Raw genomic sequence first — 72,089 nt, forward strand, 5'->3', positions numbered from 1 at the left:
TACAAAAGTTCACCGGAGATGACTTTCCCAATACAAAAGTTCACCGGAGATGACTTTCCCAATATAAAAGTTCACCGGGCATGACTTTCCCAATACAAAAGTTCACCGGGCACGACTTTCCCAATACAAAACTTCACCGGAGATGACTTTCCCAATATAAAAGTTCACCGGAGATGACTTTTCCCATACAAAAGTTCACCGGAGATGACTTTCCCAATACAAAAGTTCACCGGAGATGACTTTCACAATACAAAAGTTCACCGGAGATGACTTTTCCCATACAAAAGTTCACCGGAGATGACTTTCCCAATACAAAAGTTCACCGGAGATGACTTTCCCAATACAAAAGTTCACCGGAGATGACTTTTCCCATACAAAAGTTCACCGGAGATGACTTTCCCAATACAAAAGTTCACCGGAGATGACTTTCACAATACAAAAGTTCACCGGAGATGACTTTCCCAATACAAAAGTTCACCGGAGATGACTTTCCCAATATAAAAGTTCACCGGGCATGACTTTCCCAATACAAAAGTTCACCGGGCACGACTTTCCCAATACAAAAGTTCACCGGAGATGACTTTCCCCATATAAAAGTTCACCGGAGATGACTTTTCCCATACAAAAGTTCACCGGAGATGACTTTCCCAATACAAAAGTTCACCGGAGATGACTTTCCCAATACAAAAGTTCACCGGAGATGACTTTTCCCATACAAAAGTTCACCGGAGATGACTTTCCCAATACAAAAGTTCACCGGAGATGACTTTCCCAATACAAAAGTTCACCGGAGATGACTTTTCCCATACAAAAGTTCACCGGGCATGACTTTCCCAATACAAAAGTTCACCGGAGATGACTTTCCCAATACAAAAGTTCACCGGAGATGACTTTCCCAATACAAAAGTTCACCGGAGATGACTTTCCCAATACAAAAGTTCACCGGAGATGACTTTTCCCATACAAAAGTTCACCGGAGATGACTTTCCCAATACAAAAGTTCACCGGAGATGACTTTCCCAATACAAAAGTTCACCGGAGATGACTTTCCCAATACAAAAGTTCACCGGAGATGACTTTCCCAATACAAAAGTTCACCGGAGATGACTTTTCCCATACAAAAGTTCACCGGAGATGACTTTCCCAATACAAAAGTTCACCGGAGATGACTTTCCCAATACAAAACTTCACCGGAGATGACTTTTCCCATACAAAAGTTCACCGGAGATGACTTTCCCAATCCAAAAGTTCACCGGAGATGACTTTTCCCATACAAAAGTTCACCGGAGATGACTTTCCCAATACAAAAGTTCACCGGAGATGACTTTCCCAATACAAAAGTTCACCGGAGATGACTTTCCCAATACAAAAGTTCACCGGAGATGACTTTTCCCATACAAAAGTTCACCGGGCATGACTTTCCCAATACAAAAGTTCACCGGGCATGACTTTCCCAATACAAAAGTTCACCGGGCATGACTTTCCCAATACAAAAGTTCACCGGGCATGACTTTCCCAATACAAAAGTTCACCGGAGATGACTTTTCCCATACAAAAGTTCACCGGAGATGACTTTCCCAATACAAAAGTTCACCGGAGATGACTTTCCCAATATAAAAGTTCACCGGGCATGACTTTCCCAATACAAAAGTTCACCGGGCACGACTTTCCCAATACAAAAGTTCACCGGAGATGACTTTCCCAATACAAAAGTTCACCGGAGATGACTTTTCCCATACAAAAGTTCACCGGGCATGACTTTCCCAATACAAAAGTTCACCGGAGATGACTTTCCCAATACAAAAGTTCACCGGAGATGACTTTCCCAATACAAAAGTTCACCGGAGATGACTTTCCCAATACAAAAGTTCACCGGAGATGACTTTTCCCATACAAAAGTTCACCGGAGATGACTTTCCCAATACAAAAGTTCACCGGAGATGACTTTCCCAATACAAAAGTTCACCGGAGATGACTTTCCCAATACAAAAGTTCACCGGAGATGACTTTCCCAATACAAAAGTTCACCGGAGATGACTTTTCCCATACAAAAGTTCACCGGAGATGACTTTCCCAATACAAAAGTTCACCGGAGATGACTTTCCCAATACAAAAGTTCACCGGAGATGACTTTTCCCATACAAAAGTTCACCGGAGATGACTTTCCCAATACAAAAGTTCACCGGAGATGACTTTTCCCATACAAAAGTTCACCGGAGATGACTTTCCCAATACAAAAGTTCACCGGAGATGACTTTCCCAATACAAAAGTTCACCGGAGATGACTTTCCCAATACAAAAGTTCACCGGAGATGACTTTTCCCATACAAAAGTTCACCGGAGATGACTTTTCCCATACAAAAGTTCACCGGGCATGACTTTCCCAATACAAAAGTTCACCGGGCATGACTTTCCCAATACAAAAGTTCACCGGGCATGACTTTCCCAATACAAAAGTTCACCGGGCATGACTTTCCCAATACAAAAGTTCACCGGAGATGACTTTTCCCATACAAAAGTTCACCGGAGATGACTTTCCCAATACAAAAGTTCACCGGAGATGACTTTCCCAATATAAAAGTTCACCGGGCATGACTTTCCCAATACAAAAGTTCACCGGGCACGACTTTCCCAATACAAAAGTTCACCGGAGATGACTTTCCCAATATAAAAGTTCACCGGGCATGACTTTCCCAATACAAAAGTTCACCGGGCACGACTTTCCCAATACAAAAGTTCACCGGAGATGACTTTTCCCATACAAAAGTTCACCGGGCATGACTTTCCCAATACAAAAGTTCACCGGAGATGACTTTTCCCATACAAAAGTTCACCGGAGATGACTTTCCCAATACAAAAGTTCACCGGGCATGACTTTCCCAATACAAAAGTTCACCGGAGATGACTTTTCCAATACAAAAGTTCACCGGAGATGACTTTCCCAATACAAAAGTTCACCGGAGATGACTTTTCCCATACAAAAGTTCACCGGAGATGACTTTCCCAATACAAAAGTTCACCGGAGATGACTTTCCCAATACAAAAGTTCACCGGAGATGACTTTTCCCATACAAAAGTTCACCGGAGATGACTTTCCCAATACAAAAGTTCACCGGAGATGACTTTTCCCATACAAAAGTTCACCGGAGATGACTTTCCCAATACAAAAGTTCACCGGAGATGACTTTTCCCATACAAAAGTTCACCGGAGATGGCTTTCCCAATACAAAAGTTCACCGGAGATGACTTTTCCCATACAAAAGTTCACCGGAGATGACTTTCCCAATACAAAAGTTAACCGGAGATGACTTTCCCAATACAGAAGTTCACCGGAGATGACTTTCCCAATACAAAAGTTCACCGGGCATGACTTTCCCAATACAAAAGTTCACCGGAGATGACTTTTCCCATACAAAAGTTCACCGGAGATGACTTTCCCAATACAAAAGTTCACCGGAGATGACTTTTCCCATACAAAAGTTCACCGGAGATGACTTTCCCAATACAAAAGTTCACCGGAGATGACTTTCCCAATACAAAAGTTCACCGGAGATGACTTTTCCCATACAAAAGTTCACCGGAGATGACTTTCCCAATACAAAAGTTCACCGGAGATGACTTTTCCCATACAAAAGTTCACCGGAGATGACTTTCCCAATACAAAAGTTCACCGGGCATGACTTTCCCAATACAAAAGTTCACCGGAGATGACTTTCCCAATACAAAAGTTCACCGGGCATGACTTTCCCAAAACAAAAGTTCACCGGGCATGACTTTCCCAATATAAAAGTTCACCGGGCATGACTTTCCCAATAGAAAAGTTCACCGGAGATGACTTTCCCAATACAAAAGTTCACCGGAGATGACTTTTCCCATACAAAAGTTCACCGGAGATGACTTTCCCAATACAAAAGTTCACCGGGCATGACTTTCCCAAAACAAAAGTTCACCGGGCATGACTTTCCCAATACAAAAGTTCACCGGAGATGACTTTCCCAATACAAAAGTTCACCGGAGATGACTTTCCCAATACAAAAGTTCACCGGAGATGACTTTCCCAATACAAAAGTTCACCGGAGATGACTTTTCCCATACAAAAGTTCACCGGAGATGACTTTCCCAATATAAAAGTTCACCGGAGATGACTTTCCCAATATAAAAGTTCACCGGGCATGACTTTCCCAATACAAAAGTTCACCGGAGATGACTTTCCCATACAAAAGTTCACCGGAGATGACTTTCCCAATACAAAAGTTCACCGTGCACGACTTTCCCAATACAAAAGTTCACCGGAGATGACTTTCCCAATATAAAAGTTCACCGGGCATGACTTTCCCAATACAAAAGTTCACCGGGCACGACTTTCCCAATACAAAAGTTCACCGGAGATGACTTTCCCAATACAAAAGTTCACCGGAGATGACTTTCCCAATACAAAAGTTCACCGGGCATGACTTTCCCAATACAAAAGTTCACCGGAGATGACTTTCCCAATACAAAAGTTCACCGGGTATGACTTTCCCAAAACAAAAGTTCACCGGGCATGACTTTCCCAATATAAAAGTTCACCGGGCATGACTTTCCCAATACAAAAGTTCACCGGAGATGACTTTCCCAATACAAAAGTTCACCGGGCATGACTTTCCCAATACAAAAGTTCACCGGGCATGACTTTCCCAATACAAAAGTTCACCGGAGATGACTTTCCCAATACAAAAGTTCACCGGAGATGAATTTTCCCATACAAAAGTTCACCGGAGATGACTTTCCCAATACAAAAGTTCACCGGAGATGACTTTCCCAATACAAAGTTCACCGGAGATGACTTTTCCCATACAAAAGTTCACCGGAGATGACTTTCCCAATACAAAAGTTCACCGGAGATGACTTTTCCCATACAAAAGTTCACCGGAGATGACTTTCCCAATACAAAAGTTCACCGGAGATGACTTTCCCAATACAAAAGTTCACCGGAGATGACTTTTCCCATACAAAAGTTCACCGGAGATGACTTTCCCAATAAAAAGTTCATCGGAGATGACTTTCCCAATACAAAAGTTCACCGGAGATGACTTTTCCCATACAAAAATTCACCGGAGACGACTTTCCCAATACAAAAGTTCACCGGAGATGACTTTTCCCATACAAAAGTTCACCGGAGATGACTTTCCCAATACAAAAGTTCACCGGAGATGACTTTCCCAATACAAAAGTTCACCGGAGATGACTTTTCCCATACAAAAGTTCACCGGAGATGACTTTCCCAATACAAAAGTTCACCGGAGATGACTTTCCCAATATAAAAGTTCACCGGGCATGACTTTCCCAATACAAAAGTTCACCGGGCACGACTTTCCCAATACAAAAGTTCACCGGAGATGACTTTCCCAATATAAAAGTTCACCGGGCATGACTTTCCCAATACAAAAGTTCACCGGAGATGACTTTTCCCATACAAAAGTTCACCGGAGATGACTTTCCCAATACAAAAGTTCACCGGGCACGACTTTCCCAATACAAAAGTTCACCGGAGATGACTTTCCCAATACAAAAGTTCACCGGGCATGACTTTCCCAATACAAAAGTTCACCGGAGATGACTTTTCCCATACAAAAGTTCACCGGAGATGACTTTCCCAATACAAAAGTTCACCGGAGATGACTTTCCCAATATAAAAGTTCACCGGGCATGACTTTCCCAATACAAAAGTTCACCGGGCACGACTTTCCCAATACAAAAGTTCGCCGGAGATGACTTTCCCAATATAAAAGTTCACCGGGCATGACTTTCCCAATACAAAAGTTCACCGGGCACGACTTTCCCAATACAAAAGTTCACCGGAGATGACTTTTCCCATACAAAAGTTCACCGGGCATGACTTTCCCAATACAAAAGTTCACCGGGCATGACTTTCCCAATACAAAAGTTCACCGGGCATGACTTTCCCAATACAAAAGTTCGCCGGGCACGACTTGCCCAATACAAAAGTTCACCGGAGATGACTTTCCCAATATAAAAGTTCACCGGGCATGACTTTCCCAATACAAAAGTTCACCGGGCACGACTTTCCCAATACAAAAGTTCACCGGGCATGACTTTCCCAATATAAAAGTTCACCGGGCATGACTTTCCCAATACAAAAGTTCACCGGAGATGACTTTCCCAATACAAAAGTTCACCGGGCACGACTTTCCCAATACAAAAGTTCACCGGAGATGACTTTCCCAATATAAAAGTTCACCGGGCATGACTTTCCCAATACAAAAGTTCACCGGGCACGACTTTCCCAATACAAAAGTTCACCGGAGATGACTTTTCGCATACAAAAGTTCACCGGAGATGACTTTCCCAATACAAAAGTTCACCGGAGATGACTTTCCCAATACAAAAGTTCACCGGAGATGACTTTCCCAATACAAAAGTTCACCGGAGATGACTTTTCCCATACAAAAGTTCACCGGAGATGACTTTCCCAATACAAAAGTTCACCGAAGATGACTTTCCCAATACAAAAGTTCACCGGAGATGACTTTCCCAATACAAAAGTTCACCGGAGATGACTTTTCCCATACAAAAGTTCACCGGAGATGACTTTCCCAATACAAAAGTTCACCGGAGATGACTTTCCCAATACAAAAGTTCACCGGAGATGACTTTCCCAATACAAAAGTTCACCGGGCATGACTTTCCCAATACAAAAGTTCACCGGAGATGACTTTCCCAACACAAAAGTTCACCGGAGATGACTTTCCCAATACAAAAGTTCACCGGGCATGACTTTCCCAATACAAAAGTTCACCGGGCATGACTTTCCCAATACAATAGTTCACCGGGCATGACTTTCCCAATACAAAAGTTCACCGGGCATGACTTTTCCAATATAAAAGTTCACCGGAGATGACTTTTCCCATACAAAAGTTCACCGGAGATGACTTTCCCAATACAAAAGTTCACCGGAGATGACTTTTCCCATACAAAAGTTCACCGGAGATGACTTTTCCCATACAAAAGTTCACCGGAGATGACTTTCCCAATACAAAAGTTCACCGGAGATGACTTTTCCCATACAAAAGTTCACCGGAGATGACTTTCCCAATACAAAAGTTCACAGGAGATGACTTTTCCCATACAAAAGTTCACCGGAGATGACTTTCCCAATACAAAAGTTCACCGGGCATGACTTTCCCAATACAAAAGTTCACCGGAGATGACTTTTCCCATACAAAAGTTCACCGGGCATGACTTTCCCAATACAAAAGTTCACCGGAGATGACTTTCCCAATACAAAAGTTCACCGGAGATGACTTTTCCCATACAAAAGTTCATCGGAGATGACTTTCCCAATACAAAAGTTCACCGGAGATGACTTTCCCAATACAAAAGTTCACCGGAGATGACTTTTCCCATACAAAAGTTCACCGGAGATGACTTTCCCAATACAAAAGTTCACCGGAGATGACTTTCCCAATACAAAAGTTTACCGGAGATGACTTTTCCCATACAAAAGTTCACCGGAGATGACTTTCCCAATACAAAAGTTCACCGGAGATGACTTTCCCAATACAAAAGTTCACCGGAGATGACTTTCCCAATACAAAAGTTCACCGGAGATGACTTTTCCCATACAAAAGTTCACCGGAGATGACTTTCCCAATACAAAAGTTCACCGGAGATGACTTTCCCAATACAAAAGTTCACCGGAGATGACTTTCCCAATACAAAAGTTCACCGGAGATGACTTTCCCAATACAAAAGTTCACCGGAGATGACTTTTCCCATACAAAAGTTCACCGGGCATGACTTTCCCAATACAAAAGTTCACCGGGCATGACTTTCCCAATACAAAAGTTCACCGGAGATGACTTTCCCATACAAAAGTTCACCGGAGATGACTTTCCCAATACAAAAGTTCACCGGGCACGACTTTCCCAATACAAAAGTTCACCGGAGATGACTTTCCCAATATAAAAGTTCACCGGGCATGACTTTCCCAATACAAAAGTTCACCGGGCACGACTTTCCCAATACAAAAGTTCACCGGAGATGACTTTCCCAATACAAAAGTTCACCGGGCATGACTTTCCCAATACAAAAGTTCACCGGAGATGACTTTCCCAATACAAAAGTTCACCGGGCATGACTTTCCCAAAACAAAAGTTCACCGGGCATGACTTTCCCAATACAAAAGTTCACCGGAGATGACTTTTCCCATACAAAAGTTCACCGGGCATGACTTTCCCAATACAAAAATACACCGGAGATGACTTTCCCAATACAAAAGTTCACCGGAGATGACTTCTCCCATACAAAAGTTCACCGGAGATGACTTTCCCAATACAAAAGTTCACCGGAGATGACTTTCCCAATACAAAAGTTCACCGGAGATGACTTTTCCCATACAAAAGTTCACCGGAGATGACTTTCCCAATACAAAAGTTCACCGGAGATGACTTTTCCCATACAAAAGTTCACCGGAGATGACTTTCCCAATACAAAAGTTCACCGGAGATGAGTTTTCCCATACAAAAGTTCACCGGAGATGACTTTTCCCATACAAAAGTTCACCGGAGATGACTTTCCCAATACAAAAGTTCACCGGAGATGACTTTTCCCATACAAAAGTTCACCGGAGATGACTTTCCCAATACAAAAGTTCACCGGAGATGACTTTCCCAATACAAAAGTTCACCGGAGATGACTTTTCCCATACAAAAGTTCACCGGAGATGACTTTCCCAATACAAAAGTTCACCGAAGATGACTTTCCCAATACAAAAGTTCACCGGAGATGACTTTCCCAATACAAAAGTTCACCGGAGATGACTTTTCCCATACAAAAGTTCACCGGAGATGACTTTCCCAATACAAAAGTTCACCGGAGATGACTTTCCCAATACAAAAGTTCACCGGAGATGACTTTCCCAATACAAAAGTTCACCGGGCATGACTTTCCCAATACAAAAGTTCACCGGGCATGACTTTCCCAATACAAAAGTTCACCGGAGATGACTTTTCCCATACAAAAGTTCACCGGAGATGACTTTTCCCATACAAAAGTTCACCGGAGATGACTTTCCCAATACAAAAGTTCACCGGAGATGACTTTCCCAATACAAAAGTTCACCGGAGATGACTTTTCCCATACAAAAGTTCACCGGAGATGACTTTCCCAATACAAAAGTTCACCGGAGATGACTTTTCCCATACAAAAGTTCACCGGAGATGACTTTCCCAATACAAAAGTTCACCGGAGATGACTTTCCCAATACAAAAGTTCACCGGAGATGACTTTTCCCATACAAAAGTTCACCGGAGATGACTTTCCCAATACAAAAGTTCACCGGAGATGACTTTCCCAATACAAAAGTTCACCGGAGATGACTTTTCCCATACAAAAGTTCACCGGAGATGACTTTCCCAATACAAAAGTTCACCGGAGATGACTTTTCCCATACAAAAGTTCACCGGAGATGACTTTCCCAATACAAAAGTTCGCCGGAGATGACTTTCCCAATACAAAAGTTCACCGGAGATGACTTTTCCCATACAAAAGTTCACCGGAGATGACTTTCCCAATACAAAAGTTCACCGGAGATGACTTTCCCAATATAAAAGTTCACCGGGCATGACTTTCCCAATACAAAAGTTCACCGGGCACAACTTTCCAAATACAAAAGTTCACAGGAGATGACTTTCCCAATATAAAAGTTCACCGGAGATGACTTTTCCCATACAAAAGTACACCGGAGATGACTTTCCCAATACAAAAGTTCACCGGAGATGACTTTCCCAATACAAAAGTTCACCGGAGATGACTTTTCCCATACAAAAGTTCACCGGAGATGACTTTCCCAATACAAAAGTTCACCGGAGATGACTTTCCCAATACAAAAGTTCACCGGAGATGATTTTTCCCATACAAAAGTTCACCGGAGATGACTTTCCCAATACAAAAGTTCACCGAAGATGACTTTTCCCATACAAAAGTTCACCGGAGATGACTTTCCCAATACAAAAGTTCACCGGAGATGACTTTTCCCATACAAAAGTTCACCGGAGATGACTTTCCCAATACAAAAGTTCACCGGGCATGACTTTCCCAATACAAAAGTTCACCGGAGATGACTTTTCCCATACAAAAGTTCACCGGGCATGACTTTCCCAATACAAAAGTTCACCGGAGATGACTTTCCCAATACAAAAGTTCACCGGAGATGACTTTTCCCATACAAAAGTTCACCGGAGATGACTTTCCCAATACAAAAGTTCACCGGAGATGACTTTCCCAATACAAAAGTTCACCGGAGATGACTTTTCCCATACAAAAGTTCACCGGAGATGACTTTCCCAATACAAAAGTTCACCGGAGATGACTTTTCCCATACAAAAGTTCACCGGAGATGACTTTCCCAATACAAAAGTTCACCGGAGATGACTTTTCCCATACAAAAGTTCACCGGAGATGACTTTTCCCATACAAAAGTTCACCGGAGATGACTTTCCCAATACAAAAGTTCACCGGAGATGACTTTTCCCATACAAAAGTTCACCGGAGATGACTTTCCCAATACAAAAGTTCACCGAAGATGACTTTCCCAATACAAAAGTTCACCGGAGATGACTTTTCCCATACAAAAGTTCACCGGAGATGACTTTCCCAATACAAAAGTTCACCGGAGATGACTTTCCCAATACAAAAGTTCACCGGAGATGACTTTCCCAATACAAAAGTTCACCGGAGATGACTTTTCCCATACAAAAGTTCACCGGAGATGACTTTTCCCATACAAAAGTTCACCGGAGATGACTTTCCCAATACAAAAGTTCACCGGAGATGACTTTCCCAATACAAAAGTTCACCGGAGATGACTTTTCCCATACAAAAGTTCACCGGAGATGACTTTCCCAATACAAAAGTTCACCGGAGATGACTTTTCCCATACAAAAGTTCACCGGAGATGACTTTCCCAATACAAAAGTTCACCGGAGATGACTTTCCCAATACAAAAGTTCACCGGAGATGACTTTTCCCATACAAAAGTTCACCGGAGATGACTTTCCCAATACAAAAGTTCACCGGAGATGACTTTCCCAATACAAAAGTTCACCGGAGATGACTTTTCCCATACAAAAGTTCACCGGAGATGACTTTCCCAATACAAAAGTTCACCGGAGATGACTTTTCCCATACAAAAGTTCACCGGAGATGACTTTCCCAATACAAAAGTTCGCCGGAGATGACTTTCCCAATACAAAAGTTCACCGGAGATGACTTTTCCCATACAAAAGTTCACCGGAGATGACTTTCCCAATACAAAAGTTCACCGGAGATGACTTTCCCAATATAAAAGTTCACCGGGCATGACTTTCCCAATACAAAAGTTCACCGGGCACAACTTTCCAAATACAAAAGTTCACAGGAGATGACTTTCCCAATATAAAAGTTCACCGGAGATGACTTTTCCCATACAAAAGTACACCGGAGATGACTTTCCCAATACAAAAGTTCACCGGAGATGACTTTCCCAATACAAAAGTTCACCGGAGATGACTTTTCCCATACAAAAGTTCACCGGAGATGACTTTCCCAATACAAAAGTTCACCGGAGATGACTTTCCCAATACAAAAGTTCACCGGAGATGATTTTTCCCATACAATAGTTCACCGGAGATGACTTTCCCAATACAAAAGTTCACCGAAGATGACTTTTCCCATACAAAAGTTCACCGGAGATGACTTTCCCAATACAAAAGTTCACCGGAGATGACTTTTCCCATACAAAAGTTCACCGGAGATGACTTTCCCAATACAAAAGTTCACCGGGCATGACTTTCCCAATACAAAAGTTCACCGGAGATGACTTTTCCCATACAAAAGTTCACCGGGCATGACTTTCCCAATACAAAAGTTCACCGGAGATGACTTTCCCAATACAAAAGTTCACCGGAGATGACTTTTCCCATACAAAAGTTCACCGGAGATGACTTTCCCAATACAAAAGTTCACCGGAGATGACTTTCCCAATACAAAAGTTCACCGGAGATGACTTTTCCCATACAAAAGTTCACCGGAGATGACTTTCCCAATACAAAAGTTCACCGGAGATGACTTTTCCCATACAAAAGTTCACCGGAGATGACTTTCCCAATACAAAAGTTCACCGGAGATGACTTTTCCCATACAAAAGTTCACCGGAGATGACTTTTCCCATACAAAAGTTCACCGGAGATGACTTTCCCAATACAAAAGTTCACCGGAGATGACTTTTCCCATACAAAAGTTCACCGGAGATGACTTTCCCAATATAAAAGTTCACCGAAGATGACTTTCCCAATACAAAAGTTCACCGGAGATGACTTTTCCCATACAAAAGTTCACCGGAGATGACTTTCCCAATACAAAAGTTCACCGGAGATGACTTTCCCAATACAAAAGTTCACCGGAGATGACTTTCCCAATACAAAAGTTCACCGGAGATGACTTTTCCCATACAAAAGTTCACCGGAGATGACTTTCCCAATACAAAAGTTCACCGGAGATGACTTTCCCAATACAAAAGTTCACCGGAGATGACTTTCCCAATACAAAAGTTCACCGGAGATGACTTTCCCAATACAAAAGTTCACCGGAGATGACTTTTCCCATACAAAAGTTCACCGGAGATGACTTTCCCAATACAAAAGTTCACCGGAGATGACTTTCCCAATACAAAAGTTCACCGGAGATGACTTTTCCCATACAAAAGTTCACCGGAGATGACTTTCCCAATACAAAAGTTCACCGGAGATGACTTTTCCCATACAAAAGTTCACCGGAGATGACTTTCCCAATACAAAAGTTCACCGGAGATGACTTTCCCAATACAAAAGTTCACCGGAGATGACTTTCCCAATACAAAAGTTCACCGGAGATGACTTTTCCCATACAAAAGTTCACCGGAGATGACTTTTCCCATACAAAAGTTCACCGGGCATGACTTTCCCAATACAAAAGTTCACCGGGCATGACTTTCCCAATACAAAAGTTCACCGGGCATGACTTTCCCAATACAAAAGTTCACCGGGCATGACTTTCCCAATACAAAAGTTCACCGGAGATGACTTTTCCCATACAAAAGTTCACCGGAGATGACTTTCCCAATACAAAAGTTCACCGGAGATGACTTTCCCAATATAAAAGTTCACCGGGCATGACTTTCCCAATACAAAAGTTCACCGGGCACGACTTTCCCAATACAAAAGTTCACCGGAGATGACTTTCCCAATATAAAAGTTCACCGGGCATGACTTTCCCAATACAAAAGTTCACCGGACACGACTTTCCCAATACAAAAGTTCACCGGAGATGACTTTCCCAATACAAAAGTTCACCGGAGATGACTTTCCCAATACAAAAGTTCACCGGGCATGACTTTCCCAATACAAAAGTTCACCTGAGATGACTTTCCCAATACAAAAGTTCACCGGGCATGACTTTCCCACAACAAAAGTTCACCGGGCATGACTTTCCCAATATAAAAGTTCACCGGGCATGACTTTCCCAATACAAAAGTTCACCGGAGATGACTTTCCCAATACAAAAGTTCACCGGGCATGACTTTCCCAATACAAAAGTTCACCGGGCATGACTTTCCCAATACAAAAGTTCACCGGAGATGACTTTTCCCATACAAAAGTTCACCGGAGATGACTTTCCCAATACAAAAGTTCACCGGAGATGACTTTTCCCATACAAAAGTTCACCGGAGATGACTTTCCCAATACAAAAGTTCACCGGAGATGACTTTTCCCATACAAAAGTTCACCGGAGATGACTTTCCCAATACAAAAGTTCACCGGAGATGACTTTCCCAATACAAAAGTTCACCGGAGATGACTTTTCTTATACAAAAGTTCACCGGAGATGACTTTCCCAATACAAAAGTTCACCGGAGATGACTTTCCCAATACAAAAGTTCACCGGGCATGACTTTCCCAATACAAAAGTTCACCGGAGATGACTTTCCCAATACAAAAGTTCACCGGGCATGACTTTCCCAAAACAAAAGTTCACCGGGCATGACTTTCCCAATATAAAAGTTCACCGGGCATGACTTTCCCAATACAAAAGTTCACCGGAGATGACTTTCCCAATACAAAAGTTCACCGGGCATGACTTTCCCAATACAAAAGTTCACCGGGCATGACTTTCCCAATACAAAAGTTCACCGGAGATGACTTTTCCCATACAAAAGTTCACCGGAGATGACTTTCCCAATACAAAAGTTCACCGGAGATGACTTTTCCCATACAAAAGTTCACCGGAGATGACTTTTCCCATACAAAAGTTCACCGGAGATGACTTTCCCAATACAAAAGTTCAACGGAGATGACTTTTCCCATACAAAAGTTCACCGGAGATGACTTTCCCAATACAAAAGTTCACCGGAGATGACTTTCCCAATACAAAAGTTCACCGGGCATGACTTTCCCAATACAAAAGTTCACCGGGCACGACTTTCCCAATACAAAAGTTCACCGGGCATGACTTTCCCAATACAAAAGTTCACCGGGCATGACTTTCCCAATACAAAAGTTCACCGGGCATGACTTTCCCAATACAAAAGTTCACCGGAGATGACTTTTCCCATACAAAAGTTCACCGGAGATGACTTTCCCAATACAAAAGTTCACCGGAGATGACTTTTCCCATACAAAAGTTCACCGGAGATGACTTTCCCAATACAAAAGTTCACCGGAGATGACTTTCCCAATACAAAAGTTCACCGGAGATGACTTTTCCCATACAAAAGTTCACCGGAGATGACTTTCCCAATACAAAAGTTCACCGGAGATGACTTTTCCCATACAAAAGTTCACCGGAGATGACTTTCCCAATACAAAAGTTCACCGGAGATGACTTTTCCCATACAAAAGTTCACCGGAGATGACTTTCCCAATACAAAAGTTCACCGGAGATGACTTTCCCAATACAAAAGTTCACCGGGCATGACTTTCCCAATACAAAAGTTCACCGGAGATGACTTTCCCAATACAAAAGTTCACCGGGCATGACTTTCCCAATATAAAAGTTCACCGGGCATGACTTTCCCAATACAAAAGTTCACCGGAGATGACTTTCCCAATACAAAAGTTCATCGGAGATGACTTTTCCCATACAAAAGTTCACCGGAGGTGACTTTCCCAATACAAAAGTTCACCGGGCATGACTTTCCCAAAACAAAAGTTCACCGGGCATGACTTTCCCAATACCAAAGTTCACCGGGCATGACTTTCCCAATACAAAAGTTCACCGGAGATGACTTTCACATACAAAAGTTCACCGGAGATGACTTTCCCAATACAAAAGTTCACCGGGCACGACTTTCCCAATACAAAAGTTCACCGGAGATGACTTTCCCAATATAAAAGTTCACCGGGCATGACTTTCCCAATACAAAAGTTCACCGGGCACGACTTTCCCAATACAAAAGTTCACCGGAGATGACTTTCCCAATACAAAAGTTCACCGGAGATGACTTTCCCAATACAAAAGTTCACCGGGCATGACTTTCCCAATACAAAAGTTCACCGGAGATGACTCTCCCAATACAAAAGTTCACCGGGCATGACTTTCTCAATATAAAAGTTCACCGGGCATGACTTTCCCAATACAAAAGTTCACCGGAGATGACTTTCCCAATACAAAAGTTCACCGGAGATTACTTTTCCCATACAAAAGTTCACCGGAGATGACTTTCCCAATACAAAAGTTCACCGGGCATGACTTTCCCAAAACAAAAGTTCACCGGGCATGACTTTCCCAATACAAAAGTTCACCGGAGATGACTTTCCCAATACAAAAGTTCACCGGAGATGACTTTCCCAATACAAAAGTTCACCGGAGATGACTTTTCCCATACAAAAGTTCACCGGAGATGACTTTTCCCATACAAAAGTTCACCGGGCATGACTTTCCCAATACAAAAGTTCACCGGGCATGACTTTCCCAATACAAAAGTTCACCGGGCATGACTTTCCCAATACAAAAGTTCACCGGAGATGACTTTTCCCATACAAAAGTTCACCGGAGATGACTTTTCCCATACAAAAGTTCACCGGAGATGACTTTCCCAATACAAAAGTTCACCGGAGATGACTTTCCCAATACAAAAGTTCACCGGAGATGACTTTTCCCATACAAAAGTTCACCGGAGATGACTTTCCCAATACAAAAGTTCACCGGAGATGACTTTCCCAATACAAAAGTTCACCGGAGATGACTTTTCCCATACAAAAGTTCACCGGAGATGACTTTCCCAATACAAAAGTTCACCGGAGATGACTTTCCCAATACAGAAGTTCACCGGAGATGACTTTTCCCATACAAAAGTTCACCGGCGATGACTTTCCCAATACAAAAGTTCACCGGAGATGACTTTCCCAATACAAAAGTTCACCGGAGATGACTTTCCCAATACAAAAGTTCACCGGGCACGACTTTCCCAATACAAAAGATCACCGGAGATGACTTTCCCAATATAAAAGTTCACCGGAGATGACTTTTCCCATACAAATGTTCACCGGAGATGACTTTCCCAATACAAAAGTTCACCGGAGATGACTTTCCCAATACAAAAGTTCACCGGAGATGACTTTCCCAATACAAAAGTTCACCGGAGATGATTTTCCCATACAAAAGTTCACCGGAGATGACTTTCCCAATACAAAAGTTCACCGGAGATGACTTTCCCAATACAAAAGTTCACCGGAGATGACTTTTCCCATACAAAAGTTCACCGGAGATGACTTTCCCAATACAAAAGTTCACCGGAGATGACTTTCCCAATACAAAAGTTCACCGGAGATGACTTTCCCAATACAAAAGTTCACCGGAGATGACTTTTCCCATACAAAAGTTGACCGGATATGACTTTCCCAATACAAAAGTTCACCGGAGATGACTTTCCCAATACAAAAGTTCACCGGGCATGACTTTCCCAATACAAAAGTTCACCGGGCACGACTTTCCCAATACAAAAGTTCACCGGGCATGACTTTCCCAATACAAAAGTTCACCGGGCATGACTTTCCCAATACAAAAGTTCACCGGGCATGACTTTCCCAATACAAAAGTTCACCGGAGATGACTTTTCCCATACAAAAGTTCACCGGAGATGACTTTCCCAATACAAAAGTTCACCGGAGATGACTTTTCCCATACAAAAGTTCACCGGAGATGACTTTCCCAATACAAAAGTTCACCGGAGATGACTTTCCCAATACAAAAGTTCACCGGAGATGACTTTTCCCATACAAAAGTTCACCGGAGATGACTTTCCCAATACAAAAGTTCACCGGAGATGACTTTTCCCATACAAAAGTTCACCGGAGATGACTTTTCCCATACAAAAGTTCACCGGGCATGACTTTCCCAATACAAAAGTTCACCGGGCATGACTTTCCCAATACAAAAGTTCACCGGGCATGACTTTCCCAATACAAAAGTTCACCGGAGATGACTTTTCCCATACAAAAGTTCACCGGAGATGACTTTTCCCATACAAAAGTTCACCGGAGATGACTTTCCCAATACAAAAGTTCACCGGAGATGACTTTCCCAATACAAAAGTTCACCGGAGATGACTTTTCCCATACAAAAGTTCACCGGAGATGACTTTCCCAATACAAAAGTTCACCGGAGATGACTTCCCCAATACAAAAGTTCACCGGGCATGACTTTCCCAATACAAAAGTTCACCGGAGATGACTTTCCCAATACAAAAGTTCACCGGGCATGACTTTCCCAATACAAAAGTTCACCGGAGATGACTTTTCCCATACAAAAGTTCACCGGAGATGACTTTCCCAATACAAAAGTTCACCAGGCACGACTTTCCCAATACAAAAGTTCACCGGGCATGACTTTCCCAATACAAAAGTTCACCGGGCATGACTTTCCCAAGAGATGACTTTTCCCATACAAAAGTTCACCGGAGATGACTTTCCCAATACAAAAGTTCACCGGAGATGACTTTTCCCATACAAAAGTTCACCGGAGATGACTTTCCCAATACAAAAGTTCACCGGAGATGACTTTCCCAATACAAAAGTTCACCAGTTCAAAAGTTCACCGGAGATGACTTCCCCAATACAAAAGTTCACCGGGCATGACTTTCCCAATACAAAAGTTCACCGGAGATGACTTTCCCAATACAAAAGTTCACCGGGCATGACTTTCCCAATACAAAAGTTCACCGGAGATGACTTTTCCCATACAAAAGTTCACCGGAGATGACTTTCCCAATACAAAAGTTCACCAGGCACGACTTTCCGAATACAAAAGTTCACCGGGCATGACTTTCCCAATACAAAAGTTCACCGGGCATGACTTTCCCAATACAAAAGTTCACCGGGCATGACTTTCCCAATACAAAAGTTCACCGGAGATGACTTTTCCCATACAAAAGTTCACCGGAGATGACTTTCCCAATACAAAAGTTCACCGGAGATGACTTTTCCCATACAAAAGTTCACCGGAGATGACTTTCCCAACACAAAAGTTCACCGGAGATGACTTTCCCAATACAAAAGTTCACCGGAGATGACTTTTCCCATAAAAAAATTTACCGGAGATGACTTTCCCAATACAAAAGTTCACCGGAGATGACTTTTCCCATACAAAAGTTCACCGGAGATGACTTTCCCAATACAAAAGTTCACCGGAGATGACTTTCCCAATACAAAAGTTCACCGGAGATGACTTTTCCCATACAAAAGTTCACCGGAGATGACTTTCCCAATACAAAAGTTCAACGGGCATGACTTTCCCAATACAAAAGTTCACCGGAGATGACTTTTCCCATACAAAAGTTCACCGGAGATGACTTTCCCAATACAAAAGTTCACCGAAGATGACTTTTCCCATACAAAAGTTCACCGGAGATGACTTTCCCAATACAAAAGTTCACCGGAGATGACTTTCCCAATACAAAAGTTCACCGGAGATGACTTTTCCCATACAAAAGTTCACCGGAGATGACTTTCCCAATACAAAAGTCATCTCCGGTGAACTTTTGTATTGGGAAAGTCATCTCCGGTGAACTTTTGTATGGGAAAAGTCATCTCCGGTGAACTTTTGTATTGGGAAAGTCATGCCCGGTGAACTTTTGTATTGGGAAAGTCATGCCCGGTGAACTTTTGTATTGGGAAAGTCATGCCCGGTGAACTTTTGTATTGGGAAAGTCATCTCCGGTGAACTTTTGTATGGGAAAAGTCATCTCCGGTGAACTTTTGTATGGGAAAAGTCATCTCCGGTGAACTTTTGTATGGGAAAAGTCATCTCCGGTGAACTTTTGTATGGGAAAAGTCATCTCCGGTGAACTTTTGTATGGGAAAAGTCATCTCCGGTGAACTTTTGTCACCGGAGATGACTTTCCCAATACAAAAGTTCACCGGAGATGACTTTCCCAATACAAAAGTTCACCGGAGATGACTTTTCCCATACAAAAGTTCACCGGAGATGACTTTCCCAATACAAAAGTTCACAGGAGATGACTTTTCCCATACAAAAGTTCACCGGAGATGACTTTCCCAATACAAAAGTTCACCGGAGATGACTTTTCCCATACAAAAGTTCACCGGAGATGACTTTCCCAATACAAAAGTTCACCGGAGATGACTTTTCCCATACAAAAGTTCACCGGAGATGACTTTCCCAATACAAAAGTTCACCGGAGATGACTTTTCCCATACAAAAGTTCACCGGAGATGACTTTTCCCATACAAAAGTTCACCGGAGATGACTTTTCCCATACAAAAGTTCACCGGAGATGACTTTTCCCATACAAAAGTTCACCGGAGATGACTTTCCCAATACAAAAGTTCACCGGAGATGACTTTTCCCATACAAAAGTTCACCGGAGATGACTTTTCCCATACAAAAGTTCACCGGAGATGACTTTCCCATACAAAAGTTCACCGGAGATGACTTTCCCAATACAAAAGTTCACCGGAGATGACTTTTCCCATACAAAAGTTCACCGGAGATGACTTTCCCAATACAAAAGTTCACCGGAGATGACTTTCCCAATACAAAAGTTCACCGGAGATGACTTTTCCCATACAAAAGTTCACCGGAGATGACTTTCCCAATACAAAAGTTCACCGGAGATGACTTTCCCAATACAAAAGTTCACCGGAGATGAATTTTCCCATACAAAAGTTCACCGGAGATGACTTTCCCAATACAAAAGTTCACCGGAGATGACTTTTCCCATACAAAAGTTCACCGGAGATGACTTTTCCCATACAAAAGTTCAACGGGCATGACTTTCCCAATACAAAAGTTCACCGGGCATGACTTTCCCAATACAAAAGTTCACCGGGCATGACTTTCCCAATACAAAAGTTCACCGGAGATGACTTTTCCCATACAAAAGTTCACCGGGGATGACTTTTCCCATACAAAAGTTCACCGGAGATGACTTTCCCAATACAAAAGTTCACCGGAGATGACTTTCCCAATACAAAAGTTCACCGGAGATGACTTTTCCCATACAAAAGTTCACCGGAGATGACTTTCCCAATACAAAAGTTCACCGGAGATGACTTTCCCAATACAAAAGTTCACCGGGCATGACTTTCCCAATACAAAAGTTCACCGGAGATGACTTTCCCAATACAAAAGTTCACCGGGCATGACTTTCCCAATACAAAAGTTCACCGGAGATGACTTTTCCCATACAAAAGTTCACCGGAGATGACTTTCCCAATACAAAAGTTCACCAGGCACGACTTTCCGAATACAAAAGTTCACCGGGCATGACTTTCCCAATACAAAAGTTCACCGGGCATGACTTTCCCAATACAAAAGTTCACCGGGCATGACTTTCCCAATACAAAAGTTCACCGGAGATGACTTTTCCCATACAAAAGTTCACCGGAGATGACTTTCCCAATACAAAAGTTCACCGGAGATGACTTTTCCCATACAAAAGTTCACCGGAGATGACTTTCCCAATACAAAAGTTCACCGGAGATGACTTTCCTAATACAAAAGTTCACCGGAGATGACTTTTCCCATACAAAAGTTCACCGGAGATGACTTTCCCAATACAAAAGTTCACCGGAGATGACTTTTCCCATACAAAAGTTCACCGGAGATGACTTTCCCAATACAAAAGTTCACCGGAGATGACTTTCCCAATACAAAAGTTCACCGGAGATGACTTTTCCCATACAAAAGTTCACCGGAGATGACTTTCCCAATACAAAAGTTCACCGGGCATGACTTTCCCAATACAAAAGTTCACCGGAGATGACTTTTCCCATACAAAAGTTCACCGGAGATGACTTTCCCAATACAAAAGTTCACCGGAGATGACTTTTCCCATACAAAAGTTCACCGGAGATGACTTTCCCAATACAAAAGTTCACCGGAGATGACTTTCCCAATACAAAAGTTCACCGGAGATGACTTTTCCCATACAAAAGTTCACCGGAGATGACTTTCCCAATACAAAAGTTCACCGGAGATGACTTTTCCCATACAAAAGTTCACCGGAGATGACTTTCCCAATACAAAAGTTCACCGGAGATGACTTTTCCCATACAAAAGTTCACCGGAGATGACTTTCCCAATACAAAAGTTCACCGGAGATGACTTTTCCCATACAAAAGTTCACCGGAGATGACTTTCCCAATACAAAAGTTCACCGGAGATGACTTTCCCAATACAAAAGTTCACCGGGCATGACTTTCCCAATACAAAAGTTCACCGGGCACGACTTTCCCAATACAAAAGTTCACCGGGCATGACTTTCCCAATACAAAAGTTCACCGGGCATGACTTTCCCAATACAAAAGTTCACCGGGCATGACTTTCCCAATACAAAAGTTCACCGGAGATGACTTTTCCCATACAAAAGTTCACCGGAGATGACTTTCCCAATACAAAAGTTCACCGGAGATGACTTTTCCCATACAAAAGTTCACCGGAGATGACTTTCCCAATACAAAAGTTCACCGGAGATGACTTTTCCCATACAAAAGTTCACCGGAGATGACTTTTCCCATACAAAAGTTCACCGGAGATGACTTTCCCAATACAAAAGTTCACCGGAGATGACTTTTCCCATACAAAAGTTCACCGGAGATGACTTTTCCCATACAAAAGTTCACCGGAGATGACTTTCCCAATACAAAAGTTCACCGGAGATGACTTTTCCCATACAAAAGTTCACCGGAGATGAATTTCCCAATACAAAAGTTCACCGGAGATGACTTTTCCCATACAAAAGTTCACCGGAGATGACTTTTCCCATACAAAAGTTCACCGGAGATGACTTTCCCAATACAAAAGCTCACCGGAGATGACTTTTCCCATACAAAAGTTCACCGGAGATGACTTTTCCCATACAAAAGTTCACCGGAGATGACTTTCCCATACAAAAGTTCACCGGAGATGACTTTTCCCATACAAAAGTTCACCGGAGATGACTTTCCCAATACAAAAGTTCACCGGAGATGACTTTTCCCATACAAAAGTTCACCGGAGATGACTTTTCCCATACAAAAGTTCACCGGAGATGACTTTCCCAATACAAAAGCTCACCGGAGATGACTTTTCCCATACAAAAGTTCACCGGAGATGACTTTTCCCATACAAAAGTTCACCGGAGATGACTTTCCCATACAAAAGTTCACCGGAGATGACTTTCCCAATACAAAAGTTCACCGGAGATGACTTTTCCCATAGAAAAGTTCACCGGAGATGACTTTCCCAATACAAAAGTTCACCGGAGATGACTTTCCCAATATAAAAGTTCACCGGGCATGACTTTCCCAATACAAAAGTTCACCGGGCATGACTTTCCCAATACAAAAGTTCACCGGAGATGACTTTTCCCATACAAAAGTTCACCGGAGATGACTTTCCCAATACAAAAGCTCACCGGAGATGACTTTTCCCATACAAAAGTTCACCGGAGATGACTTTCCCAATACAAAAGTTCACCGGAGATGACTTTTCCCATACAAAAGTTCACCGGAGATGACTTTCCCAATACAAAAGTTCACCGGAGATGACTTTCCCAATACAAAAGTTCACCGGAGATGACTTTTCCCATACAAAAGTTCACCGGAGATGACTTTCCCAATACAAAAGTTCACCGGAGATGACTTTTCCCATACAAAAGTTCACCGGAGATGACTTTCCCAATACAAAAGTTCACCGGAGATGACTTTTCCCATACAAAAGTTCACCGGAGATGACTTTTCCCATACAAAAGTTCACCGGAGATGACTTTCCCAATACAAAAGTTCACCGGAGATGACTTTTCCCATACAAAAGTTCACCGGAGATGACTTTTCCCATACAAAAGTTCACCGGAGATGACTTTTCCCATACAAAAGTTCACCGGAGATGACTTTCCCAATACAAAAGTTCACCGGAGATGACTTTCCCAATACAAAAGTTCACCGGGCATGACTTTCCCAATACAAAAGTTCACCGGGCATGACTTTCCCAATACAATAGTTCACCGGGCATGACTTTCCCAATACAAAAGTTCACCGGGCATGACTTTTCCAATATAAAAGTTCACCGGAGATGACTTTCCCAATACAAAAGTTCACCGGGCATGACTTTCCCAATATAAAAGTTCACCGGGCATGACTTTCCCAATACAAAAGTTCACCGGAGATGACTTTCCCAATACAAAAGTTCACCGGGCATGACTTTCCCAATACAAAAGTTCACCGGGCACGACTTTCCCAATACAAAAGTTCACCGGAGATGACTTTCCCAATATAAAAGTTCACCGGACATGACTTTCCCAATACAAAAGTTCACCGGGCACGACTTTCCCAATACAAAAGTTCACCGGAGATGACTTTTCCCATACAAAAGTTCACCGGGCATGACTTTCCCAATACAAAAGTTCACCGGAGATGACTTTCCCAATATAAAAGTTCACCGGGCATGACTTTCCCAATACAAAAGTTCACCGGGCACGACTTTCCCAATACAAAAGTTCACCGGAGATGACTTTCCCAATATAAAAGTTCACCGGAGATGACTTTTCCCATACAAAAGTTCACCGGAGATGACTTTCCCAATACAAAAGTTCACCGGAGATGACTTTCCCAATACAAAAGTTCACCGGAGATGACTTTTCCCATACAAAAGTTCACCGGAGATGACTTTCCCAATACAAAAGTTCACCGGAGATGACTTTCCCAATACAAAATTTCACCGGAGATGACTTTTCCCATACAAAAGTTCACCGGAGATGACTTTCCCAATACAAAAGTTCACCGGAGATGACTTTTCCCATACAAAAGTTCACCGGAGATGACTTTCCCAATACAAAAGTTCACCGGAGATAACTTTCCCAATACAAAAGTTCACCGGAGATGACTTTTCCCATACAAAAGTTCACCGGAGATGACTTTCCCAATACAAAAGTTCACCGGAGATGACTTTCCCAATACAAAAGTTCACCGGAGATGACTTTTTCCATACAAAAGTTCACCGGAGATGACTTTTCCCATACAAAAGTTCACCGGAGATGACTTTCCCAATACAAAAGTTCACCGGAGATGACTTTTCCCATACAAAAGTTCACCGGAGATGACTTTCCCAATACAAAAGTTCACCGGAGATGACTTTCCCAATACAAAAGTTCACCGGAGATGACTTTTCCCATACAAAAGTTCACCGGAGATGACTTTTCCCATACAAAAGTTCACCGGAGATGACTTTCCCAATACAAAAGTTCACCGGAGATGACTTTCCCAATACAAAAGTTCACCGGGCATGACTTTCCCAATACAAAAGTTCACCGGGCATGACTTTCCCAATACAATAGTTCACCGGGCATGACTTTCCCAATACAAAAGTTCACCGGGCATGACTTTTCCAATATAAAAGTTCACCGGAGATGACTTTCCCAATACAAAAGTTCACCGGGCATGACTTTCCCAATATAAAAGTTCACCGGGCATGACTTTCCCAATACAAAAGTTCACCGGAGATGACTTTCCCAATACAAAAGTTCACCGGGCATGACTTTCCCAATACAAAATTCACCGGGCACGATTTTTCCCAATACAAAAGTTCACCGGAGATGACTTTCCCAATATAAAAGTTCACCGGGCATGACTTTCCCAATACAAAAGTTCACCGGGCACGACTTTCCCAATACAAAAGTTCACCGGAGATGACTTTTCCCATACAAAAGTTCACCGGGCATGACTTTCCCAATACAAAAGTTCACCGGAGATGACTTTCCCAATATAAAAGTTCACCGGGCATGACTTTCCCAATACAAAAGTTCACCGGGCACGACTTTGCCAATACAAAAGTTCACCGGAGATGACTTTCCCAATATAAAAGTTCACCGGAGATGACTTTTCCCATACAAAAGTTCACCGGAGATGACTTTCCCAATACAAAAGTTCACCGGAGATGACTTTCCCAATACAAAAGTTCACCGGAGATGACTTTTCCCATGCAAAAGTTCACCGGAGATGACTTTCCCAATACAAAAGTTCACCGGAGATGACTTTCCCAATACAAAAGTTCACCGGAGATGACTTTTCCCATACAAAAGTTCACCGGAGATGACTTTCCCAATACAAAAGTTCACCGGAGATGACTTTTCCCATACAAAAGTTCACCGGAGATGACTTTCCCAATACAAAAGTTCACCGGAGATGAATTTCCCAATACAAAAGTTCACCGCAGATGACTTTGCCAATACAAAAGTTCACCGGAGATGACTTTCCCAATATAAAAGTTCACCGGAGATGACTTTTCCCATACAAAAGTTCACCGGAGATGACTTTCCCAATACAAAAGTTCACCGGAGATGACTTTCCCAATACAAAAGTTCACCGGAGATGACTTTTCCCATGCAAAAGTTCACCGGAGATGACTTTCCCAATACAAAAGTTCACCGGAGATGACTTTCCCAATACAAAAGTTCACCGGAGATGACTTTTCCCATACAAAAGTTCACCGGAGATGACTTTCCCAATACAAAAGTTCACCGGAGATGACTTTTCCCATACAAAAATTCACCGGAGATGACTTTCCCAATACAAAAGTTCACCGGAGATGACTTTTCCCATGCAAAAGTTCACCGGAGATGACTTTCCCAATACAAAAGTTCACCGGAGATGACTTTCCCAATACAAAAGTTCACCGGAGATGACTTTTCCCATACAAAAGTTCACCGGAGATGACTTTCCCAATACAAAAGTTCACCGGAGATGACTTTTCCCATACAAAAGTTCACCGGAGATGACTTTCCCAATACAAAAGTTCACCGGAGACGACTTTCCCAATACAAAAGTTCACCGGAGATGACTTTTCCCATACAAAAGTTCACCGGAGATGACTTTTCCCATACAAAAGTTCACCGGAGATGACTTTCCCAATACAAAAGTTCACCGGAGATGACTTTTCCCATACAAAAGTTCACCGGAGATGACTTTCCCAATACAAAAGTTCACCGGAGATGACTTTCCCAATACAAAAGTTCACCGGGCATGACTTTCCCAATACAAAAGTTCACCGGAGATGACTTTCCCAATACAAAAGTTCACCGGAGATGACTTTTCCCATACAAAAGTTCACCGGAGATGACTTTCCCAATACAAAAGTTCACCGGAGATGACTTTCCCAATATAAAAGTTCACCGGGCATGACTTTCCCAATACAAAAGTTCACCGGGCATGACTTTCCCAATACAAAAGTTCACCGGAGATGACTTTCCCAATACAAAAGTTCACCGGAGATGACTTTTCCCATACAAAAGTTCACCGGAGATGACTTTCCCAATACAAAAGTTCACCGGAGATGACTTTCCCAATACAAAAGTTCACCGGAGATGACTTTTCCCATACAAAAGTTCACCGGAGATGACTTTCCCAATACAAAAGTTCACCGGAGATGACTTTTCCAATACAAAAGTTCACCGGAGATGACTTTTCCCATACAAAAGTTCACCGGAGATGACTTTCCCAATACAAAAGTTCACCGGAGATGACTTTTCCCATACAAAAGTTCACCGGAGATGACTTTCCCAATACAAAAGTTCACCGGAGATGACTTTTCCCATACAAAAGTTCACCGGAGATGACTTTCCCAATACAAAAGTTCACCGGGCATGACTTTCCCAATACAAAAGTTCACCGGAGATGACTTTTCCCATACAAAAGTTCACCGGGCATGACTTTCCCAATACAAAAGTTCACCGGAGATGACTTTCCCAATACAAAAGTTCACCGGAGATGACTTTTCCCATACAAAAGTTCACCGGAGATGACTTTCCCAATACAAAAGTTCACCGGAGATGACTTTCCCAATACAAAAGTTCACCGGAGATGACTTTTCCCATACAAAAGTTCACCGGAGATGACTTTCCCAATACAAAAGTTCACCGGAGATGACTTTTCCCATACAAAAGTTCACCGAAGATGACTTTCCCAATACAAAAGTTCACCGGAGATGAATTTTCCCATACAAAAGTTCACCGGAGATGACTTTTCCCATACAAAGTTCACCGGAGATGACTTTCCCAATACAAAAGTTCACCGGAGATGACTTTTCCCATACAAAAGTTCACCGGAGATGACTTTCCCAATACAAAAGTTCACCGGAGATGACTTTCCCAATACAAAAGTTCACCGGAGATGACTTTTCCCATACAAAAGTTCACCGGAGATGACTTTCCCAATACAAAAGTTCACCGGAGATGACTTTCCCAATACAAAAGTTCACCGGAGATGACTTTTCCCATACAAAAGTTCACCGGAGATGACTTTCCCAATACAAAAATTCACCGGAGATGACTTTCCCAATACAAAAGTTCACCGGAGATGACTTTCCCAATACAAAAGTTCACCGGAGATGACTTTCCCAATACAAAAGTTCACCGGAGATGACTTTCCCATACAAAAGTTCACCGGAGATGACTTTCCCAATACAAAAGTTCACCGAAAATGACTTTCCCAATACAAAAGTTCACCGGAGATGACTTTTCCCATACAAAAGTTCACCGGAGATGACTTTCCCAATACAAAAGTTCACCGGAGATGACTTTTCCCATACAAAAGTTCACCGGAGATGACTTTCCCAATACAAAAGTTCACCGGAGATGACTTTCCCAATACAAAAGTTCACCGGAGATGACTTTCCCAATACAAAAGTTCACCGGAGATGACTTTTCCCATACAAAAGTTCACCGGAGATGACTTTTCCCATACAAAAGTTCACCGGGCATGACTTTCCCAATACAAAAGTTCACCGGGCATGACTTTCCCAATACAAAAGTTCACCGGGCATGACTTTCCCAATACAAAAGTTCACCGGGCATGACTTTCCTAATACAAAAGTTCACCGGAGATGAGTTTTCCCATACAAAAGTTCACCGGAGATGACTTTCCCAATACAAAAGTTCACCGGAGATGACTTTCCCAATATAAAAGTTCACCGGGCATGACTTTCCCAATACAAAAGTTCACCGGGCACGACTTTCCCAATACAAAAGTTCACCGGAGATGACTTTCCCAATATAAAAGTTCACCGGGCATGACTTTCCCAATACAAAAGTTCACCGGGCACGACTTTCCCAATACAAAAGTTCACCGGAGATGACTTTTCCCATACAAAAGTTCACCGGGCATGACTTTCCCAATACAAAAGTTCACCGGGCATGACTTTCCCAATACAAAAGTTCACCGGGCATGATTTTCCCAATACAAAAGTTCACCGGGCACGACTTTCCCAATACAAAAGTTCACCGGGCATGACTTTCCCAATACAAAAGTTCACCGGGCATGACTTTCCCAATACAAAAGTTCACCGGGCATGACTTTCCCAATACAAAAGTTCACCGGAGATGACTTTTCCCATACAAAAGTTCACCGGAGATGACTTTTCCAATACAAAAGTTCACCGGAGATGACTTTTCCCATACAAAAGTTCACCGGAGATGACTTTCCCAATACAAAAGTTCACCGGAGATGACTTTCCCAATACAAAAGTTCACCGGAGATGACTTTTCCCATACAAAAGTTCACCGGAGATGACTTTCCCAATACAAAAGTTCACCGGAGATGACTTTTCCCATACAAAAGTTCACCGGAGATGACTTTCCCATACAAAAGTTCACCGGAGATGACTTTCCCAATACAAAAGTTCACCGGAGATGACTTTTCCCATACAAAAGTTCACCGGAGATGACTTTCCCAATATAAAAGTTCACCGGAGATGACTTTCCCAATACAAAAGTTCACCGGAGATGACTCTTCCCATACAAAAGTTCACCGGAGATGACTTTCCCAATACAAAAGTTCACCGGAGATGACTTTTCCCATACAAAAGTTCACCGGAGATGACTTTCCCAATACAAAAGTTCACCGGAGATGACTTTCCCAATACAAAAGTTCACCGGAGATGACTTTTCCCATACAAAAGTTCACCGGAGATGACTTTCCCAATACAAAAGTTCACCGGAGATGACTTTTCCCATACAAAAGTTCACCGGAGATGACTTTCCCAATACAAAAGTTCACGGAGATGACTTTTCCCATACAAAAGTTCACCGGAGATGACTTTCCCAATACAAAAGTTCACCGGAGATGACTCTCCCAATACAAAAGTTCACCGGAGATGACTTTCCCAATACAAAAGTTCACCGGAGATGACTTTCCCAATTCAAAAGTTCACCGGGCATGACTTTCCCAATACAAAAGTTCACCGGAGATGACTTTCCCAATACAAAAGTTCACCGGGCATGACTTTCCCAAAACAAAAGTTCACCGGGCATGACTTTCCCAATATAAAAGTTCACCGGGCATGACTTTCCCAATACAAAAGTTCACCGGGCATGACTTTCCCAATACAAAAGTTCACCGGGCATGACTTTCCCAATACAAAAGTTCACCGGAGATGACTTTTCCCATACAAAAGTTCACCGGAGATGACTTTTCCAATACAAAAGTTCACCGGAGATGACTTTTCCCATACAAAAGTTCACCGGAGATGACTTTCCCAATACAAAAGTTCACCGGAGATGACTTTCACAATACAAAAGTTCACCGGAGATGACTTTTCCCATACAAAAGTTCACCGGAGATGACTTTCCCAATACAAAAGTTCACCGGAGATGACTTTTCCCATACAAAAGTTCACCGGAGATGACTTTCCCAATACAAAAGTTCACCGGAGATGACTTTCCCAATACAAAAGTTCACCGGAGATGACTTTTCCCATACAAAAGTTCACCGGAGATGACTTTCCCAATACAAAAGTTCACCGGAGATGACTTTCCCAATACAAAAGTTCACCGGAGATGACTCTTCCCATACAAAAGTTCACCGGAGATGACTTTCCCAATACAAAAGTTCACCGGAGATGACTTTTCCCATACAAAAGTTCACCGGAGATGACTTTCCCAATACAAAAGTTCACCGGAGATGACTTTCCCAATACAAAAGTTCACCGGAGATGACTTTTCCCATACAAAAGTTCACCGGAGATGACTTTCCCAATACAAAAGTTCACCGGAGATGACTTTTCCCATACAAAAGTTCACCGGAGATGACTTTCCCAATACAAAAGTTCACCGGAGATGACTTTTCCCATACAAAAGTTCACCGGAGATGACTCTTCCCATACAAAAGTTCACCGGAGATGACTTTCCCAATACAAAAGTTCACCGGAGATGACTTTTCCCATACAAAAGTTCACCGGAGATGACTTTCCCATACAAAAGTTCACCGGAGATGACTTTTCCCATACAAGAGTTCACCGGAGATGACTTTCCCAATACAAAAGTTCACCGGAGATGACTTTCCCAATACAAAAGTTCACCGGAGATGACTCTTCCCATACAAAAGTTCACCGGAGATGACTTTCCCAATACAAAAGTTCACCGGAGATGACTTTTCCCATACAAAAGTTCATCGGAGATGACTTTCCCAATACAAAAGTTCACCGGAGATGACTTTCCCAATACAAAAGTTCACCGGAGATGACTTTTCCCATACAAAAGTTCACCGGAGATGACTTTCCCAATACAAAAGTTCACCGGAGATGACTTTTCCCATACAAAAGTTCACCGGAGATGACTTTCCCAATACAAAAGTTCACCGGAGATGACTTTTCCCATACAAAAGTTCACCGGAGATGACTTTCCCAATACAAAAGTTCACCGGAGATGACTCTCCCAATACAAAAGTTCACCGGAGATGACTTTCCCAATACAAAAGTTCACCGGAGATGACTTTCCCAATTCAAAAGTTCACCGGGCATGACTTTCCCAATACAAAAGTTCACCGGAGATGACTTTCCCAATACAAAAGTTCACCGGGCATGACTTTCCCAAAACAAAAGTTCACCGGGCATGACTTTCCCAATATAAAAGTTCACCGGGCATGACTTTCCCAATACAAAAGTTCACCGGAGATGACTTTCCCAATACAAAAGTTCACCGGGCATGACTTTCCCAATACAAAAGTTCACCGGAGATGACTCTCCCAATACAAAAGTTCACCGGAGATGACTTTTCCCATACAAAAGTTCACCGGAGATGACTTTCCCAATACAAAAGTTCACCGGGCATGACTTTCCCAATACAAAAGTTCACCGGAGATGACTTTCCCAATACAAAAGTTCACCGGGCATGACTTTCCCAAAACAAAAGTTCACCGGGCATGACTTTCCCAATATAAAAGTTCACCGGGCATGACTTTCCCAATACAAAAGTTCACCGGGCATGACTTTCCCAATACAAAAGTTCACCGGGCATGACTTTCCCAATACAAAAGTTCACCGGAGATGACTTTTCCCATACAAAAGTTCACCGGAGATGACTTTTCCAATACAAAAGTTCACCGGAGATGACTTTTCCCATACAAAATTTCACCGGAGATGACTTTCCCAATACAAAAGTTCACCGGAGATGACTTTCCCAATACAAAAGTTCACCGGAGATGACTTTTCCCATACAAAAGTTCACCGGAGATGACTTTCCCAATACAAAAGTTCACCGGAGATGACTTTTCCCATACAAAAGTTCACCGGAGATGACTTTCCCAATACAAAAGTTCACCGGAGATGACTTTCCCAATACAAAAGTTCACCGGAGATGACTTTTCCCATACAAAAGTTCACCGGAGATGACTTTCCCAATACAAAAGTTCACCGGAGATGACTTTCCCAATACAAAAGTTCACCGGAGATGACTCTTCCCATACAAAAGTTCACCGGAGATGACTTTCCCAATACAAAAGTTCACCGGAGATGACTTTTCCCATACAAAAGTTCACCGGAGATGACTTTCCCAATACAAAAGTTCACCGGAGATGACTTTCCCAATACAAAAGTTCACCGGAGATGACTTTTCCCATACAAAAGTTCACCGGAGATGACTTTCCCAATACAAAAGTTCACCGGAGATGACTTTTCCCATACAAAAGTTCACCGGAGATGACTTTCCCAATACAAAAGTTCACCGGAGATGACTTTTCCCATACAAAAGTTCACCGGAGATGACTCTTCCCATACAAAAGTTCACCGGAGATGACTTTCCCAATACAAAAGTTCACCGGAGATGACTTTTCCCATACAAAAGTTCACCGGAGATGACTTTCCCATACAAAAGTTCACCGGAGATGACTTTTCCCATACAAAAGTTCACCGGAGATGACTTTCCCAATACAAAAGTTCACCGGAGATGACTTTCCCAATACAAAAGTTCACCGGAGATGACTCTTCCCATACAAAAGTTCACCGGAGATGACTTTCCCAATACAAAAGTTCACCGGAGATGACTTTTCCCATACAAAAGTTCACCGGAGATGACTTTCCCAATACAAAAGTTCACCGGAGATGACTTTCCCAATACAAAAGTTCACCGGAGATGACTTTTCCCATACAAAAGTTCACCGGAGATGACTTTCCCAATACAAAAGTTCACCGGAGATGACTTTTCCCATACAAAAGTTCACCGGAGATGACTTTCCCAATACAAAAGTTCACCGGAGATGACTTTTCCCATACAAAAGTTCACCGGAGATGACTTTCCCAATACAAAAGTTCACCGGAGATGACTCTCCCAATACAAAAGTTCACCGGAGATGACTTTCCCAATACAAAAGTTCACCGGAGATGACTTTCCCAATTCAAAAGTTCACCGGGCATGACTTTCCCAATACAAAAGTTCACCGGAGATGACTTTCCAATACAAAAGTTCACCGGGCATGACTTTCCCAAAACAAAAGTTCACCGGGCATGACTTTCCCAATATAAAAGTTCACCGGGCATGACTTTCCCAATACAAAAGTTCACCGGAGATGACTTTCCCAATACAAAAGTTCACCGGGCATGACTTTCCCAATACAAAAGTTCACCGGGCATGAATTTCCCAATACAAAAGTTCACCGGAGATGACTTTTCCCATACAAAAGTTCACCGGAGATGACTTTCCCAATACAAAAGTTCACCGGAGATGACTTTTCCCATACAAAAGTTCACCGGAGATGACTTTCCCAATACAAAAGTTCACCGGAGATGACTTTTCCCATACAAAAGTTTACCGGAGATGACTTTCCCAATACAAAAGTTCACCGGAGATGACTTTCCCAAAACAAAAGTTCACCGGGCATGACTTTCCCAATACAAAAGTTCACCGGAGATGACTTTCCCAATACAAAAGTTCACCGGGCATGACTTTCCCAAAACAAAAGTTCACCGGGCATGACTTTCCCAATATAAAAGTTCACCGGGCATGACTTTCCCAATACAAAAGTTCACCGGAGATGACTTTCCCAATACAAAAGTTCACCGGAGATGACTTTCCCAATACAAAAGTTCACCGGGCATGACTTTCCCAATACAAAAGTTCACCGGAGATGACTTTTCCCATACAAAAGTTCACCGGAGATGACTTTCCCAATACAAAAGTTCACCGGAGATGACTTTTCCCATACAAAAGTTCACCGGAGATGACTTTCCCAATACAAAAGTTCACCGGAGATGACTTTTCCCATACAAAAGTTCACCGGAGATGACTTTCCCAATACAAAAGTTCACCGGAGATGACTTTTCCCATACAAAAGTTCACCTGAGATGACTTTTCCCATACAAAAGTTCACCGGAGATGACTTTCCCAATACAAAAGTTCACCGGAGATGACTTTTCCCATACAAAAGTTCACCGGAGATGACTTTCCCAATACAAAAGTTCACCGGAGATGACTTTCCCAATACAAAAGTTCACCGGGCATGACTTTCCCAATACAAAAGTTCACCGGGCACGACTTTCCCAATACAAAAGTTCACCGGGCATGACTTTCCCAATACAAAAGTTCACCGGGCATGACTTTCCCAATACAAAAGTTCACCGGGCATGACTTTCCCAATATAAAAGTTCACCGGGCATGACTTTCCCAATACAAAAGTTCACCGGAGATGACTTTCCCAATACAAAAGTTCACCGGAGATGACTTTCCCAATACAAAAGTTCACCGGGCATGACTTTCCCAATACAAAAGTTCACCGGAGATGACTTTTCCCATACAAAAGTTCACCGGAGATGACTTTCCCAATACAAAAGTTCACCGGAGATGACTTTTCCCATACAAAAGTTCACCGGGCATGACTTTCCCAATACAAAAGTTCACCGGGCATGACTTTCCCAATACAAAAGTTCACCGGAGATGACTTTCCCATACAAAAGTTCACCGGAGATGACTTTCCCAATACAAAAGTTCACCGGGCACGACTTTCCCAATACAAAAGTTCACCGGAGATGACTTTCCCAATATAAAAGTTCACCGGGCATGACTTTCCCAATACAAAAGTTCACCGGGCACGACTTTCCCAATACAAAAGTTCACCGGAGATGACTTTCCCAATACAAAAGTTCACCGGGCATGACTTTCCCAATACAAAAGTTCACCGGGCATGACTTTCCCAATACAATAGTTCACCGGGCATGACTTTCCCAATACAAAAGTTCACCGGGCATGACTTTTCCAATATAAAAGTTCACCGGAGATGACTTTCCCAATACAAAAGTTCACCGGGCATGACTTTCCCAATACAAAAGTTCACCGGGCATGACTTTCCCAATACAATAGTTCACCGGAGATGACTTTTCCCATACAAAAGTTCACCGGGCATGACTTTCCCAATACAAAAGTTCACCGGAGATGACTTTCCCAATACAAAAGTTCACCGGAGATGACTTTTCCCATACAAAAGTTCACCGGAGATGACTTTCCCAATACAAAAGTTTACCGGAGATGACTTTCCCAATACAAAAGTTCACCGGAGATGACTTTTCCCATACAAAAGTTCACCGGAGATGACTTTCCCAATACAAAAGTTCACCGGAGATGACTTTTCCCATACAAAAGTTCACCGGAGATGACTTTCCCAATACAAAAGTTCACCGGAGATGACTTTTCCCATACAAAAGTTCACCGGAGATGACTTTTCCCATACAAAAGTTCACCGGAGATGACTTTCCCAATACAAAAGTTCACCGGAGATGACTTTTCCCATACAAAAGTTCACCGGAGATGACTTTCCCAATACAAAAGTTCACCGGAGATGACTTTTCCCATACAAAAGTTCACCGGAGATGACTTTCCCAATACAAAAGTTCACCGGGCACGACTTTCCCAATACAAAAGTTCACCGGGCATGACTTTCCCAATATAAAAGTTCACCGGGCATGACTTTCCCAATACAAAAGTTCACCGGGCATGATTTTCCCAATACAAAAGTTCACCGGAGATGACTTTTCCCATACAAAAGTTCACCGGAGATGACTTTCCCAATACAAAAGTTCACCGGAGATGACTTTTCCCATACAAAAGTTCACCGGAGATGACTTTCCCAATACAAAAGTTCACCGGAGATGACTTTCCCAATACAAAAGTTCACCGGAGATGACTTTTCCCATACAAAAGTTCACCGGAGATGACTTTCCCAATACAAAAGTTCACCGGAGATGACTTTTCCCATACAAAAGTTCACCGGAGATGACTTTCCCAATAAAAAAGTTCACCGGAGATGACTTTTCCCATACAAAAGTTCACCGGAGATGACTTTCCCAATACAAAAGTTCACCGGAGATGACTTTCCCAATACAAAAGTTCACCGGAGATGACTTTTCCCATACAAAAGTTCACCGGAGATGACTTTTCCCATACAAAAGTTCACCGGAGATGACTTTCCCAATACAAAAGTTCACCGGAGATGACTTTTCCCATACAAAAGTTCACCGGGCATGACTTTCCCAATACAAAAGTTCACCGGGCATGACTTTCCCAATACAAAAGTTCACCGGGCATGACTTTCCCAATACAAAAGTTCACCGGGCACGACTTTCCCAATACAAAAGTTCACCGGGCATGACTTTCCCAATACAAAAGTTCACCGGGCATGACTTTCCCAATACAAAAGTTCACCGGGCATGACTTTCCCAATACAAAAGTTCACCGGAGATGACTTTTCCAATACAAAAGTTCACCGGAGATGACTTTCCCAATACAAAAGTTCACCGGAGATGACTTTTCCCATACAAAAGTTCACCGGAGATGACTTTCCCAATACAAAAGTTCACCGGAGATGACTTTTCCCATACAAAAGTTCACCGGAGATGTCTTTCCCAATACAAAAGTTCAACGGAGATGACTTTTTCCATACAAAAGTTCACCGGAGATGACTTTCCCAATACAAAAGTTCACCGGAGATGATTTTCCCAATACAAAAGTTCACCGGAGATGACTTTCCCAATACAAAAGTTCACCGGAGATGACTTTTCCCATACAAAAGTTCACCGGAGATGACTTTCCCAATACAAAAGTTCACCGGAGATGACTTTCCCAATACAAAAGTTCACCGGAGATGACTTTTCCCATACAAAAGTTCACCGGAGATGACTTTCCCAATACAAAAGTTCACCGGAGATGACTTTTCCCATACAAAAGTTCACCGGAGATGACTTTCCCAATACAAAAGTTCACCGGAGATGACTTTTCCCATACAAAAGTTCACCGGAGATGACTTTCCAAATACAAAAGTTCACCGGAGATGACTTTCCCAATACAAAAGTTCACCGGAGATGACTTTTCCCATACAAAAGTTCACCGGAGATGACTTTCCCAATACAAAAGCTCACCGGAGATGACTTTTCCCATACAAAAGTTCACCGGAGATGACTTTCCCAATACAAAAGTTCACCGGAGATGACTTTCCCAAAACAAAAGTTTACCGGAGATGACTTTTCCCATACAAAAGTTCACCGGAGATGACTTTCCCAATACAAAAGTTCACCGGAGATGACTTTCCCAATACAAAAGTTCACCGGAGATGACTTTTCCCATACAAAAGTTCACCGGAGATGACTTTCCCAATACAAAAGTTCACCGGAGATGACTTTCCCAATACAAAAGTTCACCGGAGATGACTTTTCCCATACAAAAGTTCACCGGAGATGACTTTCCCAATACAAAAGTTCACCGGAGATGACTTTCCCAATACAAAAGTTCACCGGAGATGACTTTTCCCATACAAAAGTTCACCGGAGATGACTTTCCCAATATAAAAGTTCACCGGAGATGACTTTCCCAGTACAAAAGTTCACCGGAGATGACTTTTCCCATACAAAAGTTCACCGGAGATGACTTTCCCAATACAAAAGTTCACCGGAGATGACTTTTCCCATACAAAAGTTCACCGGAGATGACTTTCCCAATACAAAAGTTCACCGGAGATGACTTTCCCAATACAAAAGTTCACCGGAGATGACTTTTCCCATACAAAAGTTCACCGGAGATGACTTTCCCAATACAAAAGTTCACCGGAGATGACTTTTCCCATACAAAAGTTTACCGGAGATGACTTTCCCAATACAAAAGTTCACCGGAGATGACTTTCCCAATACAAAAGTTCACCGGAGATGACTTTCCCAACACAAAAGTTCACCGGAGATGACTTTTCCCATACAAAAGTTCACCGGAGATGACTTTTCCCATACAAAAGTTCACCGGGCATGACTTTCCCAATACAAAAGTTCACCGGGCATGACTTTCCCAATACAAAAGTTCACCGGGCATGACTTTCCCAATACAAAAGTTCACCGGAGATGACTTTTCCCATACAAAAGTTCACCGGAGATGACTTTCCCAATACAAAAGTTCACCGGAGATGACTTTTCCCATACAAAAGTTCACCGGAGATGACTTTCCCAATACAAAAGTTCACCGGAGATGACTTTCCCAATACAAAAGTTCACCGGAGATGACTTTCCCAATACAAAAGTTCACCGGAGATGACTTTTCCCATACAAAAGTTCACCGGAGACGACTTTCCCAATACAAAAGTTCACCGGAGATGACTTTTCCCATACAAAAGTTCACCGGAGATGACTTTCCCAATACAAAAGTTCACCGGAGATGACTTTCCCAATACAAAAGTTCACCGGAGATGACTTTTCCCATACAAAAGTTCACCGGAGATGACTTTCCCAATACAAAAGTTCACCGGAGATGACTTTTCCCATACAAAAGTTCACCGGAGATGACTTTCCCAATACAATAGTTCACCGGAGATGACTTTCCCAATATAAAAGTTCACCGGGCATGACTTTCCCAATACAAAAGTTCACCGGAGATGACTTTCCCAATACAAAAGTTCACCGGGCATGGCTTTCCCAATACAAAAGTTCACCGGGCATGACTTTCCCAATACAAAAGTTCACCGGAGATGACTTTTCCCATACAAAAGTTCACCGGAGATGACTTTCCCAATACAAAAGTTCACCGGAGATGACTTTTCCCATACAAAAGTTCACCGGAGATGACTTTCCCAATACAAAAGTTCACCGGAGATGACTTTTCCCATACAAAAGTTCACCGTAGATGACTTTCCCAATACAAAAGTTCACCGGAGATGACTTTCCCAATACAAAAGTTCACCGGGCATGACTTTCCCAATACAAAAGTTCACCGCAGATGACTTTCCCAATACAAAAGTTCACCGGGCATGACTGTCCCAAAACAAAAGTTCACCGGGCATGACTTTCCCAATATAAAAGTTCACCGGGCATGACTTTCCCAATACAAAAGTTCACCGGAGATGACTTTCCCAATACAAAAGTTCACCGGAGATGACTTTCCCAATACAAAAGTTCACCGGGCATGACTTTCCCAATACAAAAGTTCACCGGAGATGACTTTTCCCATACAAAAGTTCACCGGAGATGACTTTCCCAATACAAAAGTTCACCGGAGATGACTTTTCCCATACAAAAGTTCACCGGAGATGACTTTTCCCATACAAAAGTTCACCGGCGATGACTTTCCCAATACAAAAGTTCACCGGAGATGACTTTCCCAATACATAAGTTCACCGGAGATGACTTTTCCCATACAAAAGTTCACCGGAGATGACTTTCCCAATACAAAAGTTCACCGGAGATGACTTTTCCCATACAAAAGTTCACCGGAGATGACTTTCCCAATACAAAAGTTCACCGGAGATGACTTTCCCAATACAAAAGTTCACCGGGCATGACTTTCCCAATACAAAAGTTCACCGGGCATGACTTTCCCAATACAAAAGTTCACCGGGCATGACTTTCCCAATACAATAGTTCACCGGGCATGACTTTCCCAATACAAAAGTTCACCGGGCATGACTTTTCCAATATAAAAGTTCACCGGAGATGACTTTCCCAATACGAAAGTTCACCGGAGATGACTTTCCCAATACAAAAGTTCACCGGGCATGACTTTCCCAATACAAAAGTTCACCGGAGATGACTTTCCCAATACAAAAGTTCACCGGGCATGACTTTCCCAAAACAAAAGTTCACCGGGCATGACTTTCCCAATATAAAAGTTCACCGGGCATGACTTTCCCAATACAAAAGTTCACCGGAGATGACTTTCCCAATACAAAAGTTCACCGGGCATGACTTTCCCAATACAAAAGTTCACCGGGCATGACTTTCCCAATACAAAAGTTCACCGGAGATGACTTTTCCCATACAAAAGTTCACCGGAGATGACTTTCCCAATACAAAAGTCCACCGGAGATGACTTTTCCCATACAAAAGTTCACCGGAGATGACTTTCCCAATACAAAAGTTCACCGGAGATGACTTTCCCAATACAAAAGTTCACCGTAGATGACTTTTCCCATACAAAAGTTCACCGGAGATGACTTTCCCAATACAAAAGTTCACCGGAGATGACTTTTCCCATACAAAAGTTCACCGGAGATGACTTTCCCAATACAAAAGTTCACCGGAGATGACTTTTCCCAATACAAAAGTTCACCGGAGTTGACTTTCCCAATACAAAAGTTCACCGGAGATGACTTTTCCCATACAAAAGTTCACCGGAGATGACTTTTCCCATAAAAAAGTTCACCGGGCATGACTTTCCCAATACAAAATTCACCGGGCATGACTTTCCCAATACAAAAGTTCACCGGGCATGACTTTCCCAATACAAAAGTTCACCGGAGATGACTTTTCCCATACAAAAGTTCACCGGAGATGACTTTCCCAATACAAAAGTTCACCGGAGATGACTTTTCCCATACAAAAGTTCACCGGAGATGACTTTCCCAATACAAAAGTTCACCGGAGATGACTTTCCCAATACAAAGGTTCACCGGAGATGACTTTCCCAATACAAAAGTTCACCGGAGATGACTTTTTCCATACAAAAGTTCACCGGAGATGACTTTCCCAATACAAAAGTTCACCGGAGATGACTTTTCCCATACAAAAGTTCACCGGAGATGACTTTCCCAATACAAAAGTTCACCGGAGATGACTTTTCCCATACAAAAGTTCACCGGAGATGACTTTCCCAATACAAAAGTTCACCGGAGATGACTTTTCCCATACAAAAGTTCACCGGGCATGACTTTCCCAATACAAAAGTTCACCGGGCATGACTTTCTTAATACAAAAGTTCACCGGGCATGACTTTCTTAATACAAAAGTTCACCGGGCATGACTTTCCCAATACAAAAGTTCACCGGGCATGACTTTCCCAATACAAAAGTTCACCGGAGATGACTTTTCCCATACAAAAGTTCACCGGAGATGACTTTTCCCATACAAAAGTTCACCGGAGATGACTTTCCCAATACAAAAGTTCACCGGAGATGACTTTTCCCATACAAAAGTTCACCGAAGATGACTTTCCCAATACAAAAGTTCACCGGAGATGACTTTCCCAATACAAAAGTTCACCGGGCATGACTTTCCCAATACAAAAGTTCACCGGAGATGACTTTCCCAATACAAAAGTTCACCGGGCATGACTTTCCCAAAACAAAAGTTCACCGGGCATGACTTTCCCAATATAAAAGTTCACCGGGCATGACTTTCCCAATACAAAAGTTCACCGGAGATGACTTTCCCAATACAAAAGTTCACCGGAGATGACTTTCCCAATACAAAAGTTCACCGGGCATGACTTTCCCAATACAAAAGTTCACCGGAGATGACTTTTCCCATACAAAAGTTCACCGGAGATGACTTTCCCAATACAAAAGTTCACCGGAGATGACTTTTCCCATACAAAAGTTCACCGGAGATGACTTTTCCCATACAAAAGTTCACCGGAGATGACTTTCCCAATACAAAAGTTCACCGGAGATGACTTTCCCAATACAAAAGTTCACCTGAGATGACTTTTCCCATACAAAAGTTCACCGGAGATGACTTTCCCAATACAAAAGTTCACCGGAGATGACTTTTCCCATACAAAAGTTCACCGGAGATGACTTTCCCAATACAAAAGTTCACCGGAGATAACTTTCCCAATACAAAAGTTCACCGGGCATGACTTTCCCAATACAAAAGTTCACCGGGCATGACTTTCCCAATACAATAGTTCACCGGGCATGACTTTCCCAATACAAAAGTTCACCGGGCATGACTTTTCCAATATAAAAGTTCACCGGAGATGACTTTCCCAATACAAAAGTTCACCGGAGATGACTTTCCCAATACAAAAGTTCACCGGGCATGACTTTCCCAAAACAAAAGTTCACCGGGCATGACTTTCCCAATATAAAAGTTCACCGGGCATGACTTTCCCAATACAAAAGTTCACCGGAGATGACTTTCCCAATACAAAAGTTCACCGGGCATGACTTTCCCAATACAAAAGTTCACCGGGCATGACTTTCCCAATACAAAAGTTCACCGGAGATGACTTTTCCCATACAAAAGTTCACCGGAGATGACTTTCCCAATACAAAAGTTCACCGGAGATGACTTTCCCAATATAAAAGTTCACCGGGCATGACTTTCCCAATACAAAAGTTCACCGGGCACGACTTTCCCAATACAAAAGTTCACCGGAGATGACTTTCCCAATATAAAAGTTCACCGGAGATGACTTTTCCCATACAAAAGTTCACCGGAGATGACTTTCCCAATACAAAAGTTCACCGGAGATGACTTTCCCAATACAAAAGTTCACCGGAGATGACTTTTCCCATACAAAAGTTCACCGGAGATGACTTTTCCCATACAAAAGTTCACCGGAGATGACTTTCCCAATACAAAAGTTCACCGGAGATGACTTTCCCAATACAAAAGTTCACCGGAGATGACTTTTCCCATACAAAAGTTCACCGGAGATGACTTTCCCAATACAAAAGTTCACCGGAGATGACTTTTCCCATACAAAAGTTCACCGGAGATGACTTTCCCAATACAAAAGTTCACCGGAGATGACTTTTCCCATACAAAAGTTCACCGGAGATGACTTTCCCAATACAAAAGTTCACCGGAGATGACTTTTCCCATACAAAAGTTCACCGGGCATGACTTTCCCAATACAAAAGTTCACCGGAGATGACTTTCCCAATACAAAAGTTCACCGGAGATGACTTTCCCAATACAAAAGTTCACCGGAGATGACTTTTCCCATACAAAAGTTCACCGGAGATGACTTTCCCAATACAAAAGTTCACCGGAGATGACTTTCCCAATACAAAAGTTCACCGGAGATGACTTTTCGCATACAAAAGTTCACCGGAGATGACTTTCCCAATACAAAAGTTCACCGGAGATGACTTTTCCCATACAAAAGTTCACCGGAGATGACTTTCCCAATACAAAAGTTCACCGGAGATGACTTTTCCCATACAAAAGTTCACCGGAGATGACTTTTCCCATACAAAAGTTCACCGGAGATGACTTTCCCAATACAAAAGTTCACCGGAGATGACTTTTCCCATACAAAAGTGCACCGGAGATGACTTTCCCAATACAAAAGTTCACCGGAGATGACTTTCCCAATACAAAAGTTCACCGGAGATGACTTTTCCCATACAAAAGTTCACCGGAGAGACTTTCCGAATACAAAAGTTCACCGGAGATGACTTTCCCAATACAAAAGTTCACCGGAGATGGCTTTCCCAATACAAAAGTTCACCGGAGATGACTTTTCCCATACAAAAGTTCACAGGAGATGACTTTCCCAATACAAAAGTTCACCGGAGATGACTTTCCCAATACAAAAGTTCACCGGAGATGACTTTCCCAATACAAAAGTTCACCGGAGATGACTTTCCCAATACAAAAGTTCACCGGAGATGACTTTTCCCATACAAAAGTTCACCGGAGATGACTTTCCCAATACAAAAGTTCACCGGAGATGACTTTCCCAATACAAAAGTTCACCGGAGATGACTTTTCGCATACAAAAGTTCACCGGAGATGACTTTCCCAATACAAAAGTTCACCGGAGATGACTTTCCCAATACAAAAGTTCACCGGAGACGACTTTCCCAATACAAAAGTTCACCGGAGATGACTTTTCCCATACAAAAGTTCACCGGAGATGACTTTTCCCATACAAAAGTTCACCGGGCATGACTTTCCCAATACAAAAGTTCACCGGGCATGACTTTCCCAATACAAAAGTTCACCGGGCATGACTTTCCCAATACAAAAGTTCACCGGGCATGACTTTCCCAATACAAAAGTTCACCGGAGATGACTTTTCCCATACAAAAGTTCACCGGAGATGACTTTCCCAATACAAGAGTTCACCGGAGATGACTTTCCCAATATAAAAGTTCACCGGGCATGACTTTCCCAATACAAAAGTTCACCGGGCACGACTTTCCCAATACAAAAGTTCACCGGAGATGACTTTCCCAATATAAAAGTTCACCGGGCATGACTTTCCCAATACAAAAGTTCACCGGGCACGACTTTCCCAATACAAAAGTTCACCGGAGATGACTTTTCCCATACAAAATTTCACCGGGCATGACTTTCCCAATACAAAAGTTCACCGGGCATGACTTTCCCAATACAAAAGTTCACCGGGCATGACTTTCCCAATACAAAAGTTCACCGGGCACGACTTTCCCAATACAAAAGTTCACCGGGCATGACTTTCCCAATACAAAAGTTCACCGGGCATGACTTTCCCAATACAAAAGTTCACCGGGCATGACTTTCCCAATACAAAAGTTCACCGGAGATGACTTTTCCCATACAAAAGTTCACCGGAGATGACTTTCCCAATACAAAAGTTCACCGGAGATGACTTTTCCCATACAAAAGTTCACCGGAGATGACTTTCCCAATACAAAAGTTCCCCGGAGATGACTTTCCCAATACAAAAGTTCACCGGAGATGACTTTTCCCATACAAAAGTTCACCGGAGATGACTTTCCCAATACAAAAGTTCACCGGAGATGACTTTTTCCATACAAAAGTTCACCGGAGATGACTTTCCCAATACAAAAGTTCACCGGAGATGACTTTCCCAATACAAAAGTTCACCGGAGATGACTTTTCCCATACAAAAGTTCACCGGAGATGACTTTCCCAATACAAAAGTTCACCGGAGATGACTTTCCCAATACAAAAGTTCACCGGAGATGACTTTTCCCATACAAAAGTTCACCGGAGATGACTTTCCCAATACAAAAGTTCACAGGAGATGACTTTTCCCATACAAAAGTTCACCGGAGATGACTTTCCCAATACAAAAGTTCACCGGAGATGACTTTCCCAATACAAAAGTTCACCGGAGATGACTTTTCCCATACAAAAGTTCACCGGAGATGACTTTCCCAATACAAAAGTTCACCGGAGATGACTTTTCCCATACAAAAGTTCACCGGAGATGACTTTCCCAATACAAAAGTTCACCGGAGATGACTTTTCCCATACAAAAGTTCACCGGAGATGACTTTCCCAATACAAAAGTTCACCGGAGATGACTTTCCCAATACAAAAGTTCACCGGAGATGACTTCCCAATACAAAAGTTCACCGGAGATGACTTTCCCAATACAAAAGTTCACCGGGCATGACTTTCCCAATACAAAAGTTCACCGGAGATGACTTTTCCCATACAAAAGTTCACCGGAGATGACTTTCCCAATACAAAAGTTCACCGGAGATGACTTTTCCCATACAAAAGTTCACCGGAGATGACTTTCCCAATACAAAAGTTCACCGGAGATGACTTTCCCAATACAAAAGTTCACCGGAGATGACTTTTCCAATACAAAAGTTCACCGGAGATGACTTTCCCAATACAAAAGTTCACCGGAGATGACTTTTCCCATACAAAAGTTCACCGGAGATGACTTTCCCAATACAAAAGTTCACCGGGCATGACTTTCCCAATACAAAAGTTCACCGGAGATGACTTTCCCAATACAAAAGTTCACCGGGCATGACTTTCCCAAAACAAAAGTTCACCGGGCATGACTTTCCCAATATAAAAGTTCACCGGGCATGACTTTCCCAATACAAAAGTTCACCGGAGATGACTTTTCCCATACAAAAGTTCACCGGAGATGACTTTCCCAATACAAAAGTTCACCGGGCATGACTTTCCCAAAACAAAAGTTCACCGGGCATGACTTTCCCACTACAAAAGTTCACCGGAGATGACTTTCCCAATACAAAAGTTCACCGGAGATGACTTTCCCAATACAAAATTTCACCGGAGATGACTTTTCCCATACAAAAGTTCACCGGAGATGACTTTCCCAATATAAAAGTTCACCGGAGATGACTTTCCCAATATAAAAGTTCACCGGGCATGACTTTCCCAATACAAAAGTTCACCGGAGATGACTTTCCCATACAAAAGTTCACCGGAGATGACTTTCCCAATACAAAAGTTCACCGTGCACGACTTTCCCAATACAAAAGTTCACCGGAGATGACTTTCCCAATATAAAAGTTCACCGGGCATGACTTTCCCAATACAAAAGTTCACCGGGCACGACTTTCCCAATACAAAAGTTCACCGGAGATGACTTTCCCAATACAAAAGTTCACCGGAGATGACCTTTCCCAATACAAAAGTTCACCGGGCATGACTTTCCCAATACAAAGTTCACCGGAGATGACTTTCCCAATACAAAAGTTCACCGGGCATGACTTTCCCAAAACAAAAGTTCACCGGGCATGACTTTCCCAATATAAAAGTTCACAGGGCATGACTTTCCCAATACAAAAGTTCACCGGAGATGACTTTCCCAATACAAAAGTTCACCGGGCATGACTTTCCCAATACAAAAGTTCACCGGGCATGACTTTCCCAATACAAAAGTTCACCGGAGATGACTTTCCCAATACCAAAGTTCACCGGAGATGACTTTTCCCATACAAAAGTTCACCGGAGATGACTTTCCCAATACAAAAGTTCACCGGAGATGACTTTCCCAATACAAAAGTTCACCGGAGATGACTTTTCCCATACAAAAGTTCACCGGAGATGACTTTCCCAATACAAAAGTTCACCGGAGATGACTTTTCCCATACAAAAGTTCACCGGAGATGACTTTCCCAATACAAAGTTCACCGGAGATGACTTTCCCAATACAAAAGTTCACCGGAGATGACTTTTCCCATACAAAAGTTCACCGGAGATGACTTTCCCAATAAAAAGTTCACCGGAGATGACTTTCCCAATACAAAAGTTCACCGGAGATGACTTTTCCCATACAAAAGTTCACCGGAGATGACTTTTCCCATACAAAAGTTCACCGGAGATGACTTTCCCAATACAAAAGTTCACCGGAGATGACTTTCCCAATACAAAAGTTCACCGGAGATGACTTTTCCCATACAAAAGTTCACCGGAGATGACTTTCCCAATACAAAAGTTCACCGGAGATGACTTTCCCAATACAAAAGTTCACCGGAGATGACTTTCCCAATATAAAAGTTCACCGGGCATGACTTTCCCAATACAAAAGTTCACCGGAGATGACTTTTCCCATACAAAAGTTCACCGGAGATGACTTTCCCAATACAAAAGTTCACCGGGCACGACTTTCCCAATACAAAAGTTCACCGGGCATGACTTTCCCAATACAAAAGTTCACCGGAGATGACTTTTCCCATACAAAAGTTCACCGGAGATGACTTTCCCAATACAAAAGTTCACCGGAGATGACTTTCCCAATATAAAAGTTCACCGGGTATGACTTTCCCAATACAAAAGTTCACCGGGCACGACTTTCCCAATACAAAAGTTCGCCGGAGATGACTTTCCCAATATAAAAGTTCACCGGGCATGACTTTCCCAATACAAAAGTTCACCGGGCACGACTTTCCCAATACAAAAGTTCACCGGAGATGACTTTTCCCATACAAAAGTTCACCGGGCATGACTTTCCCAATACAAAAGTTCACCGGGCATGACTTTCCCAATACAAAAGTTCACCGGGCATGACTTTCCCAATACAAAAGTTCACCGGGCATGACTTTCCCAATACAAAAGTTCACCGGGCACGACTTGCCCAATACAAAAGTTCACCGGAGATGACTTTCCCAATATAAAAGTTCACCGGGCATGACTTTCCCAATACAAAAGTTCACCGGGCACGACTTTCCCAATACAAAAGTTCACCGGGCATGACTTTCCCAATATAAAAGTTCACCGGGCATGACTTTCCCAATACAAAAGTTCACCGGAGATGACTTTCCCAATACAAAAGTTCACCGGGCACGACTTTCCCAATACAAAAGTTCACCGGAGATGACTTTCCCAATATAAAAGTTCACCGGGCATGACTTTCCCAATACAAAAGTTCACCGGGCACGACTTTTCCAATACAAAAGTTCACCGGAGATGACTTTCCCAATACAAAAGTTCACCGGGCACGACTTTTCCAATACAAAAGTTCACCGGAGATGACTTTCCCAATACAAAAGTTCACCGGGCACGACTTTCCCAATACAAAAGTTCGCCGGAGATGACTTTCCCAATATAAAAGTTCACCGGGCATGACTTTCCCAATACAAAAGTTCACCGGGCATGACTTTCCCAATACAAAAGTTCACCGGGCATGACTTTCCCAATACAAAAGTTCACCGGGCACGACTTGCCCAATACAAAAGTTCACCGGAGATGACTTTCCCAATATAAAAGTTCACCGGGCATGACTTTCCCAATACAAAAGTTCACCGGAGATGACTTTTCCCATACAAAAGTTCACCGGAGATCACTTTCCCAATACAAAAGTTCACCGGAGATGACTTTTCTCATACAAAAGTTCACCGGAGATGACTTTCCCAATACAAAAGTTCACCGGAGATGACTTTCCCAATACAAAAGTTCACCGGAGATGACTTTTCCCATACAAAAGTTCACCGGAGATGACTTTCCCAATACAAAAGTTCACCGGAGATGACTTTTCCCATACGAAAGTTCACCGGAGATGACTTTCCCAATACAAAAGTTCACCGGAGATGACTTTCCAAATACAAAAGTTCACCGGAGATGACTTTCCCAATACAAAAGTTCACCGGGCATGACTTTCCCAATACAAAAGTTCACCGGGCATGACTTTCCCAATACAATAGTTCACCGGGCATGACTTTCCCAATACAAAAGTTCACCGGGCATGACTTTTCCAATATAAAAGTTCACCGGAGATGACTTTTCCCATACAAAAGTTCACCGGAGATGACTTTCCCAATACAAAAGTTCACCGGAGATGACTTTTCCCATACAAAAGTTCACCGGAGATGACTTTCCCAATACAAAAGTTCACCGGAGATGACTTTCCCAATACAAAAGTTCACCGGAGATGACTTTTCCCATACAAAAGTTCACCGGAGATGACTTTCCCAATACAAAAGTTCACCGGAGATGACTTTTCCCATACAAAAGTTCACCGGAGATGACTTTCCCAATACAAAAGTTCACCGGAGATGACTTTTCCCATACAAAAGTTCACCGGAGATGACTTTCCCAATACAAAAGTTCACCGGGCATGACTTTCCCAATACAAAAGTTCACCGGAGATGACTTTTCCCATACAAAAGTTCACCGGGCATGACTTTCCCAATACAAAAGTTCACCGGAGATGACTTTCCCAATACAAAAGTTCACCGGAGATGACTTTTCCCATACAAAAGTTCACCGGAGATGACTTTTCCCATACAAAAGTTCACCGGAGATGACTTTCCCAATACAAAAGTTCACCGGAGATGACTTTTCCCATACAAAAGTTCACCGGAGATGACTTTCCCAATACAAAAGTTCACCGGAGATGACTTTTCCCATACAAAAGTTCACCGGAGATGACTTTCCCAATACAAAAGTTCACCGGAGATGACTTTTCCCATACAAAAGTTCACCGGAGATGACTTTTCCCATACAAAAGTTCACCGGAGATGACTTTCCCAATACAAAAGTTCACAGGAGATGACTTTTCCCATACAAAAGTTCACCGGAGATGACTTTCTCAATACAAAAGTTCACCGGAGATGACTTTCCCAATACAAAAGTTCACCGGAGATGACTTTTCCCATACAAAAGGTCACCGGAGATGACTTTCCCAATACAAAAGTTCACCGGAGATGACTTTCCCAATACAAAAGTTCACCGGAGATGACTTTCCCAATACAAAAGTTCACCGGAGAGGACTTTTCCCATACAAAAGTTCACCGGAGATGACTTTCCCAATACAAAAGTTCACCGGAGATGACTTTCCCAATACAAAAGTTCACCGGAGATGACTTTCCCAATACAAAAGTTCACCGGAGATGACTTTCCCAATACAAAAGTTCACCGGAGATGACTTTTCCCATACAAAAGTTCACCGGGCATGACTTTCCCAATACAAAAGTTCACCGGGCATGACTTTCCCAATACAAAAGTTCACCGGAGATGACTTTCCCATACAAAAGTTCACCGGAGATGACTTTCCCAATACAAAAGTTCACCGGAGATGACTTTTCCCATACAAAAGTTCACCGGGCATGACTTTCCCAATACAAAAGTTCACCGGGCATGACTTTCCCAATACAAAAGTTCACCGGAGATGACTTTCCCATACAAAAGTTCACCGGAGATGACTTTCCCAATACAAAAGTTCACCGGGCACGACTTTCCCAATACAAAAGTTCAGCGGAGATGACTTTCCCAATATAAAAGTTCACCGGGCATGACTTTCCCAATACAAAAGTTCACCGGGCACGACTTTCCCAATACAAAAGTTCACCGGAGATGACTTTCCCAATACAAAAGTTCACCGGAGATGACTTTCCCAATACAAAAGTTCACCGGGCATGACTTTCCCAATACAAAAGTTCACCGGAGATGACTTTCCCAATACAAAAGTTCACCGGGCATGACTTTCCCAAAACAAAAGTTCACCGGGCATGACTTTCCCAATACAAAAGTTCACCGGAGATGACTTTTCCCATACAAAAGTTCACCGGGCATGACTTTCCCAATACAAAAGTTCACCGGAGATGACTTTCCCAATACAAAAGTTCACCGGAGATGACTTTTCCCATACAAAAGTTCACCGGAGATGACTTTCCCAATACAAAAGTTCACCGGAGATGACTTTCCCAATACAGAAGTTCACCGGAGATGACTTTTCCCATACAAAAGTTCACCGGAGATGACTTTCCCAATACAAAAGTTCACCGGAGATGAGTTTTCCCATACAAAAGTTCACCGGAGATGACTTTTCCCATACAAAAGTTCACCGGAGATGACTTTCCCAATACAAAAGTTCACCGGAGATGACTTTCCCAATACAAAAGTTCACCGGAGATGACTTTTCCCATACAAAAGTTCACCGGAGATGACTTTCCCAATACAAAAGTTCACCGGAGATGACTTTTCCCATACAAAAGTTCACCGGAGATGACTTTCCCAATACAAAAGTTCACCGGAGATGACTTTCCCAATACAAAAGTTCACCGGAGATGACTTTTCCCATACAAAAGTTCACCGGAGATGACTTTCCCAATACAAAAGTTCACCGGAGATGACTTTCCCAATACAAAAGTTCACCGGAGATGACTTTTCCCATACAAAAGTTCACCGGAGATGACTTTCCCAATACAAAAGTTCACCGGAGATGACTTCCCAATACAAAAGTTCACCGGAGATGACTTTCCCAATACAAAAGTTCACCGGAGATGACTTTCCCAATACAAAAGTTCACCGGAGATGACTTTTCCCATACAAAAGTTCACCGGAGATGACTTTCCCAATACAAAAGTTCACCGGAGATGACTTTCCCAATATAAAAGTTTACCGGGCATGACTTTCCCAATACAAAAGTTCACCGGGCACAACTTTCCAAATACAAAAGTTCACCGGAGATGACTTTCCCAATATAAAAGTTCACCGGAGATGACTTTTCCCATACAAAAGTACACCGGAGATGACTTTCCCAATACAAAAGTTCACCGGAGATGACTTTCCCAATACAAAAGTTCACCGGAGATGACTTTTCCCATACAAAAGTTCACCGGAGATGACTTTCCCAATACAAAAGTTCACCGGAGATGACTTTCCCAATACAAAAGTTCACCGGAGATGACTTTTCCAATACAAAAGTTCACCGGAGATGACTTTCCCAATACAAAAGTTCACCGAAGATGACTTTTCCCATACAAAAGTTCACCGGAGATGACTTTCCCAATACAAAAGTTCACCGGAGATGACTTTTCCCATACAAAAGTTCACCGGAGATGACTTTCCCAATACAAAAGTTCACCGGGCATGACTTTCCCAATACAAAAGTTCACCGGAGATGACTTTTCCCATACAAAAGTTCACCGGGCATGACTTTCCCAATACAAAAGTTCACCGGAGATGACTTTCCCAATACAAAAGTTCACCGGAGATGACTTTTCCCATACAAAAGTTCATCGGAGATGACTTTCCCAATACAAAAGTTCACCGGAGATGACTTTCCCAATACAAAAGTTCACCGGAGATGACTTTTCCCATACAAAAGTTCACCGGAGATGACTTTCCCAATACAAAAGTTCACCGGAGATGACTTTTCCCATACAAAAGTTCACCGGAGATGACTTTCCCAATACAAAAGTTCACCGGAGATGACTTTTCCCATACAAAAGTTCACCGGAGATGACTTTTCCCATACAAAAGTTCACCGGAGATGACTTTCCCAATACAAAAGTTCACCGGAGATGACTTTTCCCATACAAAAGTTCACCGGAGATGACTTTCCCAATACAAAAGTTCACCGGAGATGACTTTCCCAATACAAAAGTTCACCGGAGATGACTTTTCCCATACAAAAATTCACCGGAGATGACTTTCCCAATACAAAAGTTCACCGGAGATGACTTTCCCAATACAAAAGTTCACCGGAGATGACTTTCCCAATACAAAAGTTCACCGGAGATGACTTTTCCCATACAAAAGTTCACCGGAGATGACTTTCCCAATACAAAAGTTCACCGGAGATGACTTTCCCAATACAAAAGTTCACCGGAGATGACTTTCCCAATACAAAAGTTCACCGGAGATGACTTTTCCAATACAAAAGTTCACCGGAGATGACTTTCCCAATACAAAAGTTCACCGAAGATGACTTTTCCCATACAAAAGTTCACCGGAGATGACTTTCCCAATACAAAAGTTCACCGGAGATGACTTTTCCCATACAAAAGTTCACCGGAGATGACTTTCCCAATACAAAAGTTCACCGGGCATGACTTTCCCAATACAAAAGTTCACCGGAGATGACTTTTCCCATACAAAAGTTCACCGGGCATGACTTTCCCAATACAAAAGTTCACCGGAGATGACTTTCCCAATACAAAAGTTCACCGGAGATGACTTTTCCCATACAAAAGTTCACCGGAGATGACTTTCCCAATACAAAAGTTCACCGGAGATGACTTTCCCAATACAAAAGTTCACCGGAGATGACTTTTCCCATACAAAAGTTCACCGGAGATGACTTTCCCAATACAAAAGTTCACCGGAGATGACTTTTCCCATACAAAAGTTCACCGGAGATGACTTTCCCAATACAAAAGTTCACCGGAGATGACTTTTCCCATACAAAAGTTCACCGGAGATGACTTTTCCCATACAAAAGTTCACCGGAGATGACTTTCCCAATACAAAAGTTCACCGGAGATGACTTTTCCCATACAAAAGTTCACCGGAGATGACTTTCCCAATACAAAAGTTCACCGGAGATGACTTTCCCAATACAAAAGTTCACCGGAGATGACTTTTCCCATACAAAAGTTCACCGGAGATGACTTTCCCAATACAAAAGTTCACCGGAGATGACTTTCCCAATACAAAAGTTCACCGGAGATGACTTTCCCAATACAAAAGTTCACCGGAGATGACTTTCCCAATACAAAAGTTCACCGGAGATGACTTTTCCCATACAAAAGTTCACCGGAGATGACTTTCCCAATACAAAAGTTCACCGGAGATGACTTTCCCAATACAAAAGTTCACCGGAGATGACTTTCCCAATACAAAAGTTCACCGGAGATGACTTTCCCAATACAAAAGTTCACCGGAGATGACTTTTCCCATACAAAAGTTCACCGGAGATGACTTTCCCAATACAAAAGTTCACCGGAGATGACTTTCCCAATACAAAAGTTCACCGGAGATGACTTTTCCCATACAAAAGTTCACCGGAGATGACTTTCCCAATACAAAAATTCACCGGAGATGACTTTTCCCATACAAAAGTTCACCGGAGATGACTTTCCCAATACAAAAGTTCACCGGAGATGACTTTCCCAATACAAAAGTTCACCGGAGATGACTTTCCCAATACAAAAGTTCACCGGAGATGACTTTTCCCATACAAAAGTTCACCGGAGATGACTTTTCCCATACAAAAGTTCACCGGAGATGACTTTTCCCATACAAAAGTTCACCGGGCATGACTTTCCCAATACAAAAGTTCACCGGGCATGACTTTCCCAATACAAAAGTTCACCGGGCATGACTTTCCCAATACAAAAGTTCACCGGGCATGACTTTCCCAATACAAAAGTTCACCGGAGATGACTTTTCCCATACAAAAGTTTACCGGAGATGACTTTCCCAATATAAAAGTTCACCGGGCATGACTTTCCCAATACAAAAGTTCACCGGGCACGACTTTCCCAATACAAAAGTTCACCGGAGATGACTTTCCCAATATAAAAGTTCACCGGGCATGACTTTCCCAATACAAAAGTTCACCGGGCACGACTTTCCCAATACAAAAGTTCACCGGAGATGACTTTTCCCATACAAAAGTTCACCGGGCATGACTTTCCCAATACAAAAGTTCACCGGGCATGACTTTCCCAATACAAATGTTCACCGGAGATGACTTTCCCATACAAAAGTTCACCGGAGATGACTTTCCCAATACAAAAGTTCACCGGGCACGACTTTCCCAATACAAAAGTTCACCGGAGATGACTTTCCCAATATAAAAGTTCACCGGGCATGACTTTCCCAATACAAAAGTTCACCGGGCACGACTTTCCCAATACAAAAGTTCACCGGAGATGACTTTCCCAATACAAAAGTTCACCGGAGATGACTTTCCCAATACAAAAGTTCACCGGGCATGACTTTCCCAATACAAAAGTTCACCGGAGATGACTTTCCCAATACAAAAGTTCACCGGGCATGACTTTCCCACAACAAAAGTTCACCGGGCATGACTTTCCCAATATAAAAGTTCACCGGGCATGACTTTCCGAATACAAAAGTTCACCGGAGATGACTTTCCCAATACAAAAGTTCACCGGGCATGACTTTCCCAATACAAAAGTTCACCGGAGATGACTTTTCCCATACAAAAGTTCACCGGAGATGACTTTTCCCATACAAAAGTTCACCGGAGATGACTTTTCCCATACAAAAGTTCACCGGAGATGACTTTTCCCATACAAAAGTTCACCGGAGATGACTTTCCCAATACAAAAGTTCACCGGAGATGACTTTTCCCATACAAAAGTTCACCGGAGATGACTTTTCCCATACAAAAGTTCACCGGAGATGACTTTCCCAATACAAAAGTTCACCGGAGATGACTTTTCCCATACAAAAGTTCACCGGAGATGACTTTCCCAATACAAAAGTTCACCGGAGATGACTTTCCCAATACAAAAGTTCACCGGAGATGACTTTTCCCATACAAAAGTTCACCGGAGATGACTTTCCCAATACAAAAGTTCACCGGAGATGACTTTCCCAATACAAAAGTTCACCGGAGATGACTTTCCCAATACAAAAGTTCACCGGAGATGACTTTCCCAATACAAAAGTTCACCGGAGATGACTTTTCCCATACAAAAGTTCACCGGAGATGACTTTCCCAATACAAAAGTTCACCGGAGATGACTTTCCCAATACAAAAGTTCACCGGAGATGACTTTCCCAATACAAAAGTTCACCGGAGATGACTTTCCCAATACAAAAGTTCACCGGAGATGACTTTTCCCATACAAAAGTTCACCGGAGATGACTTTCCCAATACAAAAGTTCACCGGAGATGACTTTCCCAATACAAAAGTTCACCGGAGATGACTTTTCCCATACAAAAGTTCACCGGAGATGACTTTCCCAATACAAAAATTCACCGGAGATGACTTTTCCCATACAAAAGTTCACCGGAGATGACTTTCCCAATACAAAAGTTCACCGGAGATAACTTTCCCAATACAAAAGTTCACCGGAGATGACTTTCCCAATACAAAAGTTCACCGGAGATGACTTTTCCCATACAAAAGTTCACCGGAGATGACTTTTCCCATACAAAAGTTCACCGGAGATGACTTTTCCCATACAAAAGTTCACCGGGCATGACTTTCCCAATACAAAAGTTCACCGGAGATGACTTTCCCAATACAAAATTTCACCGGAGATGACTTTCCCAATACAAAAGTTCACCGGGCATGACTTTCCCAATACAAAAGTTCACCGGAGATGACTTTCCCAATACAAAAGTTCACCGGGCATGACTTTCCCAAAACAAAAGTTCACCGGGCATGACTTTCCCAATATAAAAGTTCACCGGGCATGACTTTCCCAATACAAAAGTTCACCGGAGATGACTTTCCCAATACAAAAGTTCACCGGGCATGACTTTCCCAATACAAAAGTTCACCGGGCATGACTTTCCCAATACAAAAGTTCACCGGAGATGACTTTTCCCATACAAAAGTTCACCGGAGATGACTTTCCCAATACAAAAGTTCACCGGAGATGACTTTTCCCATACAAAAGTTCACCGGAGATGACTTTTCCCATACAAAAGTTCACCGGAGATGACTTTCCCAATACAAAAGTTCACCGGAGATGACTTTTCCCATACAAAAGTTCACCGGAGATGACTTTCCCAATACAAAAGTTCACCGGAGATGACTTTCCCAATACAAAAGTTCACCGGGCATGACTTTCCCACAACAAAAGTTCACCGGGCATGACTTTCCCAATATAAAAGTTCACCGGGCATGACTTTCCCAATACAAAAGTTCACCGGAGATGACTTTCCCAATACAAAAGTTCACCAGGCATGACTTTCCCAATACAAAAGTTCACCGGGCATGACTTTCCCAATACAAAAGTTCACCGGAGATGACTTTTCCCATACAAAAGTTCACCGGAGATGACTTTCCCAATACAAAAGTTCACCGGAGATGACTTTTCCCATACAAAAGTTCACCGGAGATGACTTTTCCCATACAAAAGTTCACCGGAGATGACTTTCCCAATACAAAAGTTCACCGGAGATGACTTTTCCCATACAAAAGTTCACCGGAGGTGAATTTCCCAATACAAAAGTTCACCGGAGATGACTTTCCCAATACAAAAGTTCACCGGAGATGACTTTTCCCATACAAAAGTTCACCGGAGATGACTTTCCCAATACAAAAGTTCACCGGAGATGACTTTCCCAATACAAAAGTTCACCGGAGATGATTTTCCCAATACAAAAGTTCACCGGAGATGACTTTTCCCATACAAAAGTTCACCGGAGATGACTTTCCCAATACAAAAGTTCACCGGAGATGACTTTCCCAATACAAAAGTTCACCGGAGATGACTTTCCCAATACAAAAGTTCACCGGAGATGACTTTCCCAATACAAAAGTTCACCGGAAATGACTTTTCCCATACAAAAGTTCACCGGAGATGACTTTCCCAATACAAAAGTTCACCGGAGATGACTTTCCCAATACAAAAGTTCACCGGATATGACTTTTCCCATACAAAAGTTCACCGGAGATGACTTTCCCAATACAAAAGTTCACCGGAGATGACTTTTCCCATACAAAAGTTCACCGGAGATGACTTTCCCAATACAAAAGTTCACCGGAGATGACTTTCCCAATACAAAAGTTCACCGGAGATGACTTTCCCAATACAAAAGTTCACCGGAGATGACTTTTCCCATACAAAAGTTCACCGGAGATGACTTTCCCAATACAAAAGTTCACCGGAGATGACTTTTCCCATACAAAAGTTCACCGGAGATGACTTTCCCAATACAAAAGTTCACCGGAGATGACTTTCCCAATACAAAAGTTCACCGGAGATGACTTTCCCAATACAAAAGTTCACCGGAGATGACTTTTCCCATACAAAAGTTCACCGGAGATGACTTTTCCCATACAAAAGTTCACCGGAGATGACTTTCCCAATACAAAAGTTCACCGGAGATGACTTTCCCAATATAAAAGTTCACCGGGCATGACTTTCCCAATACAAAAGTTCACCGGGCATGACTTTCCCAATACAAAAGTTCACCGGGCATGACTTTCCCAACACAAAAGTTCACCGGGCACGACTTGCCCAATACAAAAGTTCACCGGAGATGACTTTCCCAATATAAAAGTTCACCGGGCATGACTTTCCCAATACAAAAGTTCACCGGAGATGACTTTTCCCATACAAAAGTTCACCGGAGATGACTTTCCCAATACAAAAGTTCACCGGAGATGACTTTTCCCATACAAAAGTTCACCGGAGATGACTTTCCCAATACAAAAGTTCACCGGAGATGACTTTCCCAATACAAAAGTTCACCGGAGATGACTTTTCCCATACAAAAGTTCACCGGAGATGACTTTCCCAATACAAAAGTTCACCGGAGATGACTTTTCCCATACAAAAGTTCACCGGAGATGACTTTCCCAATACAAAAGTTCACCGGAGATGACTTTCCCAATACAAAAGTTCACCGGAGATGACTTTCCCAATACAAAAGTTCACCGGGCATGACTTTCCCAATACAAAAGTTCACCGGGCATGACTTTCCCAATACAATAGTTCACCGGGCATGACTTTCCCAATACAAAAGTTCACCGGGCATGACTTTTCCAATATAAAAGTTCACTGGAGATGACTTTTCCCATACAAAAGTTCACCGGAGATGACTTTCCCAATACAAAAGTTCACCGGAGATGACTTTTCCCATACAAAAGTTCACCGGAGATGACTTTCCCAATACAAAAGTTCACCGGCGATGACTTTCCCAATACAAAAGTTCACCGGAGATGACTTTTCCCATACAAAAGTTCACCGGAGATGACTTTCCCAATACAAAAGTTCACCGGAGATGACTTTTCCCATACAAAAGTTCACCGGAGATGACTTTCCCAATACAAAAGTTCACCGGAGATGACTTTTCCCATACAAAAGTTCACCGGAGATGACTTTCCCAATACAAAAGTTCACCGGGCATGACTTTCCCAATACAAAAGTTCACCGGAGATGACTTTTCCCATACAAAAGTTCACCGGAGATGACTTTCCCAATACAAAAGTTCACCGGAGATGACTTTTCCCATACAAAAGTTCACCGGAGATGACTTTCCCAATACAAAAGTTCACCGGAGATGACTTTTCCCATACAAAAGTTCACCGGAGATGACTTTCCCAATACAAAAGTTCACCGGGCATGACTTTCCCAATACAAAAGTTCACCGGAGATGACTTTTCCCATACAAAAGTTCACCGGGCATGACTTTCCCAATACAAAAGTTCACCGGAGATGACTTTCCCAATACAAAAGTTCACCGGAGATGACTTTTCCCATACAAAAGTTCACCGGAGATGACTTTCCCAATACAAAAGTTCACCGGAGATGACTTTTCCAATACAAAAGTTCACCGGAGATGACTTTTCCCATACAAAAGTTCACCGGAGATGACTTTCCCAATACAAAAGTTCACCGGAGATGACTTTTCCCATACAAAAGTTCACCGGAGATGACTTTCCCAATACAAAAGTTCACCGGAGATGACTTTTCCCATACAAAAGTTCACCGGAGATGACTTTTCCCATACAAAAGTTCACCGGAGATGACTTTCCCAATACAAAAGTTCACAGGAGATGACTTTTCCCATACAAAAGTTCACCGGAGATGACTTTCCCAATACAAAAGTTCACCGGAGATGACTTTCCCAATACAAAAGTTCACCGGAGATGACTTTTCCCATACAAAAGGTCACCGGAGATGACTTTCCCAATACAAAAGTTCACCGGAGATGACTTTCCCAATACAAAAGTTCACCGGAGATGACTTTCCCAATACAAAAGTTCACCGGAGATGACTTTTCCCATACAAAAGTTCACCGGAGATGACTTTCCCAATACAAAAGTTCACCGGAGATGACTTTCCCAATACAAAAGTTCACCGGAGATGACTTTCCCAATACAAAAGTTCACCGGAGATGACTTTCCCAATACAAAAGTTCACCGGAGATGACTTTTCCCATACAAAAGTTCACCGGGCATGACTTTCCCAATACAAAAGTTCACCGGGCATGACTTTCCCAATACAAAAGTTCACCGGAGATGACTTTCCCATACAAAAGTTCACCGGAGATGACTTTCCCAATACAAAAGTTCACCGGGCTCGACTTTCCCAATACAAAAGTTCACCGGAGATGACTTTCCCAATATAAAAGTTCACCGGGCATGACTTTCCCAATACAAAAGTTCACCGGCACGACTTTCCCAATACAAAAGTTCACCGGAGATGACTTTCCCAATACAAAAGTTCACCGGAGATGACTTTCCCAATACAAAAGTTCACCGGGCATGACTTTCCCAATACAAAAGTTCACCGGAGATGACTTTCCCAATACAAAAGTTCACCGGGCATGACTTTCCCAAAACAAAAGTTCACCGGGCATGACTTTCCCAATACAAAAGTTCACCGGAGATGACTTTTCCCATACAAAAGTTCACCGGACATGACTTTCCCAATACAAAAGTTCACCGGAGATGACTTTCCCAATACAAAAGTTCACCGGAGATGACTTTTCCCATACAAAAGTTCACCGGAGATGACTTTCCCAATACAAAAGTTCACCGGAGATGACTTTCCCAATACAAAAGTTCACCGGAGATGACTTTTCCCATACAAAAGTTCACCGGAGATGACTTTCCCAATACAAAAGTTCACCGGAGATGACTTTTCCCATACAAAAGTTCACCGGAGATGACTTTCCCAATACAAAAGTTCACCGGAGATGAGTTTTCCCATACAAAAGTTCACCGGAGATGACTTTTCCCATACAAAAGTTCACCGGAGATGACTTTCCCAATACAAAAGTTCACCGGAGATGACTTTCCCAATACAAAAGTTCACCGGAGATGACTTTTCCCATACAAAAGTTCACCGGAGATGACTTTCCCAATACAAAAGTTCACCGGAGATGACTTTTCCCATACAAAAGTTCACCGGAGATGACTTTCCCAATACAAAAGTTCACCGGAGATGACTTTCCCAATACAAAAGTTCACCGGAGATGACTTTTCCCATACAAAAGTTCACCGGAGATGACTTTCCCAATACAAAAGTTCACCGGAGATGACTTTCCCAATACAAAAGTTCACCGGAGATGACTTTTCCCATACAAAAGTTCACCGGAGATGACTTTCCCAATACAAAAGTTCACCGGAGATGACTTTCCCAATACAAAAGTTCACCGGAGATGACTTTCCCAATACAAAAGTTCACCGGAGATGACTTTCCCAATACAAAAGTTCACCGGAGATGACTTTTCCCATACAAAAGTTTACCGGAGATGACTTTCCCAATACAAAAGTTCACCGGAGATGACTTTCCCAATATAAAAGTTTACCGGGCATGACTTTCCCAATACAAAAGTTCACCGGGCACAACTTTCCAAATACAAAAGTTCACCGGAGATGACTTTCCCAATATAAAAGTTCACCGGAGATGACTTTTCCCATACAAAAGTACACCGGAGATGACTTTCCCAATACAAAAGTTCACCGGAGATGACTTTCCCAATACAAAAGTTCACCGGAGATGACTTTTCCCATACAAAAGTTCACCGGAGATGACTTTCCCAATACAAAAGTTCACCGGAGATGACTTTCCCAATACAAAAGTTCACCGGAGATGACTTTTCCAATACAAAAGTTCACCGGAGATGACTTTCCCAATACAAAAGTTCACCGAAGATGACTTTTCCCATACAAAAGTTCACCGGAGATGACTTTCCCAATACAAAAGTTCACCGGAGATGACTTTTCCCATACAAAAGTTCACCGGAGATGACTTTCCCAATACAAAAGTTCACCGGGCATGACTTTCCCAATACAAAAGTTCACCGGGCATGACTTTCCCAATACAAAAGTTCACCGGAGATGACTTTCCCAATACAAAAGTTCACCGGAGATGACTTTTCCCATACAAAAGTTCACCGGAGATGACTTTACCAATACAAAAGTTCACCGGAGATGACTTTCCCAATACAAAAGTTCACCGGAGATGACTTTTCCCATACAAAAGTTCACCGGAGATGACTTTCCCAATACAAAAGTTCACCGGAGATGACTTTCCCATACAAAAGTTCACCGGAGATGACTTTCCCAATACAAAAGTTCACCGGAGATGACTTTTCCCATACAAAAGTTCACCGGAGATGACTTTTCCTATACAAAAGTTCACCGGAGATGACTTTCCCAATACAAAAGTTCACCGGAGATGACTTTTCCCATACAAAAGTTCACCGGAGATGACTTTCCCAATACAAAAGTTCACCGGAGATGACTTTCCCAATACAAAAGTTCACCGGAGATGACTTTTCCCATACAAAAGTTCACCGGAGATGACTTTCCCAATACAAAAGTTCACCGGAGATGACTTTTCCCATACAAAAGTTCACCGGAGATGACTTTCCCAATACAAAAGTTCACCGGAGATGACTTTTCCCATACAAAAGTTCACCGGAGATGACTTTCCCAATACAAAAGTTCACCGGAGATGACTTTCCCAATACAAAAGTTCACCGGAGATGACTTTCCCAATACAAAAGTTCACCGGAGATGACTTTCCCAATACAAAAGTTCACCGGAGATGACTTTTCCCATACAAAAGTTCACCGGAGATGACTTTCCCAATACAAAAGTTCACCGGAGATGACTTTCCCAATACAAAAGTTCACCGGAGATGACTTTTCCCATACAAATGTTCACCGGAGATGACTTTCCCAATACAAAAGTTCACCGGAGATGACTTTTCCCATACAAAAGTTCACCGGAGATGACTTTCCCAATACAAAAGTTCACCGGAGATGACTTTCCCAATACAAAAGTTCACCGGAGATGACTTTCCCAATACAAAAGTTCACCGGAGATGACTTTTCCCATACAAAAGTTCACCGGAGATGATTTTCCCATACAAAAGTTCACCGGGCATGACTTTCCCAATACAAAAGTTCACCGGGCATGACTTTCCCAATACAAAAGTTCACCGGGCATGACTTTCCCAAAACAAAAGTTCACCGGGCATGACTTTCCCAATACAAAAGTTCACCGGAGATGACTTTTCCCATACAAAAGTTCACCGGAGATGACTTTCCCAATACAAAAGTTCACCGGAGATGACTTTCCCAATATAAAAGTTCACCGGGCATGACTTTCCCAATACAAAAGTTCACCGGGCACGACTTTCCCAATACAAAAGTTCACCGGAGATGACTTTCCCAATATAAAAGTTCACCGGGCATGACTTTCCCAATACAAAAGTTCACCGGGCACGACTTTCCCAATACAAAAGTTCACCGGAGATGACTTTTCCCATACAAAAGTTCACCGGGCATGACTTTCCCAATACAAAAGTTCACCGGGCATGACTTTCCCATTACAAATGTTCACCGGAGATGACTTTCCCATACAAAAGTTCACCGGAGATGACTTTCCCAATACAAAAGTTCACCGGAGATGACTTTTCCCATACAAAAGTTCACCGGAGATAACTTTCCCAATACAAAAGTTCACCGGAGATGACTTTTCCCATACAAAAGTTCACCGGAGATGACTTTCCCAATACAAAAGTTCACCGGAGATGACTTTCCCAATACAAAAGTTCACCGGGCATGACTTTCCCACAACAAAAGTTCACCGGGCATGACTTTCCCAATATAAAAGTTCACCGGGCATGACTTTCCCAATACAAAAGTTCACCGGAGATGACTTTCCCAATACAAAAGTTCACCAGGCATGACTTTCCCAATACAAAAGTTCACCGGGCATGACTTTCCCAATACAAAAGTTCACCGGAGATGACTTTTCCCATACAAAAGTTCACCGGAGATGACTTTCCCAATACAAAAGTTCACCGGAGATGACTTTTCCCATACAAAAGTTCACCGGAGATGACTTTTCCCATACAAAAGTTCACCGGAGATGACTTTCCCAATACAAAAGTTCACCGGAGATGACTTTTCCCATACAAAAGTTCACCGGAGGTGAATTTCCCAATACAAGAGTTCACCGGAGATGACTTTCCCAATACAAAAGTTCACCGGAGATGACTTTTCCCATACAAAAGTTCACCGGAGATGACTTTCCCAATACAAAAGTTCACCGGAGATGACTTTCCCAATACAAAAGTTCACCGGAGATGACTTTCCCAATACAAAAGTTCACCGGAGATGACTTTTCCCATACAAAAGTTCACCGGAGATGACTTTCCCAATACAAAAGTTCACCGGAGATGACTTTCCCAATACAAAAGTTCACCGGAGATGACTTTCCCAATACAAAAGTTCACCGGAGATGACTTTCCCAATACAAAAGTTCACCGGAGATGACTTTTCCCATACAAAAGTTCACCGGAGATGACTTTCCCAATACAAAAGTTCACCGGAGATGACTTTCCCAATACAAAAGTTCACCGGGCATGACTTTCCCAATACAAAAGTTCACCGGGCATGACTTTCCCAATACAAAAGTTCACCGGAGATGACTTTCCCATACAAAAGTTCACCGGAGATGACTTTCCCAATACAAACGTTCACCGGGCACGACTTTCCCAATACAAAAGTTCACCGGAGATGACTTTCCCAATATAAAAGTTCACCGGGCATGACTTTCCCAATACAAAAGTTCACCGGGCACGACTTTCCCAATACAAAAGTTCACCGGAGATGACTTTCCCAATATAAAAGTTCACCGGGCATGACTTTCCCAATACAAAAGTTCACCGGAGATGACTTTCCCAATACAAAAGTTCACCGGGCATGACTTTCCCAATACAAAAGTTCACCGGGCATGACTTTCCCAATACAAAAGTTCACCGGAGATGACTTTTCCCATACAAAAGTTCACCGGAGATGACTTTCCCAATACAAAAGTTCACCGGAGATGACTTTTCTTATACAAAAGTTCACCGGAGATGACTTTCCCAATACAAAATTTCACCGGAGATGACTTTCCCAATACAAAAGTTCACCGGAGATGACTTTCCCAATACAAAAGTTCACCGGGCATGACTTTCCCAAAACAAAAGTTCACCGGGCATGACTTTCCCAATATAAAAGTTCACCGGGCATGACTTTCCCAATACAAAAGTTCACCGGAGATGACTTTCCCAATACAAAAGTTCACCGGGCATGACTTTCCCAATACAAAAGTTCACCGGGCATGACTTTCCCAATACAAAAGTTCACCGGGCATGACTTTCCCAATACAAAAGTTCACCGGAGATGACTTTTCCCATACAAAAGTTCACCGGAGATGACTTTCCCAATACAAAAGTTCACCGGAGATGACTTTTCCCATACAAAAGTTCACCGGAGATGACTTTCCCAATACAAAAGTTCACCGGAGATGACTTTCCCAATACAAAAGTTCACCGGAGATGACTTTTCCCATACAAAAGTTCACCGGAGATGACTTTCCCAATACAAAAGTTCACCGGAGATGACTTTTCCCATACAAAAGTTCACCGGAGATGACTTTCCCAATACAAAAGTTCACCGGAGATGACTTTCCCAATACAAAAGTTCACCGGAGATGACTTTTCTTATACAAAAGTTCACCGGAGATGACTTTCCCAATACAAAATTTCACCGGAGATGACTTTCCCAATACAAAAGTTCACGGGGCATGACTTTCCCAATACAAAAGTTCACCGGAGATGACTTTCCCAATACAAAAGTTCACCGGGCATGACTTTCCCAAAACAAAAGTTCACCGGGCATGACTTTCCCAATATAAAAGTTCACCGGGCATGACTTTCCCAATACAAAAGTTCACCGGAGATGACTTTCCCAATACAAAAGTTCACCGGGCATGACTTTCCCAATACAAAAGTTCACCGGGCATGACTTTCCCAATACAAAAGTTTACCGGAGATGACTTTTCCCATACAAAAGTTCACCGGAGATGACTTTCCCAATACAAAAGTTCACCGGAGATGACTTTTCCCATACAAAAGTTGACCGGAGATGACTTTTCCCATACAAAAGTTCACCGGAGATGACTTTCCCAATACAAAAGTTCACCGGAGATGACTTTTCCCATACAAAAGTTCACCGGAGATGACTTTCCCAATACAAAAGTTCACCGGAGATGACTTTCCCAATACAAAAGTTCACCGGGCATGACTTTCCCACAACAAAAGTTCACCGGGCATGACTTTCCCAATATAAAAGTTCACCGGGCATGACTTTCCCAATACAAAAGTTCACCGGAGATGACTTTCCCAATACAAAAGTTCACCAGGCATGACTTTCCCAATACAAAAGTTCACCGGGCATGACTTTTCCAATACAAAAGTTCACCGGAGATGACTTTTCCCATACAAAAGTTCACCGGAGATGACTTTCCCAATACAAAAGTTCACCGGAGATGACTTTTCCCATACAAAAGTTCACCGGAGATGACTTTTCCCATACAAAAGTTCACCGGAGATGACTTTCCCAATACAAAAGTTCACCGGAGATGACTTTTCCCATACAAAAGTTCACCGGAGGTGAATTTCCCAATACAAAAGCTCACCGGAGATGACTTTCCCAATACAAAAGTTCACCGGAGATGACTTTTCCCATACAAAAGTTCACCGGAGATGACTTTCCCAATACAAAAGTTCACCGGAGATGACTTTTCCCATACAAAAGTTCACCGGAGATGACTTTCCCAATACAAAAGTTCACCGGAGATGACTTTCCCAATACAAAAGTTCACCGGAGATGACTTTCCCAATACAAAAGTTCACCGGAGATGACTTTCCCAATACAAAAGTTCACCGGAGATGACTTTTCCCATACAAAAGTTCACCGGAGATGACTTTCCCAATACAAAAGTTCACCGGAGATGACTTTCCCAATACAAAAGTTCACCGGATATGACTTTTCCCATACAAAAGTTCACCGGAGATGACTTTCCCAATACAAAAGTTCACCGGAGATGACTTTCCCAATACAAAAGTTCACCGGAGATGACTTTTCCCATACAAAAGTTCACCGGAGATGACTTTCCCAATACAAAAGTTCACCGGAGATGACTTTCCCAATACAAAAGTTCACCGGGCACGACTTTCCCAATACAAAAGTTCACCGGAGATGACTTTCCCAATATAAAAGTTCACCGGGCATGACTTTCCCAATACAAAAGTTCACCGGGCACGACTTTCCCAATACAAAAGTTCACCGGAGATGACTTTTCCCATACAAAAGTTCACCGGGCATGACTTTCCCAATACAAAAGTTCACCGGGCATGACTTTCCCAATACAAAAGTTCACCGGAGATGACTTTCCCATACAAAAGTTCACCGGAGATGACTTTCCCAATACAAAAGTTCACCGGGCACGACTTTCCCAATACAAAAGTTCACCGGAGATGACTTTCCCAATATAAAAGTTCACCGGAGATGACTTTCCCAATACAAAAGTTCACCGGGCATGACTTTCCCAATACAAAAGTTCACCGGAGATGACTTTTCCCATACAAAAGTTCACCGGAGATGACTTTCCCAATACAAAAGTTCACCGGAGATGACTTTTCCCATACAAAAGTTCACCGGAGGTGACTTTCCCAATACAAAAGTTCACCGGAGATGACTTTCCCAATACAAAAGTTCACCGGAGATGACTTTTCCCATACAAAAGTTCACCGGAGATGACTTTCCCAATACAAAAGTTCTCCGGAGATGACTTTCCCAATACAAAAGTTCACCGGAGATGACTTTCCCAATACAAAAGTTCACCGGAGATGACTTTTCCCATACAAAAGTTCACCGGAGATGACTTTCCCAATACAAAAGTTCACCGGAGATGACTTTCCCAATACAAAAGTTCACCGGAGATGACTTTCCCAATACAAAAGTTCACCGGAGATGACTTTCCCAATACAAAAGTTCACCGGAGATGACTTTTCCCATACAAAAGTTCACCGGAGATGACTTTCCCAATACAAAAGTTCACCGGAGATGACTTTCCCAATACAAAAGTTCACCGGAGATGACTTTTCCCATACAAAAGTTCACCGGGGATGACTTTCCCAATACAAAAGTTCACCGGAGATGACTTTTCCCATACAAAAGTTCACCGGAGATGACTTTCCCAATACAAAAGTTCACCGGAGATGACTTTCCCAATACAAAAGTTCACCGGAGATGACTTTCCCAATACAAAAGTTCCCCGGAGATGACTTTTCCCATACAAAAGTTCACCGGAGATGACTTTTCCCATACAAAAGTTCACCGGGCATGACTTTCCCAATACAAAAGTTCACCGGGCATGACTTTCCCAATACAAAAGTTCACCGGGCATGACTTTCCCAATACAAAAGTTCACCGGGCATGACTTTCCCAATACAAAAGTTCACCGGAGATGACTTTTCCCATACAAAAGTTCACCGGAGATGACTTTCCCAATACAAAAGTTCACCGGAGATGACTTTCCCAATATAAAAGTTCACCGGGCATGACTTTCCCAATACAAAAGTTCACCGGGCACGACTTTCCCAATACAAAAGTTCACCGGAGATGACTTTCCCAATATAAAAGTTCACCGGGCATGACTTTCCCAATACAAAAGTTCACCGGGCACGACTTTCCCAATACAAAAGTTCACCGGAGATGACTTTTCCCATACAAAAGTTCACCGGGCATGACTTTCCCAATACAAAAGTTCACCGGGCATGACTTTCCCAATACAAAAGTTCACCGGAGATGACTTTCCCATACAAAAGTTCACCGGAGATGACTTTCCCAATACAAAAGTTCACCGGGCACGACTTTCCCAATACAAAAGTTCACCGGAGATGACTTTCCCAATATAAAAGTTCACCGGGCATGACTTTCCCAATACAAAAGTTCACCGGGCACGACTTTCCCAATACAAAAGTTCACCGGAGATGACTTTCCCAATACAAAAGTTCACCGGAGATGACTTTCCCAATACAAAAGTTCACCGGGCATGACTTTCCCAATACAAAAGTTCACGGGAGATGACTTTCCCAATACAAAAGTTCACCGGGCATGACTTTCCCACAACAAAACTTCACCGGGCATGACTTTCCCAATATAAAAGTTCACCGGGCATGACTTTCCCAATACAAAAGTTCACCGGAGATGACTTTCCCAATACAAAAGTTCACCGGGCATGACTTTCCCAATACAAAAGTTCACCGGGCATGACTTTCCCAATACAAAAGTTCACCGGAGATGACTTTTCCCATACAAAAGTTCACCGGAGATGACTTTCCCAATACAAAAGTTCACCGGAGATGACTTTTCCCATACAAAAGTTCACCGGAGATGACTTTCCCAATACAAAAGTTCACCGTAGATGACTTTCCCAATACAAAAGTTCACCGGAGATGACTTTTCCCATACAAAAGTTCACCGGAGATGACTTTCCCAATACAAAAGTTCACCGGAGATGACTTTTCCCATACAAAAGTTCACCGGAGATTACTTTCCCAATACAAAAGTTCACCGGAGATGACTTTCCCAATACAAAAGTTCACCGGAGATGACTTTTCTTATACAAAAGTTCACCGGAGATGACTTTCCCAATACAAAAGTTCACCGGAGATGACTTTCCCAATACAAAAGTTCACCGGGCATGACTTTCCCAATACAAAAGTTCACCGGAGATGACTTTCCCAATACAAAAGTTCACCGGGCATGACTTTCCCAAAACAAAAGTTCACCGGGCATGACTTTCCCAATATAAAAGTTCACCGGGCATGACTTTCCCAATACAAAAGTTCACCGGAGATGACTTTCCCAATACAAAAGTTCACCGGGCATGACTTTCCCAATACAAAAGTTCACCGCGCATGACTTTCCCAATACAAAAGTTCACCGGAGATGACTTTTCCCATACAAAAGTTCACTGGAGATGACTTTCCCAATACAAAAGTTCACCGGAGATGACTTTTCCCATACAAAAGTTCACCGGAGATGACTTTTCCCATACAAAAGTTCACCGGAGATGACTTTCCCAATACAAAAGTTCACCGGAGATGACTTTTCCCATACAAAAGTTCACCGGAGATGACTTTCCCAATACAAAAGTTCACCGGAGATGACTTTCCCAATACAAAAGTTCACCGGGCATGACTTTCCCAATACAAAAGTTCACCGGGCACGACCTTCCCAATACAAAAGTTCACCGGGCATGACTTTCCCAATACAAAAGTTCACCGGGCATGACTTTCCCAATACAAAAGTTCACCGGGCATGACTTTCCCAATACAAAAGTTCACCGGAGATGACTTTTCCCATACAAAAGTTCACCGGAGATGACTTTCCCAATACAAAAGTTCACCGGAGATGACTTTTCCCATACAAAAGTTCACCGGAGATGACTTTCCCAATACAAAAGTTCACCGGAGATGACTTTCCCAATACAAAAGTTCACCGGAGATGACTTTTCCCATACAAAAGTTCACCGGAGATGACTTTCCCAATACAAAAGTTCACCGGAGATGACTTTTCCCATACAAAAGTTCACCGGAGATGACTTTCCCAATACAAAAGTTCACCGGAGATGACTTTTCCCATACAAAAGTTCACCGGAGATGACTTTCCCAATACAAAAGTTCACCGGAGATGACTTTCCCAATACAAAAGTTCACCGGGCATGACTTTCCCAATACAAAAGTTCACCGGAGATGACTTTCCCAATACAAAAGTTCACCGGGCATGACTTTCCCAATATAAAAGTTCACCGGGCATGACTTTCCCAATACAAAAGTTCACCGGAGATGTCTTTCCCAATACAAAAGTTCACCGGAGATGACTTTTCCCATACAAAAGTTCACCGGAGATGACTTTCCCAATACAAAAGTTCACCGGGCATGACTTTCCCAAAACAAAAGTTCACCGGGCATGACTTTCCCAATACAAAAGTTCACCGGGCATGACTTTCCCAATACAAAAGTTCACCGGAGATGACTTTCCCATACAAAAGTTCACCGGAGATGACTTTCCCAATACAAAAGTTCACCGGGCACGACTTTCCCAATACAAAAGTTCACCGGAGATGACTTTCCCAATATAAAAGTTCACCGGGCATGACTTTCCCAATACAAAAGTTCACCGGGCACGACTTTCCCAATACAAAAGTTCACCGGAGATGACTTTCCCAATACAAAAGTTCACCGGAGATGACTTTCCCAATACAAAAGTTCACCGGGCATGACTTTCCCAATACAAAAGTTCGCCGGAGATGACTCTCCCAATACAAAAGTTCACCGGGCATGACTTTCCCAATATAAAAGTTCACCGGGCATGACTTTCCCAATACAAAAGTTCACCGGAGATGACTTTCCCAATACAAAAGTTCACCGGAGATGACTTTTCCCATACAAAAGTTCACCGGAGATGACTTTCCCAATACAAAAGTTCACCGGGCATGACTTTCCCAAAACAAAAGTTCACCGGGCATGACTTTCCCAATACAAAAGTTCACAGGAGATGACTTTCCCAATACAAAAGTTCACCGGAGATGACTTTCCCAATACAAAAGTTCACCGGAGATGACTTTTCCCATACAAAAGTTCACCGGAGATGACTTTTCCCATACAAAAGTTCACCGGGCATGACTTTCCCAATACAAAAGTTCACCGGGCATGACTTCCCAATACAAAAGTTCACCGGGCATGACTTTCCCAATACAAAAGTTCACCGGAGATGACTTTTCCCATACAAAAGTTCACCGGAGATGACTTTTCCCATACAAAAGTTCACCGGAGATGACTTTCCCAATACAAAAGTTCACCGGAGATGACTTTCCCAATACAAAAGTTCACCGGAGATGACTTTCCCAATACAAAAGTTCACCGGAGATGACTTTTCCCATACAAAAGTTCACCGGAGATGACTTTCCCAATACAAAAGTTCACCGGAGATGACTTTCCCAATACAAAAGTTCACCGGAGATGACTTTCCCAATACAAAAGTTCACCGGGCACGACTTTCCCAATACAAAAGTTCACCGGAGATGACTTTCTCA

This window comes from Musca autumnalis, unplaced genomic scaffold (genome assembly GCF_047663935.1).
Source record: "Musca autumnalis isolate F117 unplaced genomic scaffold, ASM4766393v1 scaffold_47, whole genome shotgun sequence".
Lineage (NCBI taxonomy): Eukaryota > Metazoa > Arthropoda > Insecta > Diptera > Muscidae > Musca > Musca autumnalis.